The 72089-nt window shown below is 43.2% G+C and overlaps 1 protein-coding gene and 2 pseudogenes across 3 annotated transcripts; 1 reads left to right on the top strand and 2 right to left on the bottom strand.

The window, feature by feature from the left end:
- Positions 1-21528: 21528 nt before the first annotated feature.
- LOC112614944 lies at positions 21529-21627 on the bottom strand (annotated as a pseudogene).
- Positions 21628-28286: 6659 nt separating this feature from the next.
- On the bottom strand, positions 28287-28386 carry LOC112614847 (annotated as a pseudogene).
- An 8125-nt stretch (positions 28387-36511) lies between these two features.
- On the top strand, positions 36512-47868 carry GINS3 (GINS complex subunit 3). Of its 3 annotated transcripts, XM_025371427.1 has the most exons (4): positions 36512-37152; positions 39489-39605; positions 44826-45059; positions 46245-47868. In XM_025371427.1, exons 1-4 carry the CDS (start codon positions 36967-36969, stop codon positions 46473-46475), a joined length of 768 nt encoding a protein of 255 aa, XP_025227212.1. In that variant the 5' UTR covers positions 36512-36966; the 3' UTR covers positions 46476-47868. The 3 variants fall into 3 exon arrangements, with proteins under 3 accessions (XP_025227212.1, XP_025227213.1, XP_025227214.1); XM_025371428.1 differs by lacking the exon at positions 39489-39605; XM_025371429.1 differs by lacking the exons at positions 39489-39605; positions 44826-45059.
- The last annotated feature ends 24221 nt before the right edge of the window (positions 47869-72089 follow it).

The raw sequence follows: 72089 nt of genomic DNA on the forward strand, positions 1-72089 counted from the left end.
CGGCTAGTTTTTTGTATTTCTTAATAGAGACGGGGTTTCACCCTGTTAGCCAGGATGGTCTCGATCTCCTGACCTCGTGATCCGCCCGTCTCGGCCTCCCAAAGTGCTGGGATTACAGGCTTGAGCCACCGCGCCCGGCCGATTTTGTAATTTTCTATAGTGATAACATTTGACTGTTTTCTCTTTCTCATTTGTATATCTGCTTTACCTGTGAGTTTTACACTTTCATGTGTTTTTATGGTGGTAGATATTGTCCTTCGCTTCCAGATGTAGGACTCCCTTAAACATTTCTTGTAGGACTGGTCTAGTGATAATAAATTCCCTCAATGTTTCCTTATCTGGGAAAAACAGCTTTGCTTGCCATAGTAATCTTGGTTGACAGGTGTGGTGTTGTTTTCTTTTAGCACTTTGATAGCTTTCTCTAGGTTTGGGAAGTTCTCTGTTATTATTCCTTTGAATAAACTTTCTATGCCATCTCTTTCTCAACCTCCTCTTTAAGGCCAATAACTCTTAGATTTACCCTTTTGAGGCTATTTTCTAGATTCTGTAGGTGTTCTTCATTGTTTTTTATTCTCTTTTCTTTGTCTCCTCTGACTGTGTATTTTCAAATAGCTTATCTTCAAGCTCAATAATTCTTCCTTCTGTTTGATCAATTCTGCTATTAAAACAGTCTGATGAATTCTTCAGTATGCCAATTGCATTTTTCAGCTCAAGAATTTCTGCACTTAATTCTTTTAAATTATTTCAATCTCTTTGGTAAATTTATCTGATAGAATTCTGAGTTTCTTCTCTGTGTTATCTTTAATTTCTTTGAGTTTCCTCAAAATAGCTATTTTGATTTCTCTGTCGGAAAGGTCACATTTCTCTCTTTCTCCAGAATTGGTCTCTGGTGGCTTATTTAGTTTATTTGGTGAGGTCATGTTTTCCTGGATCATCTTGATACTTGTAGATGTGTGTCTGTGTCTGGGCATTGAAGAGTTATGTATTTATTATAGTCTTCACAGTCTGGGCTTGTTTGTACCCATCCTTCTTAAGAAGACTTTCCATATGTTCAGAAGGACTTGGGTGTTGTGATCTAAGCTGGATCTGCTTTAGGGGGTACCCAAAGCCCAGTAACACTGTGGTTCTTGCAGACTTGTAGAGGTACTGCCTTGATGGTCTTGAATAAGATCTAGGAGAATTCTCTGGATTACCAAACAGAGATTCTTATTCTCTCTCCTTACTTTTTCCCAAACAGAGTCTCTCTCTCTCTTCTTAGCTACCTGGAGCTGGGGGTGGAGTGACACAAGCACCTTCATGGCCACCACCACTGTGACTGTGCTGGGTCAGCCCTAAAGCCAGCACAGCACTGCGTCTTGCCCAAGGCCTGATGTAAACACTCCCTGGCTACTGCCTATGTTTGCTCAAGGCTCTGGGGCTCTAAAATCAGCAGGCGGCAAAGCCAGTCCTATGATCCTCCCTTCAGGGCAATGAGTTCCCCCAGGCCCCAGATGGATCCAGAGGTGCTGTCCAGGAGCCACGGACTAGAGTCAAAAACCTTAGAAGTCTACCCGGTGTTCCACTGCACTGCAACTGAGCTGACACTCAAACCACAAGACATAGTCCTTCCCACTCTTCCCTCCCCTTCCCAAAAGCAGAGAAGCCTCATCCCATGGCCACCACTACCACAGGCCCATGGAGAGTACTGCCAGACTACCGCTGATGTTGCCTTAAGGCCCAAGCACTCTTCAGTCAGCTTGTGGTGAATGCTCTCTGGCCTGGGACTCACCCTTCAGGGCAGTGGGCCTCTCTCTGGCCCAGTTAAGGTCCAGAAATGTCATCCAAGAACCAAGTACTGGAATCAGGGACTCCAAGAAACTGCTTGGTGCTCCACCCCACTGTGGCTGAGCTGGTACCTAAAGTGCAAGACAAAGTCCCCTTTACTTTTTCCTCTGCTTTTCTCAAGCAGAACTATTGTCCCATAGCCACCATGGGAATGTGCTGAGTCTCACTTAAAGCCAGCAAGTTTCAAAGTCTTACCCAAGGCTCTTGATATAGTATGTGGGTATCACTGCTGGTTATTCAAGGCCCAAGGGCTCTTCAGTTAGCAGGTGATGAATGCTGTCATGACTAGGTCCTTCCGTTCAAGACAGTGGCTTCCCTTCTAGCCCAGGGTATATCTAGAAATATCATCTGGAAGCTAGGCCCTGGAATGGGGGCCTCATGACTCTGGTGCCCTATCCTCTTGTGGCTGAGCTGGTATCCAAGATAGATGCAAGACAAAATCCTCCCCGCTCTTCCCTCTCCTCTCCTCTCCTCAGGCAGAAGGGAGGATCTCTTTTGGAGAGCTATATAGCCTGGGGCTAGGGGAAAGGTGGTGCCAGCACCCCCTTAGCCACCCCAGCTGGTGTGTCAATAGGTTGTGTGCCCCCGTCCTCCACCCAGTCTACTGGCTCTGGGTCAAGTTTAGCACTAGGACTCACCTAAAAGTTGCAGTCCTTGTGGCCTAGACTGCCTTTCAACTTTATTTAGAGCTCTTGACTACTTTAGCCCACAGTGGTGAGGTCTGTAGGACCTCAAGTTCTGACCACTGGGATCAGCTATTCCCCTCTGGCTAGGGCTGGTTTAAATGCTCCCTCCATGGGTGGGCATCAGCTGAGTTTGGTGTGGCTTTCCTTTCTGCCATAGCAGGACAGCACTGAGTTTAATGCCTCACAATTGCTGTGTTGTCCCTCCCCCAGCCCATAGTAACACTGTCCACACCACATCGCTGCTACTACCAGGGGTTAAGCAGAGGTCGTGTCAGAGATTTAAGACTGCTTTTTTCTACCTCTTCAGTGCCTCATTCAGTGATACAAAATTAAAATCAGGTACCATGAATCCTCATCTGATTTTGGTTCTATGAAGGTTATTTTGTTTTCATTTTTGTTTTTGTTTGTTTATTTGTTTTGTATATAGGTAGTTGTTAAATTGATGTCCTTGTGGGAAGGACAATCAGTGGAGCCTTCTATTTCACCATCTTGCTCCATCTCTGCCTCTCTTAGCACTTTGAATATATCATCCCATTCTCTCCTGGCCTATAAAGTTTCTGCTGAGAAATCAACTGTTAGTGTGATAGGAATTTCCTTTATATGTGATGTGATGCTTTTCTCTTGCTGTTTTTTGAAATCTCTTTTTGTCTTTGACTTTTGACAGTTTGACAATACTATGTCTTGGAGAAACCCTTTTTGGGTTGAATCTATTTGGTGATCTTCAAATTTCCTGTATCTAGATGTCTATATGTCTTGCAAGACTTGGGAAGTTTTCAGCTTTTATTTAGTTAAATAGGCTTTCTATGACTTTGCCTATCTTTTCTTCTTGTGGAATTCCTAAAAATTAAATATTTGGTCAATTATGGTGTGCCATATATCACGTAGGCTTTTTTCATTGTTTTTTACTCTCTTATTTATTTCTTTCTTTTTATCTGGTTGGGTTATTTCAAAAGGCCTTTCTTTGAGATCAGAAATTCTTATGTTTGATCTTGTCTATTGTTGAAGTTTTTCAATTGTATTTTTATATTATTCAATAAATTCTTCAGTCCAGTATTTCTGTTGTCTCTTTTTTTAATTACATATATCTCTTTTTTGAATTTCTAATTCAGATCATAAATTGTTTTTCTGATTTCTTTGCATTGTTTATCTGTGTTCTCTCATATCTCACTGAGTTTCTTTAATATCATTATCTTGAATTCTTTTTCAGGCACTTCATAAACTTCCTTTTTTGAGGGATCCATTACTGTAGACTTATTGCTTTCCTTTGCAGTGGTCATGTTGTCTTGCCTGTTCATGTTTCTTATATCCTTATGTTGATGTCTATGCATCTGGTGTAATAGCTGTTTCATCCGATTTTATGAGTTTGCTCTCATAGGAAGACTTTTTCCTATAGATTTAACTATAGTGTTGGTTGGGTAGAGTGCTTTGGCTGTGATTCTGGGTGGACACAGTGGTGTAGTTTCCATGTGATTTTGTAAACTATAATCAGCATCAGTGGTGTCTGTGAGTTCTTCAGTGGCTTACACCATGGTTGTTAGTAGAGGCTGTGGTGAGGCTTTGCTGGGAATAGAAACAGCCAGCAGGCCATTTCTCAGGTGCCAGTGGTGGTGGTGGTGGGTAAGGGTGGGCCTGTCCTCATGCCCCTAGATGACATGTGCAGACACCAGTGGAGTGGGAAGGGTGGGTTGATCCACAAGCTCCCAGACAACATGTGTGGATGCCAGTGACAGGTAGAACATACCTGTCTTCAGGTTCCCTGATGGTGTGTGCATATGCCGGTAGTGGTGGGTGGAGCAGATCTATCCCCAGACCTCAGACAATGCACACTAGTACCAGCAGCAACAGGTGGGGTGGGCTTCTCCTCAGGACCCTGGATGCTGCACATGGGCACCAGCAGTGGCAGGTGGCAGGGGTCAATTCCCAGGCTCCAGACGACATGCATGGGTGCTGGTGGCAGGAGGGGCATGCTGTCTTTAGGTCTCCTCAGTGATGCACTGGGGCACCGGTAGCATCCAATGGACAATGTGCACAGGCACCCAGTGGTGAGCAGGTGGAGTGGATTCCACATACACGTTTTTTTTGTTTTGTTTTTTTGGGGTTTTTTTGTTTTTGAAATGGAGTCTTCTTGTGCTGCCCAGGCTGGAGTGCAGTGGCAAAATCTCGGCTCACTGCAACCTCCACCTCCCAGGTTCAAGCAATTCTTCTGCCTCAGCTTCCCGAGTAGCTGGTATACAGGCACAAACCACCACACCTGGCTAATTTTTTATGTTTTTGGTAGAGACAGGGTTTCACCATGTTGACCAGACTGGTCTTGCAACTCCTGACCTCAAGTGATCTGCCTGCCTCAGCCTCCCTAAGTGCTGGGATTATAGGCATAAGCCACCACGCTCGGCCCACATATACTTTTTGGAAAACAAAAATGGAATTTTGATATACATCTTTGTCTTCAACTCGTGTTTCTGTTGTTGGTTTTTGTTTTGTTTTGTTTTGTTTTGTTTTTTGAGATGGAGTCTCCCTCTGTTGTCCAGGCTGGAGTGTAGTAGTGCAATCTTGGCTCACTGCAACCTCTGCCTCCTGGGTTCAAGCAATTCTCCTGCCTCAGCCTCCTGAGTGTCTGGGACTACAGGTGCACACCACCACAGCTGGCTAGTTTTTTTGTATTTTTAGTAGAGATGGGGTTTCACCATATTGGCCAGGCTGGTCTCAAACTCCTGACTTCATGATCCGCCCACCTCAGCCTCCCAAAGTGCTGGAATTACAGGCATGAGCCACCACACCCGGCCAACTTGTTTTTTTACTTAAGAGTATACCAATCACTTTAGCTTTTCAGGCCAGTGTATACAAATTTACCTTGTTCTTTAAATTAATGCACAACTGGGGAAAAGGATTTGGGGAGGCAGTGTCTAGGATTAAGAATAGGACCTCTTTTGATTTTTTCCAGATATATAAGTGAAAATTGAAAGTATTTTAAATTACCTTTGGTCACTGGGGTATAGTTCTTTGAATGCCACATCAAGCTCAGATGGGCATTGGGCACTGTAAGATTTATTCAGATTACATTAGAAAGATCCCTAAGGCAGAAGGGTGGAGGATAGATTCATGGAAATGAGACAGATGGTGAATTCAATTAAGAGACTCTTTATGGAGATAGCTCAATATTTCAAGTCAAACATGATCAATACTCAGAAGGGAGATTATAGAGTTCCCAGATGTTTAGGAATTAGAAGCAACAAGACATGGTGACTGGTTGGATGTGGAGGACAAAGTAGAAAACACCTAAAGGGACTTTTAGGTTTTGTTGTGGGTAATAGGGAGATGGAACCATTCATGGACACAAGAATAAAGGAAGGTAATAAATTCACTTCTGGGACTTGGTAGACTTTAAGTGGCCTTGGCCATCCACACAGGGGTGATTGGAATGTAGGTGTGAATTCAGGAGGCATCGACCTGGGAGTCACCACCACGTAGGTCATATTGGAAGCCATGACAGCTGATGAGATCATCTAGGGATGTGTGTGTAGACTAGAAAGAGAAAGGGGAGTAAGGATACTATATCCTCATCAAAAGAGGAGAAAAAATGTGACCAGCAAGAGAGACCAAAAACTAGCAAAAGGTAAGAGAAGTACTAAGGTCAAATGCCATAGTGGAATGCAAGAGCAGAGAAAATATCAGGGAGAATAGATGGCCAAATAGCATCAAATTCTGCAGAAAAGCAAGTCAAGTAATATCTGAAAAGGGTGTAGGAGGTTGTGGGTAAGTTCAGTGATATAGAGGGAGCAGAAGCCAGAGTACAGGCTCAGAGGATGGAGAAGTAAGTGTGGAGCAAGAGGTGGACACAGCAAGGGTACACTACATGTTTGAGAAATTGAATTCAAGATGAAAAAGGAGAGGAGTTAAGCAATGGTTAAGGTCACACAGGGTCATAGGGATAATTTTGAACTCATACCATAGTTTTATATAGAGATGAAAAAAACCCAGAGCTCAGAGAGTCCTCTTTAGCTTTATAAAATCAAACTTGTCAAGTTAGTGGAGCTTATTTAAGTGAGTCAGACCCCATTAGAGCATATGTCACTTGACTGTTATAGGTACGCAACCATGACTCAGAAATGCTGACACAAAGCCATGTGGTACAATATATTACTAAGCAGTGCTTATGCATTGTCACACAGTGATTAGAAAGATTGCATTTTGGTATATGGCTGGCAGAACAGCTCAGAACTATGTAAGTTACATATCTCTTTGTGGAAATTTTGGGAACTTGTATTTGATTACAAAATGCCCTGAGATTATAAATCCAATCAGTAGATACAGAAAACTTACAGCATAGCTTTCTTCATATCAAGGCCTCTGTAAGAAAAATGTGTTAATTTAATTCCATAGAACTTTTTTTACTGGTTCAAGTGATTCATTCTTCTAAGCAGATGCCAGTGTGATGTAGTGATTAAGAGCACAAGCAATGAAATTCAACAGACTTGTGTTTTGAATCCAAGTCAACCACTTATGAGCTGTGAGATCTTGGGTAATGTCTTAGTCTATTTTGTGCTGCTATAACAGAGTTTTAACAGACTGAGTAATTTATGAAGAACAGAAATTTATTTTCTCACAGTTCTGGAGGCTGGGAAGTCCAAGATCAAGGTGCTGGCATCCGGTGAGGGCCTTCTTGCTGTGTATCCCATGGCAGAAGGTGGAATGGCAAAAGAGCACCCAGGCACAGAGGAAGAGAGCTGAGCTTGCTTTTATAACAAACCCACTCTCCTGGGTTAATCCATAGATGAGGGCAGAGCCTTCATGACCTAATCTCCTCTTAAAGTTTCTACCTCTTAACACTGTTGCATTGAGGATTAAGCTTCCAAGGCATGAACTTTGTAGAACACTTTCAAATCATAGCAGGTAAATTCCTAATTTGTGAAATGAGGAAAATAATAGTACCCACCACAGAGAGTTGTTATGTAGGTGAAAATGAGGTCATGCATATGCAGTGCTTCGCACAGTATATGACACGTAGTAGAGGCTCAGTGAGCATGAGATGAAATTCAATTCACTGGGGCCAACAGCCAGACCCCGCTAGGAAGGGAACCCCAGGCACAAAGGGCTAAAGGCAATAATAACTGTGGCTGAGCTTGGAGAGGAGAGGATGTGGGTGAAAACTGGCAGAAAATGAGATAGGCAGAGTGGTAACAAGGTATGTGGATCTTCTGTTGGGGAAAAAAATTGTATAGCAAAGCTCCAAATAATATTATTATTTTATATATGCATATATATATTCATATATGTATATTCTATATCTACAAGTACATATACACTACGTGTTACCATCAGAGTCTTTTCTATGGTTTGCTAAACCTATGACAGGGATATTTCCTGAGCCACTGTATCTTTTTTTTTTTTTTTTGGAGACAGGGTCTCACCCTGTCACCCAGGCTGAAGTGCAGTCCCACAGTCTCAGCTCACTGCAACCTCCTCCTCCTGAGTTCAAGCGATTCTCCTGCCTCAGCCCCCTAAGTAGCTGGATTACAGGCACCCACCACCACGCCTGGCTAATTTTTGTATTTTTAGTAGAGATGGGGTTTCGCCATGTTGGCCAGGCTGGTCTAAAACTCCTGACCGCAGATGATCTGCCCCCCTAGGCCTCCCAAAGTGCTGGGATTACAGGTGTGAGCCACCACACCAACCTGTTTCTCCACTCCAGTGTCCATGCCAGCTGCAACTGTACTTTGCGTCAACCAGTATTCAAGGGAGGACTCTGATTGGTTCAGTTCATCTTTTCAAGCCAAGCCCATGAGTTGTGCTCTGCTTGGAACAGGGGTTTGCCCATCCAATCAGCTGTATCCAGGGCTAGAGGGAAAGTGGAATCCCATGCTTCAGAACCTGCCCTTTCGTGTAACAGGAGCTGAGACCATGAAATCTGCCACAGATGAGACCACACTGAGTAAGCAGCATCCTGAGTTATATCTATCTGTTGGAGGGACGGAGGAGAAAAGGCAGGCAGGTGTAAGATATGAGTGGTCAACTGTCCCAGTTTGCCTGGGACTAGGTTTAAATTTTTAATAGTGAAATGTACATGTCATAACATTTACCGTTCTAATGACTTTCAAGCATGCTGGTCTGTGGTGTCATTGTGCAAACATCATCACCATCAATCTCTAGACCTTTTCATCTTTCCAAACTAAAACTGCACACATTATACACTAATTCCCCATTTTCCTTCTCCCTAGCCCCTGGCAACCATCTCCTGTCTGCCTCTATGAATCTGACTACTCTAAGTACCTCCTATAGGTGGAATCATACAGCATTTGTCCTTTTGTGACTGGCTTATTTCATGTAGCGTAATGTCCTTGGAGTTCCTCTATGTTGTAGCGTGTGTCAGAATTTCTTTCCTTTTGCAAGCTGAATAATATTCCACGTCTTGTTAACTTATTTATTCATCAATAGACCCTTGAGTTAGTTCTGCCTTTTAGACTGTTATGGGTGGGACAGGCTCAGTTTTAACACTAAAAGTCTTGTGTCCCAAGAAATTTCTCAGTCCTGGGCAAACTGGGACAATTGGTCATCCCAGACATAGACCCAGCTAGCATACCCAAAACCAGGACACCAGCACAGGCAGCCAAGGGCATCACCACCAGGGAAACTCCGCCTGCACAGGGCATGATTTTGGTGTCCCAGGAAAGGTGACTCTTCCCACACAGCCTCGGAGAACTAAGCAGGCTAAAGAGAGGTGGTTATCAGAGATCCTTAATGGAGCAGCCAATTCTCAGTGAGAGAATTCATTGTCCAAATGGGACACTGAACATAATAACCTCACACACACACACATCCTCACAGTCCACAGCATTCGGTTTTGCCTAAGCCTGGCCTTATTCTTAAATACCAAAGTGCATCAATGATTTAACTCCTACGAAGCTGAGAGGGTTTTCCCTTCACAAGAAACCTTATAAAAATCATGCATTTCTCAGTAAATAGATCTGTTTCTTCCCTCATGTATTTTATTTTTATTTTTTCGAGACAGAGTCTTGCTCTGTCACCCAGGCTGGAGTGCAGTGGCACAAACTCGGCTCACTGCAAGCTCCGCCTCCCGGGTTCACGCCATTCTCCTGCCTCAGCCTCCCAAGTAGCTGGGACTACAGATGCCCGCCACCATGCCCGGCTAATGTTTTTGTATTTTTAGTAGAGACGGGGTTTCACCGTGTTAGCCAGGATGGTCTCGATCTGCTGACCTCGTGATCCGCCTGCCTCAGCCTCCCAAAGTGCTAGGATTACTGGAGTGAGCCACCACGCCTGGTCTGTTTTCTGTGTTTTTGAGACAAGGTCTCACTCTGTGGCCCAGGCTGGAGTACAATGGCGTGATCACAGATCACTGCAGCCTCAACTTCCCAGGCTCAAGCAATCCTGCCATCTTAGCCTCCTGAGTTCTTTGTACTACAGGTATGCACCACACACCCAGCTAATTTTTTTTTTTTTTTTTTTTTTTTTTTTTTAATAGAGATGGGGTTTCACCATGTTGCCCAGGCTGATCTCGAATTTCTGGGCTCAAGTTATTCACCCACCTCCCCCTCCCAAAGTGCTGGGATTATAGGCATGAGCCACCGTGCCCAGTCCTCCTGTTTTTTGTTCACTATTTCTTAAATGTGCTAGCTGCCAAATGTACCACTTTTCTATATATTTTTTTCACACTGCATTGCTTGCAAGAAAACAGAATGCTCAGTTTCTGGCGTTAAACACTTTTTTTTTTTTTTTTTTTTTTTTGTATTAGCTTCAGTACAATTGACAAGGCGTCTGTTTTTCATGGTCTGTAACGAGGTTTGTTGTGTGCTAAGAATGAGAACAGTAGGTTTTGGGGAGGTGTAATGTTCTATTTGCATTGCTTTCCCAACTGCTAGTGCTGACAGATTTGAGCATCTTTCAGGTCTGAAATATTTTAAATCTTTCATGGCATTGGAGATGGGTGGAGGGAAAAAGTGTCTTTTTTCTAAAATACATGCTTAATCTGTTTAGCATGGAATCAAACCATACTTTTTGTACTTTAAGTCTCACATTTTAGATTTCAACTGCATTATATTGTCTTGTGTTTATGGATAGTGTGGGATGCAGGACTTTTTAAAGAGCATTTTTATAGACTCTTTAGTTAATTTTCCTATTTTCATTAAGTAAAAACCGTTATCTCCTAAAAAGAGGTTTCACCAACAAATATTAGGTGAACAGGATACGCTGTAAATAAGTTGAAAAAACTCAGTGATAGTGATGTGATATTGATCATCATAAATAAAGTAAACAGGCAACCGGGCCTGTTTCTCAGGATCAGACAGCTATAAGTAGCTTCACTTCAAGGGATCAGAATTGTCAGGGAGCATTACTGGTTCCTGCTGAAGAGTGAGTCTACTTTACCTACGGCTCACCCTCCAGCTCAATACATCAATGCATAAGAACCCCTACATGGCTGGGACTGATGAATGATTTTAAAATTTAAATTATGTGTAATTATATTTCAGGAGATAAAAGCTCCCCTGGGGCTCAACCCTGGTGATTTATAGTGGAGTCACAGAGCCATCTATACATCCAGCAGCAGAATGTTGGGGAACAGTGCTTTGTCACTTCATGGGGTGCAGTGACACCCCTTCCCACCCCAAATTTATTAATCAGGAGATTTAGGTGGCCTTCTGAGGTGGGTGCATATTGCTGGCACTAGCCTGGGTTCTGTTCCCTCTCCTACCAGTAAAAGCCCAGATGTCCCCCACCAAAAGGGGCGTAGGATCATTGTGGTACATAAACTGATGGTTTATAAGCTCTCATCTTCGCATTCACTACAAAAAAATTATTTAAATTTCATATTTGCTTTAAAATTTCTTCGAGTTTTAAATGTAAAAACAATACATGCACAGGTTTTAAATGTTAAACCCTGCAAAAAAATATACAGTGGAAAGTAAGTCTCCCTCCTCCCTTGACCCTCAGGTTCTTAGTTCTCCTCCCTAGAGGAACCACTGTTACCATTTTTATTAATATATTTCTAGAAATATTCTATGCTAATACAAGTATAGTTATAAATATATGGCCCCCATTTTTATAGAAGTGGTAGTATGCTACACACATTGTTCTGTACCTTGATTTTTTAAATTAAACTTTTAAAGGTATTTGTTGGTTCATATGCAAATATAAGAAATACAGACATTCCTAGACTTAGGACAGGGTTACGTCGCAGTAGATCCATCATAAGCTGAAAATATGGTAAGTCAGAAATGCATTTAATACACCTAACCTACTAAGCATCATAGCTTAGCCTAGCCTACCTTAAACATGCTCAGAACACTTACATTAGCCTTCATTTGGGCAAAATCATCTGGCAACACAAGACCCTGTAGAGTATTGGTTGGTTACCCTCATGGTGGCACAGCTGACTGGGAGCTGCGGCTCACTCCCCCTTGCCCAGCATCAAAAGAGAGTATCATACTGCATATCACTAGCCCGAGAAAGGGTCAAGATTCAAAATTTGAAGTATGGTTTCTACTAAATAGGTATCACTTTCACAGCATGGTAAAGTTGGAAAAATAGTTAAGTCAAACCATCATAACTCAGGGAATCGATGTAATATAGGGAGACCAGGGCACTCTTCATCCAGTTTCCCCCAATGGTAACATCTTGCAAAACTGTTGTACAGTACCACAACCAGGATATTGACGTTGATATAATCCATTGACCTTATTCAGATTTTGCCACTTTTACTAGTACTCTTTTATATATGTACCTATCTTTATACAATTTTATCATATGTATAGGCTCAGGATCCACCACCACAGTCAAAGTTCAGAACAGTTCCATCCTAATGGGGATCTCTTATGTTTCCCTTTTACAACCATACCCAGCTTTTCCCTGTCCCTTCTGCCATCCTGAATCCCCTGGAAACCACTAATCTCTCCATTTCCAAAATGTTGTCTTTTCAGAAATGTTATATAAATGAAAATATGCAGTATATTATCTTTTAGTATTGACTTTTTTTTCTCCCAACACAATTTCCTGGAGATTCATCCAAGTTGTTGCATAATAAATGCACAGCTATTAGTCATGCAATAGCTTATTGCTTTTTATTGATGAATAGTATTCCATGATATGAATGTATTACAGTTTGTTTTGCCATCAATCTGTTTAAGGACATCTAGGTTGTTTCCAGATTTGGATTATTATGAATAAAGTTGCTAGGAGCATTCGTGTACAAGTTTTTGCGTGAACATAAGTTCTCATTTCTCTAGGATTCATGCCCAAGAGTACAATGGCTAGGTCATATGGTAATTGCACATTTAATTTTGTAAGAAATTACCAATCTGTTTTCCAGAGTGATTGTACCATTTTATGTTCCCATCAGCAATCCAGTTTCTTTGCATCCTCACCAGCATTTGGTGTTGTCACTATTTCTCCTACAAATAGGAACAGTTTCATTTCTTCTCAAACTGTATGCCTTCTGTTTCTTTTTCTTACTTGTCACAGTGCTTTTTCTCAATTAATATATTACTTGGGGATCAGATCAGACCAGCAACTTAGATCAACCTCATGTTTTTAATGGATTTGTAGTATTCCATAGTAAAATCACCAAAATTTATTTTGCTAGTTTCCTATTGATAGGCCTTTAGTTGATTTCAATCTTTTGCTATTAGGAACAGTGCTCCAATGAATATCCTTACACATGTCTTTTCACACATGTGCAGGGTGTTACAGAAAAAATATATAGAAATAAAATTGCTTCATCAAAGAGTATATTCACTTAACATTTTGACAGTGCTAAATTGCCCTCCAAAGAGTTTGACCCAATTTATAGTCCTATCCAATATATTGTCCTCTCAAACTAAATTTAAAGATCATTGCCAACCTGAAAAGTGAAAAAATGATATATTCTGGTTATAGTTGCTAAATTTTGAGGTAAGCTTAAACTTTGCTTGAAATAAAACTAAATTTATAAAACTAAAAAGTGGCTTTGTAAAAATAGAGAAGTACTATATTATCTTTTTATGTATCAAAGTTAGATAATATTACTATTTTTTATTCAACCAAATTCTTCAGGCTGTGTTTTTAAAACAAAATTGGGCTCATTTCACATTTCTTTTAAGTATCTAGGGGGCGCTGTAGCTGAGGCCTTTTAGCAAACAGTCCCCAAACTCTAATACTGCTCCTGTCTTCAAGGAACTTGCAGTGTAGCAACAGAGTCGAAATAACTTCACTGTATTGCAGTAAGTACTAGGATAACTGTTTAGAGTAGATGCTGTATCTACAGTACAGAGAGAAGAGGAATTTAGCTGAAGCTGGAGGTTAGAGAATGCTTTGAGGAGGAGAGAACATCTGAGCTGAAGAGTGAAGGCACTCCAGGCAGAGGAAACAGCATGAATGAACTTCAGGAGTGAGAATGACAGAAATTCAGCATTTCCAGAGGGGCAGGGAGAATATTAGGCCAAAACTGCAGGCAGGAGCCCAGTTAGAAGCAAAGATGTAGCTCTCTCCTGCAGGCTGCAGGGACCATTGATGGTTTTAAGGAGAAAATAGTCAGGTTTGCATTTTAATTGCTTATTGTTTGTGTGTTGTGCAGACCTGGATATATAGGCATTCAGATAACTATACCTTTTTGGTGTGCCTGAAATAGTTCGTAATAATAAAAACTGAATGTTCTTATACATAAAAACTTTTCCTAATCAAGTCATTGCCATTTGTATTCATTTCCTGTTATTGCAATAACAAATTATCACACACTTAGTGGTTTACAACTGTATAAATTTATTATCTTACAGTTCTAGGGGGCAGAAGTCTGAGATGGGTCTCACTGGGCTAAAATCACAATGTTAGCAGAGCTGCGCTATTCTGGATAATCCATTTCCTTACTTTTCCACCTTCTAGAGGCCACCTGCATTCCTTGGGTCATGGCCCTTCCTCTATCTTCAAAGCCAGCAGTTTAGCATCTCCAGACCCCTGACTTCTGCTCTTGCCTCCCTCTTTCACTTAGAAGAATCAATGTGAGTCCATTGGGCTGACCCCAATGACCCAGCATAATCTCTTCATCTCAGACTCGACTGATTAGCAACCTTAATTCCATCTGTAACCTTAATTGTCCTTTGACAGGTAACATAATAGATTCCCAGGTTCCAGGGACTATGACTTGGACATCTTTGGGGAGAACTATTATTTTGCCTGTCACATCATTTATTCAACATTTTAAAAAAATTGAATGGTGGCAAAAAGATGCATAACATAAAATTTACCATTTTAACCATTTTAAGAATAGAGTTCAGTGGCACTACGTACATTCACATTGTTGTACAACCATCACCAGCATCCATCTCCAGGACAGGACTTTCTAATCTTCCCAGGCTGAAACTCTGTACTCCTTAGAAAATAATTCCCCATTCTCCCCTCCACCTCCCATTCCCTAGCCACCATCATTCCACATTCTATCTCTGAATTTGACTACTCTAGATGACTCATTCAACACCTGTTGAATAACTACTATGGGCTAAGCACCCTGCCACAAACTGGAGAATCAAAGATGAAAAAAGACATAGTCGGCCAGGCGCGGTGGCTCATGACTGTAATCCCAGCACTTTGGGAGGCCGAGGCGGGCGGATCACAAGGTCAGGAGATCAAGACCATCCTGGCTAACACGGTGAAATCCCGTCTCTACTAAAAATACAAAAAATTAGCCGGGCGTGGTGGTGGGCATCTGTAGTCCCAGCTACTTGGGAGGCTGAGGCAGGAGAATGGCGTGAACCTGGGAGGCGGAGCTTGCAGTGAGCCAAGATTGTGCCACTGCACTCCAGTCTGGGCGACAGAGCGAGACTCCGTCTCAGAAAAAAAAAAAGAAAAAAGACATGGTTCCCAGTCTCAAAAGATTTCATCAAGACTCGGGGGGAATGGCTGGGTGAGGTCACTCACGCCTGTAATCCCAGCACTTTGGCAGGCGAAGGCAGGCGGATTACTTGAGGCGAGGAATTCAAGACCAGCCTGGCCAATATGATGAAACCCTGTCTCTACTAAAAATACAAAAATTAGCCAGGCATGGTGATACACGCTTGTAATCCCACCTATTCAGGAGGTTGAGGCAGGATAATTGCTTGAACCTGGGAGGCAGAGGTTGCAGTGAGCCTAGATTGCACCACTGAACTCTAGCATGGGTGACAAAACGAGACTCTGTCTCAAAAACAAAACAAAACAACAAAATTTAAAGAAAAGAAAAAGAAAAAGCGACATAAAGGATATGCATGCACAGAGGAAAGGCCATGTGTGAGGACACAGCGAGAGGGCAGCCATATTGCAATCCCCATCAAGTTACCAATGACTTGCTTCACAGAATTGGAAAAAACTACTTTCAAGTTCATATGGAACCAAAAAAGAGCCTGCATTACCAAGACAATCCTAAGCCAAAAGAACAAAGTTTGAGGCATCATGCTACCTGACTTCAAACTATACTACAAGGCTACAGTAACCAAAACAGCATGGTACTGGTACCAAAACAGAGATATAGATCAATGGGACAGAACAGAGCTCTCAGAAATAATACCACACATCTATAGCCATCTGATCTTTGACAAATCTGACAAAAACAAGAAATGGGGAAAAGATTCCCTGTTTAATAAATGGTGCTGGGAAAACTGGCTAGCCATATATAGAAAGCTGAAACTGGATCCCTTCCTTACACCTTATACAAAAATTAATTTGAGATGGATTAAAGACTTAAATATTAGACCTAAAACCTTAAAAACCCTGGAAGAAAACCTAGGCAATACTATTCAGGACATAGGCATGGGTAAGGACTTCATGTCTAAAACACCAAAAGCAATGGCAATAAAAGTCAAAATTGACAAATGGGATCTAATTAAACTAAAGAGCCTCTGCACAGCAAAAGAAACTACCATCAGAGTGAGCAGGCAACCTACAGAATAGGAGAAAATTTTTGCAATCTACTCATCTGACAAAGGGCTAATATCCAGAATCTACAAAGAACACCAACTTATAAGAAAAAACACAACCCCATCAAAAAGTAGGCAAAGGATATGAATGGACACTTCTCAAAAGAAGACATTTATGCAGCCAACAGACACATGAAAAAATGCTTGTCATCACTGGCCATCAGCGAAATGCAAATCAAAACCACAATGAGATACCATCTCACACCAGTTCGAATGGTGATCATTAAAAAGTCAGGAAACAACAGGTGCTGGAGAGGGTGTGGAGAAATAGGAACACTTTTACACTGTTGATAGGACATTCAGCCCCACCATTCAGCCATTGTGGAAGACAGTGTGGTGATTCCTAGATTCCTAGGATCTAGAACTAGAAATACCATTTGACCCAACCATCCCATTACCAGGTATATACCCAAAGTATTATAAATCATGCTGCTATAAAGACACATGCACACGTATGTTTAATGTGGAACTATTCACAATAGCAAAGACTTGGAACCAACCCAAATGTCCATCAATGAAAGACTAGATTAAGAAAATATGGCACATATACACCATGGAATACTATGCAGCCATAAAAAAGGATGAGTTCATGTCCTTTGTAGGGACATGGGCAAAGCTGGAAACCATCATTCTCAGCAAACTATCGCAAGAACAAAAAACCAAACACTGCATGTTCTCACTCATAGGTGGGAATTGAACAATGAGAACACTAGGATGCAGGAAGGGGAACATCACGCACTGGGGCCTGTCATGAGGTGGGGGGAGTGGGGAGGGATAGCATTTGGAGATATACCTAATGTAAATGATGAGTTAATGGGTGTAGCACACCAACATGGCACATGTATACATGTGTAACAAACCTGCACGTTGTGCACATGTACCCCAGAAGTTAAAGTATAAAAAAAAAAAGACTTGGGGGGAAATGCCTAGACTAAAATGCAGTTCCATCCTTTACCTACAGATCTCAGTCCCAGCTTCTTGCAAGTATGCACGGTCCTGCACAGCCAGGTCTTGAGTCCATCTTTCCAGCTGTGTGGACCTTGTGTTGTGTCTAGTACAGTTTCAGGTCCTGAGAATAGAAATATAAATGAACTGTGGTTTTGGTTTCACTATTTGCAGCCTGCATCATCCTTTCTTGGATTCACTTTAATTATGCTTTTTGATAAAATATTCTCTTGAGTAATTATTCCTAGAAAATCTATGGATCACAAAATTTATGAGTGCTGGCCTATTTAAACATTTCCATATTTTGACCTCACACTTGATTGCTATTTTTACCGGTTATAGAATTCTAAGTTCAAAATAATTTTCCCCCAGAACTTTGAATATGTTGCACTGTCTTCTAATATTCTGAGTTTCTGATAAGAAATCTGATATCAGTGGCAGGTGTGGTAGCTCACTCCTGTAATCCCAGCACCTTGGGAGGCCCAGGCAGTTGGATCTTGAGCTCAGGAATTCGAGACCAGCCTAGGCAACATAGTAAGACCTTGTCTCTATGAAAAATACAAAAAATTAGCTGGGTGTGGTGGCACACACCTTTGATCCCAGCTAATTAGGAGGCTGAGGTGGAAGGACTGCTTAAGAGCCCAGGAAGTAGAGGTTGCAGTGAGCCGAGGTCACACCACTGCACTTCAGTCTGAGTGACACAGAGTGAGACCTTGTCTCAAAAACAAACAAACAAACAAAACTGCTATCAATTCAATTCTTAAGAGTTCTTTTGTCAGTAACCTGTTCATCCTCTCTGAAATGTTTAGGGTTGGAAATGTTTAGGGTTTTCTTTTTATCTTTTAATTTATAAATTGCAAGCATAATGTGTCTGGGTGTAGATATTCTTTTCATTTATTCTGCATAGATCTGAGTAAGCCCTTTTAATCCAAGAATTTATTTCTTCAGTCTGGAGAAATTTTTTTGTATTATTTCTTTCATTACTTTTTTTCTCTCCATTCTCTCTGGTCTCTCCTAGCCTATTAACTGAACATTGATATTTCTGGATCCATTTAACAAGTCTCAACTTTTCTGTCATAGGCTCTATCATTCTTTACTTTTGTAAGACACTGTGGGAAAATCCCTCAACTTGATCTTTTAGCTCATTTTCAATTGAGTCTATTCTGCTATGTGCCCTACCTATTAAGTTGTGGAGGGTTTATTTTATGGTAATGATAATATTTTTTAATTTCCAAAAACAGAGTGGTTTATTTATTAGCAGTTTCTTCTTTCTGATAATATTAATTATAATTATTTTAAAGTCTTTTGATTGCTGTATGAATTCTGTGTTTTGGGTACTCATTTTTCTGTTTGTTGAGTTTGATGTTTTGTGTGTGTATTGTGTTTCCCAAACTGCTGATGATTCTTCAGTATCTATTAATACTTATAATTGGAAGTTGTAATTGAATAGCTGTCTATATCAGTCCATCTATCATTTATCTGTTTTTTAGTTCAAAAGTAAATCTTGGGTCTCCTAATGACAGACTACAAAGTTAGGAAAGGATAATATGTTTGCCTTCTGAGTGAGAGGAACTCTCAGGGTCATTGTAACTTACCTGAAATACCTCCCTCCTTTTTGGTCCCAGTTTCAGAAGTCCTGTTTCAGAGAGCTCTACTCAAGGCTTTATCCTGGTGGTGGGGGTGGGGAAGGTAATGCCAGCTTCTGAGTCAGCATATGTGGGAAAAGATCTTTTTCTTTTATTTTTCTTAACTTTGTATTAAAATGTAGCATATATCAGAAAGTTGCTCAAAGTTAACACATCCTTATAACGAGCACCAAGATCAAGAAACAGAACAACTAGGGGCCTTGCATCCCCTTCCATTCACTGTACCTCCAAGGGTAATCATTGCCCTAACATCTATTACGGTAGATTTATTAAATATTATTTGATTAAAATATTATCTCTATTAAAAGATTATCAATGGATTCATACTCTTTCATATCTGACTTCTTTCATGTAGCATGTTTGTGAGATTAATCCACCTTGTTCTGTGTGGTTGTGGTTTCTTCATGCTTGTTGATGTATAGCATTCCATTTTATGAACAAACATTTATCTATTCCTTTTCCTGTTGATGTACATTTGGGTAGTTTGCAGCTTGAGGCTATTGTTAGTAGTACTTACTCATATGTTTTGATGAACATATGTATGGACTTCTTTTGGAACAGGAATTGTTGGGTCATAGGGTAGCTACATGTTGGCTTTAGAAGATAGGGCCAACAGTTTTCTACAGTGATTGGACCATTTTACACTTCTGCGAGGGTGTTCCACTTGATTCACAGCCTTGCCAACGCTTTTCTGTCCTTTTCATTTTAGCCATTCTGGTGGGTGGTATTGCATTTGGGTTTTAATTTAAATTTTCTTCATGACTAATGAAGTTGGAGACATTTTTATGAGTTAAATTTTCTATGCTCTTTTTTTCTCAGCTTTTTATTATGAAAATCTTAAAACACAGAAAAGTTGAAAGGCTGGCATAATGAACATGCATATACTTAGTACCTAGATTTAAACAATTGTTAGCCTTTTGCTATATTTGCTTCATGTGTGTGTGTATATGCATATATATACACATACACATAATTGTTTTGCTGATCCATTGTAGAGGAAGTTGCAATCATAATGACACTTGACTCATAATTACACCAGTATCTCCTGGAAATAGATATTTTTCTACATAACCATAAAACCATGATCATATATAACACAATTAACAATAATTTCCTAAAAATACTGTGTAATGGTCTGTGTGCAAGTCTCCCCAGTTGTCCTTAAAGTACCCGTAATCTACTTTTTTGAACCAGAAGCCAATCAAGGCCAAATCCTTGCATTTTGATTGTTATAGCGCTTTAAACAGATCCCTCATCTTCCCCACCTCTCACCCACGACATTGATTTTTTTGGAGAGCCAAATTCTGTTCCAGTTATCTATATAAAAATTTTTTAAACCCCAAAACCTTAGCGGCTTAAAACAATTATTTTATTATATTTTATAATTTTGTCAATCATAATCAGGCAGGGCTCAGTCAAGTGATTCTTCTTTTTCACATGCCATTGACAAGGTCACTTGGTGGTATCCACTTGTTATATGGACTGGTCTGGAGGCTCCAAGATGGCTTCTGCATACTCATGTCCAAGATCTTGGTTGGGATGGCAGGAAGGCTGTGATCAGCTGGGACTGCCAACCGGAGCATGTCCATGTAGCCTCTCTGGCTAGCATGGACTCAAAATGGTCAGTTTCCTTACATCTTGACTCCTGGCTCTGAGGACGAGTGTTTTGGAGATCAGAACAGGAGCCACACTACCTTTTATGACCCAGTAGCAGGAGTCACACAGCGTCACTTCCATCAGGCTCTGTTGTTTGAAGCAGTCACAAAGCCCACCCAGATGCAAAGAATTTGCAGCTACGTTTTTAAAGCTGCAATGATCTGTTCTTCAGTCACAAATAATGTGCCCTTTTCTCACATGCAAAACACACACCCTTTTCCAAGATTCCTCCAGACTCTCATTCCATTAGGGCACCTGGCTCAGACTGTTTGAGATCCGCTCTTCTTTATCATGGGCTCCCTGTGAAGCTGCTGTAGAAGTCTTAGAGGTATTATTGTCTAGCTGACATGGGCTAAGAGGCATGCCCTTTGGATTCTTCAGGAATTTGGGGTATAACTAAGAGGAGACACAAAAAGCACCATTTTAAGTCTTTCTGAGGCCATTAACAGGATCTTACAGTTATGCACTGCATTTCCTGAGACTGTTTTCCTAGTATTACTCTTGTAGAATGTTCCCCATTCTGATTTTGTCTGCTTGTTTTCTCTTGGTGTCATTTAACCTTTTCCAAATCCCCTTCCCTCAACTCCGTATTTCCTGCAAAATTGGGTCTAGAGGCTTGATTTGATTAAGGTTGAATATTTTGGCAAGAATACTTTGTAGGTGATTTTGAATACATTATACTGCATGATATCTATAGGTATATCATGTCAGGTTGTCCTACTGTTAATATGTTAGGTTCCATCACTTGCATATGGTGGTGATCCCCAGGCCTCTCCATTGTAAAAATGTACATTTTCTTCCTTGTGATTTCCATGGAATTTGTGGGGTGATACTAGGAAAAATATGAAATGCTGTAAAAATTCATGTCATCCTTGTGCAGGGACCATGTTAATCATCTTGGCATCCTTCTAATTTTAGTTTGTGCTATGGAAGCACGTCCTGCCCTGGCTCTCACGAATTTGTAACTGTAATTGGTTCTTTGCCTGATGCATGTGTCAAGTCAATATGCTAAGGCAGCAGAGAAAGAGGTTTAATCATAAGGCCGCCAAATAATAAGACAGGAGAAAATCCCAAATCTGTCTCCCTGAGGAGTTTGGGGCTAGGGATGTTAAGGGTTTTGGAATGGGCCAAAGTGTGAAGATGGTTGATTGGTCAACAAGTCCAGGGTGACGTCATGGGACAGGGAGATAAAGAAACTATATCTGTACATTGATTTTGTTCCTCTGTGGGATCTTTAAAATGGTTGACATCAGCTACTCCGCTAGAATTAAGGATTGGCTTAAGCCATTCTTACACAAAACCGTTATGATTCTAACATCAGAAATCCCATCTATAGAAACAATGGGGATACAAATGGTCAATATCTAGTGCTACATGAATTTTGGTTACAAGGAAGTGGGTCAAATTGCAGCCTGACTAATGCTTAATTATAACTATATTTCTGCCCAGAATTCTTGTTAACCCTGTGAGGACAGCTTCAAATACAGCTCTTCCATCTCTTGTGCCAGCATCTGCTCCTGCTCCAGATGTCTGTTGACTTAGGCTTAGAATATCCCTAAATTGCTCTCACTTCCTTGGTGGTCATTTTTCCTACCTTTGGTTAAGCCATGTTCGTCTTTTCTCCAGATTTGTTGTCATTCAGATTTCACCTGCTTTCTATCCTCCAGAAATTCCTGTATTCTTCTGGTCTTCTGGTGGCCCTCTTTATTGTATTCATGTGCTTTTGTGGGTTTCATGTGTATGTAGGAAATACTCACAGAGAGACAGAATGTGTTGTGTAAGGAGATTTGAGGCAGGAAGTAGGGAGGTAGTGTATGTGCTGTGTTCAGTCAGACATCTCTGGCCAACCTTTGCTCTTGGGAAACTATATCCCAGGGCAGAAATGAGGAAGTGTCATATGTATCAAATCATTACGTTGTATCTCATAAATATATACCATTATTATTTGTCAATTAAAAATTGTAAAAAGGGCCAGGTGCGGTGGCTCATGCCTGTAATCCCAGCACTTTGGGAGGCCATGGTGGGTGGATCATTTGAGGTCAGGAGTTCAAGACCAGCCCAGCCAACATGGTGAAACCCTGTCTCTACTAAAAATACAAAAAAAAAAAATTAGCTGGACGTGGTGACATGCACCTGTAGTCCCAGTTACTTGGGAGGCTGAGGCAGGAGAATTGCTTGAACCTGGGAGGCAGAGGTTGCAGTGAGCAGAGATTGCACCACTGCACTCCAGCCTTGGTGATGGAGTGAGACTCCGTCTAAAAAAATAAAATAAAATTTAATTTAAATTAAATAAAAAAATAAATATCAGAGGATAAAGATAGAAACCAGGTTATTGTGGATTGTATTACATTTTCCCCAAATTCATAGTTTGAAGCCCTAATTCCCAATGACTATTTTTGGAGACAGCATCCTTAAAAAGGTAATTAAGGTTAAATGACATCATAAGGGTGGAGCCCTAATCCAACGTGACTGGTGTCTTATAAGAAGAGAAAGAGACACCATGAATGAGCATGCACAGAGGCAAGGCCATGTGAGGACAGAGCTAGAAGGTGGCCATCTGCAAGCCAAGGTGAGAGGCCTCACCAGAAATCAACCCTGTGGACACCGTGATATTGGGCTTCCAGCCTCCAGAACTGTGAGAAAACTAATTTCTGTTATTAAACCACTCAATCTGTGATACGTTGTTATAACTCTAGCAGACTAATACACATAACATGAAAGACATGACCTCCAGGAAGTGACTTATCCAGGCTTTAGAATTTATTCTGTAACCAGTGAGAAGCCATTTGGGTCATAAGCAGGGGAGTAATGGGATCAGAACTTGGGGGCAGGAAGATCACTATTGGAGTAGTAAACGGAGTAAGTTCACTCCGGAACTCCGAAACTCCGGAGTAAGGAACTCCGGAGTAAGGAGACAGTAGAGGCAAGGACACCAACTAGGAGGCATTTTAAGCATATGGGTGAGAAATGATGACGGCTTGAACAAAGACAGCTAGGTCAATAATATAATAACAAGAAGGTAAAGTCAGCAGAATTTGTTGACTGGTTGGATGTGGGGAGGTAAGAAAGTAAGAAATACCAAATTCTTCCCAGGCTCCTGAATTGCATCTAGTAATTGAAATGAACATTTATTTGTTCATTGCAGGTAGTAACTGCAATGAACATTTATTTGTTTTCTACCCAGCTTCCTTCTTCCTAAGAACTTCCAGATTGTCACTCAACACGATCTCCCAATCTCTCTTGTTGTACAGCCCATGTGCTTTGGAGAAACTGAACTCTATCTTGGCTTTAGAGGTGGGCCTGGACTGACTTACATTAATTAGCACATTCCATGGCTCTCACTGTAGTTTTTGGTTCAAGAGTGACGATGTGATCTAAACTTACCAATCAGTGAATGCCAGAACTCTTGATTGGAATACCGGGACTGAAGTGCCCTTTCCCACTTGACAAGAACAGGGAGGTGGATAGACCTGGCTTATTTGGAAACCATCTTGTGACTCCAGGCCCCAGGAAAATGGGCCATAGACTAGAGCTGACCGTAGCAGACCAAAGCAAGGATAGGTCCCCAGTGGTATCCTTGGGCTATTGGATCAACCAACCATGAAGTCCTTGACTCTCGTGTTATAAAGCCTAGAAACCCCTTTATTCTTTAAGCCAGTTCAAATTGGATTTTTATGTTACTTGGCACATAAAGATACAGGTTAATTGCCGCTTTAGTACAGTAGGCAGTGCATCAGTCTCATAAAGACACAGGTCATTGGGTAGACGGTGGTGCCATTAACCAGGAAATGCAAAGCAAAAAGAGGGACTAGTTTGAAAGGAGAGATGCTTTGTCCTGAACTTGCACAATCCCACATCTTTGCTTGATGTTGATCCCTGGGCCTGGAAAGTCCTACTCATAATCTAAGGCCCTATTCTGATGGCCCTTCCTCTAGAACAGTGTAAACACCTCTTATATCCAGTTAAGAATTCACCATGCCTTCTGAACCTGCGTACATTTTGGACATAGCTCTATCATTGCTTTTTTTTTAAGTCTTGCTGTGTTGCCCAGGCTGAAGTGCAGTGGTGTGGCATGTTCACAGCTCATTGTAGCCTCAACCTCCTGGGTTCAAGTAGTCCTCCCACCTCAACCTCCTGAGTAGCTGCTACTATAGGCATGCATCACCACACTCAGATAATTTTTTAAAAAATTATTTTTATAGATGGGGTCTTGCTCTGTTGCCCAAATTGGTCCCAAACTCCTGGGCTCAAGTGATCCTTCTGCCTCAGCCTCCCAAAGTTCTGGGATTACAGGCATGAGCCACTACACCCACCTATTATTGCTTTTATCACCTCATGTTACCATGTTCTCCTCTGGGTGCTGACTGATCTCCCTAACAGTCAAGAACACATCGTACTCATCTCTATGTACAGGTTTGCAGCCTCAATGCATCTAATAGGCACCTAAACATCTTGATGAGTAAATGAAAGCTGTTTCACCCATTTTCTTTTCAAACGAATGAACCTGCTCACCACCCCACTCTTTTGGGCTGAGAGAAACTGGCTATCAGACCAGGGAATAAATTACTTATCAAGTTACCAGAAAAATCTGAAAATATAGGAATGGTAGGAAAGGGTAATTTTGTGGGATTGAAAACACAGAAAAAGAAAACTTGGATTAACAAGTTACCTCTATAATAATGATGCAATGTGTTTACGTATATTGGCTTTAGTAGCCACAGCCAACAGTTTTCCACAGTGGTTGGACCATTTTACACTTCTGTGAGAGGTTCCACTTGATTCACAGCCTTGCCAACGCTTTTCTGTCCTTTTCATTTTAGCCATTCTGGTGGGTGGTATTGCATTTGGGCTTTAATTTACATTGTCTTCATGACTACTGAAATTGGAAACATTTTTATGAGTTAATTTTCTCTGATCTTTTTTTCTCAGCTTTTTATTATGAAAATCTTCACCCACAGAAAAGTTGAAAGGCTGGCATAATGAACATGCATATACTTAGTACCTAGATTCAGACAGTTGTTAGCTTTTTGCTATATTTGCTTCGTGTATGTGTGTGTGTATATAATTGTTTTGCTGATCTATTGTAAAGTAAGTTGCAATCATAATGACACTTGACCTATATACCAGTATCTCCTACAAATAGACATTTTTCTATATAATGATAAAACTGTGATCATATCTAACACGATGATATGGTTTGGCTCTATGTCCCCACCCAAATCTCATCGTGAATTGTAATCCCCACATGTTGAAGGAGGGAGGTGATTGGATCATGGAGTGGTTTCCCCCATGCTGTTCTCATGATAGCGAGTGAGTTCTCACAAGATATGATGGTTTGAAAAGTGGCAGTTTTTTCTTCTCTCTTCTTTCTCCTGCCGCCTAGTTAAGAAGGTGACTGCTTCCCCTTCTGCCATGATTATAAGTTACCTGAGGCCTCCTCAGCCATGCAGAACTGTGAGTCACTTAAATCTCTTTCCTTTATAAATTATCCAGTCTCAGGGAAGTTCTTTATGGCAGTGCAAAAACAGACTAATACGCAATTAACAACAATTTCCTAAAAATATTGTGTAGTGGTCTGTGTGCAAGTCTCCTCCGTTGTCCGCAAAGTACCCGTAATCTACTTTTTTGAACTAGAAGCCAATCAAGGCCAAATCCTTGCATTTGATTGTTATAGCACTTTAAACAGACATCCCACCCCATTTTCCCCATCCCTCATCCATAACATCGAGTTTTTGGAGAGCCAAATTCTGTTCTAGAAGTCTATATAGAAGTCTATATAAAGATTTTTTTTTTTTTTTTTTTTTTTTTTTTTATATGGAGTCTCTCTCTGTCACCCAGGTTGAAGTGCAGTGGCGCAATCTCGGCTCACTGCAAGCTCTGCCTCCCGGGTTCACGCCATTCTCCTGCCTCAGCCTCCCAATTAGCTGGGACTACAGGCACCCGCCACCATGCCCAGCTAATGTTTTGTATATTTAGTAGAGATGGGGTTTCACCATGTTAGCCAGGATGGTCTCAATCTCCTGACTTCATGATCCACTCACTTTGGCCTCCCAAAGTGCTGGGATTACAGGCGTGAGCCACCATGCCCGGCCAAGTCTATATAAAGATTTAAGAAAAAAAAAAAGCTCCAAAACTTCATTGGCCTCAAATGATTATTTTATTATATTTTACAATTTTGTCAATTGTGAATTCAGGCAGAGCCCAGTCAAGCAATTCCTCTTTTTCGCATGACATTGACAAGGTGACTTGGTGGTATCCACTTGTTATATGGACTGGTCTGGAGGCTCCAAGATGGCTTCTGCACACTCATGTCTGAGACCTTGGTTGGGATGGCAGGAAGGCTGTGATTAGCTGGGACTGCCCACCAGAGCATGTCCATGTTGCCTCCCTGGCTAGCATGGTCTCAGAGGGGTCAGTTTCCTTACATCCTGATTCCTGGTTATGAGGAGGAGTATGTTTTGGGGAACAGGACAGGAGCTGCATTACCTTTTATGATCCAGTATCGGGAGTCACACAGCATCACTTCCATCAGGCTCTGTTGTCGCTCCCATTATGCTCTGTGACAAAACCCACCCAGATTCAGAGAATTTGCAGCTGTGTTTTTGATTTTTGGGTTTTTTGTTGTGGTTTTTCTGTCACCCAGGCTGGAACACAATGGCACAATCACAGCTCACTGCAACCTCAACCTTCTGGGGTCGGCAATCCTCCCACCTCAGCCTCCCAAGTAGCTGGGACTACAGGCACACACACCACCATGCCCGGCTAATTTTTGGATTTTTTGTAGAGGCAGGATCTCACCATGTTGCCCAGGCTGGTCTCGAACTCCAGGGCTCAAGCAATCCTCCCACCTCTGCCTCACAAAGTGCTAGGATTATTAGGCATGAGCCACCATATCCGGCCTGTTTTTAAAACTGCCATGGTCTGCCCTCTGGCCACAAATAATTTGCTTTTCTCTTACATGCAAAACAGGCACCGCTTTCCAAGACTCCGCCAAAGTCTCATCCCAATGTGACATCAGGCCAGGCTCTTTGAGGTCTGCCCTTCTTGGGCTCCCTGTGAAGCTGCTGTGCAACTACACCCTCAGGAGTCCTCGAAGCATTGCTGTCTAGCTGAGAGGTGCTAGGAGGCATGCCCTTTAGATTCTTAGCTCTTTGTGTAACTAAGAGAGCACAAAGCACCATCCTACATCTTTCTGAGGTCATTAACAAGGGTCTTAGAGACATATTCCCTGAGATAATATTTTACAAGCATTGCCCTTATAAAAATACTCCACAATCTGATTTTGTCTGCTTGTTTCCTCTTGGTGACATTGAACTTCTCAAATCCCCCTCCCTTACCTTCATATTCCATGTAAAATTAGGTTTTGATGCTTAATTGGATTCAGGTTAAATATTTAGGCACAAATACTTCATAGGTGATTCAGTATACATACTGCATGATATCTATAGGTACATCATGTCAGGTCATCCTGTATTAACAGGTTAGGTCTCATCATTTTCATAGAGTGGTGACCCCAGATCTCTCCATTGTAAAAATGTACATTTTCGTCTTTGTGATCTTTGTGATTTGCATGAGATTTGTGGGGTGGTACTACGAAAAATGCAAAATGCCTCACAATTCATGTCATTCTAGTACAGGGGCTGTTCTAATCATCATGGTATCCTTCCCATTTTAGTTTGTACCATGGAATCAAGTCCTGACCTGGCTCTTGTGAATACAGCTCTTCCATCTCTTGTGCCAGCACCTGCTCCTGCTCCAGGTATCTGTTGACTAAGGCGGGAATATCCCTAAACTAGCTCCCATTTCCTTGGTAGTCATTTGCCTACCTTTGGTTAAGCTGTGTTCGTCTTTGCTCCAGGTTTGCTGTCAGTCAGATCCTGTCTGCTTTCTATCCTCCAGGAATTCCCATATCCTTCTGGTCTTCTGGTGGCCCTCTTTATTGTGTTCCTGTTTTTGTGGGTTTCATATGTACATATCAAATGCCCACTGAGAGACAGAATGTACTGCGTAAGGAGATTTGAGGCAGGAAGTAGGGAGATAGTGTGTGGGCTTGTGTTCAGTCAGATGTCTCTAGCCAACCTTTGCTCTTGGGAAACTGTATCTCAGGGCAATGATGAAGGAATATCACATGTATCAAGTCATCACATTGTACTATACATATATATGTATATGTATATATGTGTGTGTGTGTGTATATATCATTATTATTTATCAATTAAAAATTCAAAAATAAACTTTTAAAAAGTTTCAGAACATGAAGATAGAGACCAGATTGTTATGGACTGTGTTTTGTGTCCCCTCAACACGTGCAGTTTGAAGCCCTAACCTTTAATGTGACTAAATTTGGAGACAGAGTGCTTCAAAATGGTAATTAAGGTTAAATGAGATCCTAAGGGTGGAGCTCCAATCCAGTATGACTGGTGTCTTATAAGAAGAGAAAGACTCCAAGGATGCATGCACACAGAGGAATAGCCATGTGAGCACATAGCGAGATGACAGCCATCTGCATGCAAGGAGAGAGGCCTCGGAGAAACCAGCCCTGCCTGATGAAGTTGAATTAACAGGTACCTCTCTTATAATGATGCAATAGCTTCTTCTTTGCAAGTTAAGAGGGACACACACACACACGCACATACACGCACATGCAATATCTCTCAATATATAAGACGGGTTAACAATTTCTGTTAGTGCTGCTGAAGACTGTGGGAAGAATCTAAAATTGGTGCTACCCACACACAAGGTCGCATCATGCCCATCAATTTATTTTGATCTCATGGAAGGCGTTTTGGAGCAGTGCTCAAGAAATAGCTCAACCAAAAGAACATCTAAATTATGTAAAAATGAACTCCAGTGATTCAGATCTATTAATCTTACATAGTAAGATTTCAAACATGGTACTGTAATTCCCAAACACAAATAACTGTAATAACTTGATCTCATAGGAGATAAATTCTACCTAATTTTTTGCAGGAAAAAGTTGCAGAACAATACTTTATCACCTTCAAATATATTTGGTAACTGGAACTGAAGGGGAGACAAGTGTAGCCAAGCCTAGACCGAGGATGATCATCAATAATGACAGCTAGGCCGGGCGCAGTGGCTCCAGCCTGTAATCCCAGCACTTTGGGAGGCCGAGACGGGTGGATCACAAGGTCAGGAGATCGAGACCATCCTGGCTAACATGGTGAAACCCCATCTCTACTAAAAAATACAAAAAACTAGCCGGGCGAGGTGGCGGGCGCCTACTCGGGAGGCTGAGGCAGGAGAATAGCGTGAACCCGGGAGGCGGAGCTTGCAGTGAGCCAAGATTGTGCCACTGCACTCCAGCCTGGGCGACAGAGCGAGACTCTGTCTCAAAAAACAAAACAAAACAAACAAACAAAAAATAGTGACAGCTATTTAACAGATGATCATCAATAATGACAGCCATTTGACAAATGTTCATGGAGTGCTTGCTATGTCCCAGGTATTCTCTGAGGTGCTGAGGATGCAGCACTAAACACACATGAATAATGATGATAAGAAAGACATTTATTGAGCTCTTATTGTGGGGTAGGCCCTGAGCTCAGTGCTTTGTATACAGCTGACCCTTGAATAACACAGATTGGTTTGAACTGTGTGAGTCCCCACTTATACATGAAGCTTTTTTCAATAAAAGTTATATCATGGGCTAGGCATGGTGGCTCATGCCTGTAATCCCAACACTTTGGGAAGCCAAGGTGGGCGGATCACAAGGTTAGGAGTTCAAGACCAGCCTTACCAACATGGTGAAACCTTGTCTCTACTAAAAATACAAAAACTAGCCGGGCGTGGCGGCCTGTGCCTGTAATCCCAGCTACCCTGGAGGCTGAGGCCAGAGAATCACTTGAACCCAGAAGGCGGAGGTTATAGTGAGCCGAGGTCGTGTCACTGCACTCCAGCCTGGGCAACAGAGCAAGACTGCATCTCAAAAAAAAAAAAAAATGTATACCATGTGTGTCTGACTCTCCTGCCTCCCCTTGCAAGTCCTCCACTTCTTCTACCTTGGCTGCCCCTGAGATAGCAAGACCAGCCCTTCCTCTTCCTCCTCCTCCTCAGTCTACACAACATGAAGATGACAAGGATGAAGGCCTTTATCATGATTCACTTCCACTCAATGAATAGTAAATGTATTTTCTCTTCCTTATGGTTTTCTTAACATTTTCTTTTATTTGGCTTACTTTATTGTAAGAATACAGTATGTAATACATATAATATGCAAAATATCTGTTAACTGTTCAATAAGGCTTCTGTATATAATACATATAACATATAAAATATCTGTTATCAACTGTTATCAATAAGGCTTCTGGTCAACAGCAGACTAGTAGTAGCTAAGTTTTTGGGAAGTCAAAAGTTATATGTAAGCCAGTGGCTCACACCTATAATCCCAGCATTTTGGGAGGCTGAGGTAGGAGGACTGCTTGAGGCCAGGAGTTCGAGACCAGCCTGGGCAACATAGCAAGATCCCACCTCAATAAAAATTTTTTAAAAAAAGTTTTAAATTTAAAATGTTATATGTAGATTTTTGACTGCGTAGGGGTCAGTGCCCTGACCTTCTCATTGTTTGAGGGCCAACTGGGTTTTAGCTTATTTGTCCTACCCGCACCACAACTCCGTGAACTACTATCATTATCTCCATTTTACAGATACAGAAGCTTCTGAGAGGTAACTCACCCACGGTTACAAAGCCAATTGAAGTGGTAAAAATTGGACCCTACTCAGGCCTGTTGGCTTCCTGAAGTAACACAGCAATTGACTAGAAACGGCTGCTGGAAATGCTTCATAAGTAGGGAACTAGGCCATTTAAAATTGTATTTGCTTAAGCATTCCTTTTTTACAGTTGATATAAAGGTAAAATTCAGTACAGTTCTACCAAAACTCAACAAAATCTACATTACTGGAGCCCAATCAATGAACTTTCATCATGATATTAATGACTTAAGCTCATGGATCTACAGAATTATATTGTGACTAGCATGTACCTTGGCAAACAATTTTTTTTTTTTTTTTTTGAGACAGAGTCTCCCTCTATCCACCAGGCTGGAGTGCAGTGGCACAATCTCGGCTCACTGCAACCTCCACCTGCCAGGTTCTAGCAATTCTCCTGCCTCAGCCTCCCAAGTAGCTGAGACTACAGGTGTGTATCACCATGCCTGGCTAAGTTTTTGTATTTTCAGTAGAGATGGGGTTTCACCAGGCTGGCCAGGCTGATCTCGAACTCCTGACCTCATGATCCTCCCGCCTCGGCCTCCCAAAGTGCTGGAATTACAGGCACGAGCCACCGCGCCCGGCCCGGCAATTTATTTTTTAACCACTTTAACTTAGTATTCTCAGTGTTTTACTGCTACATTTTGTAACCACTGTAATATCTACAAATCATCTGTACTATTATTTACTTAAAACTTTTACTTGATGTTTTAAAGGAAATTTAATATTACTGCTCTAAATAAAGAGACACTAAATCACTCAATAAATATTTACAAAGTGCCCAATACACACTAGGCAGCAGTGATATAGCACTGAAAAAGAAACTAAAAAATATCCCCACGCTCATGGAGTTAATGTTCTAGTAGGGGTGACAGACAATAAACTAGATAAATGGCAGGGCAAGGTGACTCATGCCTGTAGTGCCAATACTTTGAGAGGCCTAGGCGGGCAGATCATTTGAGGTCAGGAGTTCAAGACCAGCCTGGCCAACATGTGAAACCCCGTCTCTACTAAAAATACGAAAGTTTGCTGGGTGTGGTGGCAGATGCCTGTAATCCCAGCTGCTCAGGAGGCTGAGGCAGGAGAATCACTTGAACCTGGGAGGTGGACGTTGCAGTGAGCAGAGATTGTGCCGTTGCACTCCAGCCTGGGCAACAAGAGCAAAACTCCTTCTCAAAAGAAAAATAATAAAGTAAAATGAACAAGATAAGTAAAATATATAGTTAGAGACTGATCAGTGCTGAAGGGAAAGGGGGGTGTCAGTCCATTCTGTGCCGCTGTAATAGAACAGCTGAGACTGGGTAATTTCTAAATAACAGAAATTTATTCTCTCATAATTCTGGAGGCTGGGAAGTCCAAGATCAAGGCACCAGCATCTGATGAGGGCCTTCTTGCTGTCCTCACATGGTGGAAGTCAGAAGGGCCAACAGGGGGACAAATTCTGTCTTCTCACATGGCATGTGTAGAGAACCCACTCCCCCAACCCCCTTTTTATAATGGCATTAATCCATTCTTGAGGGTAGAACCCTCATGATGTAAACACTTCCAATTAGGCCTCACATCCCAACATCGTTGTTTCAGGGATTACATTTCCAACGCATGAATTTTGGGGCATACTGTCAAACCACAGCAGGGGATATCAAGTGTGTGAGTTAAAACTGTTGTTAAATAGTTAAAATTTTAGATAGAGTGGCCAGGGAAGACCTCATTGAGACAGTGACTTTTGAGTGAAGACCTGAAAGGGACAAGCCATGTGAAAATCCAAGAGAAACACAATTCAGGTAGTGGAACAGACAATGCAAAGCACTGAGGACCAAATGTATCTGGGATGCTTAAGGAACAACAGGGAGGTCATGGGCAGAAGCAAGGAGACTAGAGAGCTAATGCAAAAATCCAAGATAGAGGTGATGGTGCCTTAAACCAGAATGATAAGAAATGGTCAGATTCTAGAAATATGAATGTTAAGTCAACATTTGCTGATAGGCCAGTTAGCTGACGGGCCACTATAAAGTGTAAGGGTTAGGAGAGGAGATCAAGGAAAATCCCAAAATTTTGGCCTGAGCAGGTAACTGGAAGGATGGTGCGCAATACATTTCTTTTTTCTTTCGTTTTCTTTCAATGAACCATGTGTACAGTTTTTCATGTTTCTCCTTTTTCTCCCCACCCCCAGATTTGCATTTCTGTCACTTGCACCACAACCTCCTCACTCAAGAAAGAAATTTAGAAAGCACTGGTATTCAAAAGAACAGATGTAAAAGCTGCTTGAGGTTTTACTCATCTAAAGCCTGTGTGTTCTTTGGAGGCTGTGACTTTTAAGGGCAAGTCATAAAAGCTAAAGTGGCCCCTGCCCTGTTCACCAAAACACTTGTTCTAAGTTGTAAAACACTGCAGTTCTATGATTCTGAAATCTTGAAAGGATTATAATGAAAAAAAAAAAAAACTCTATTTTCAAGGATCCAGCAGACACTTTTCAGAATCCTGATATTTTGTACATTGTAAATATACCAAATATACTCTGAATATTATCAGTATCAGCTTTCTCAGAGAACAGAAATACTACTGGCTCTTAGGATTTAAGCTATTAACACATATCTGTGCTTGAAAAACACATGCCACTTTTGTCAAATGAATTGATACAGTTCAGCATCATAAGCTCAAATATTCGTTAATTTCACCTTTTTCTGATTTATTCACTTGTTTATTAGTTCAGGAAAAGGACAGTTTAAATAGAGTAACAATATATACACAATAATAGTTTCATGATGAGCAAGACATTAAATAAGACAAATAAGGCAATCTGATTTTATGTTAAACATTGGCCTATTACTTTATTATTAAAATAATAGTGGTATTTGAGTTTGGAGCCAGTATTCTAGTCTTTGTACAAAGATAATGCCTTTCTTTGGCATCAATAAATCAGTATGCATCTATCTTAATTATATCAGCATAAAAAATAGCTTACTGTCCTTGGCAGTAAATAACATTGCCTTCAATTAGCCAAATTATATTTCTATCTCAAACTACATCCAGTACCATATATCCATGTCATCAGAGAAATTTTAATTATCACTGCAGATTGTGTTTATTTTTACATTGGACTGTATCACAAACCGAACATTTAAAATATGAAAAAGGAAAAAACCTTCATATAACTGCCTCTCAATGTGCCTCCTCTCTAAATCTTCTAGGCTGCTTTCTCCATTGGGCTGCAGACTTTCCTGTCTAGTAGCTCCTGGACACCATGTGTCCCAAACTGAACTCAACCTTTCCCTCCAATTGCCCCTGTTCCTGTGTTCTGTGTATCTATTCATGACATGTCCATCCACCTGGTCAACCAGGTTCAAAACCTGAATCTCTGACTACTCTCTATACTTCACTTCCTGTATCCAATTGGTTGCCAAATACTGCCCACTGAACAGCTTCCAAGCATCTAACCTCTCTCTATCTACTGCTGGAATTCTCTTCCTGAAGCTCGGATTTATGTTATTATTTGCCCCCAAACCTTGCATTTTCCTCCCATTTTCTATGGAATGGCCTAACTCCTTAGAATGGTACCAAGACTTGGCCGGGCGCGGTGGCTCAAGCCTGTAATCCCAGCACTTTGGGAGGCCGAGACGGGCGGATCACGAGGTCAGGAGATCGAGACCATCCTGGCTAACACGGTGAAACCCCGTCTCTATTAAGAAATACAAAAAACTAGCCGGGCGAGGTGGCGGGCGTCTGTAGTCCCAGCTACTCGGGAGGCTGAGGCCGGAGAATGGCGTGAACCCGGGAGGCGGAGCTTGCAGTGAGCTGAGATCCGGCCACTGCACTCCAGCCTGGGCGACAGAGCGAGACTCCGTCTCAAAAAAAAAAAAAAAAAAAGAATGGTACCAAGACTTTCCAGTTTGGCCATGCCTTTCCACCCCACTCTACCTTGTTTTCATTGTCCTCTGAATTTCATTTATAAAGGTGACTGGGTGATGACAATCAATGAATTAGTGGCCAATGCCTTTTAAAGTTTTATTATTAAAAAAATAATAAAAAAGAAAGAAAGTTTTATTATAGTTCTCAAGAGGGGGCTGTGCCTATGACCACACGAGAAAGTATTAGGGTCAATGAGGAAGTAGAGGGAGCAAGGAGAAAGCCCAGAGCCTTTATTGCCATGGGAAGCAATGGGCAAGGCAGGGAAAGGAAGTCTGAGCAAGCTTAGGATGGAATAGTTTGAATAATGTTGGCGAGATCTGGGATATAGGGGTGAATTTTAGTTGTCTGGTACTTGGCCATGGGGTGATTTATTACAGTGACTTGGGGCAGGGAAAATATTGGTGTGTGAGATGGATAAAGGTGGTGTGGGGATATAGGCTTGGGTTGGTTGGTTTGTATATGAAAGGGGTGTTCACAAGCAAGTTGTTTGCTATCTCTAGGAATTAGCTAACTCTGGAGGGGCAATTCTTCCCCAGGTCCCCAAGGCCCCAAGATGTCAACGCATCATAAAATACAGAAAACAGAAACTAAAATCCACGATTAATACACACCTCCCTTCCCACACACCCTTTACTCCCGACTCCAGTAGCCGCAGAAATGCTCTTCTAGACGAAGTAAGTTCTGTAGCGCATCTCTCAACAATCTGCTACCACCCATAGCCCTGGCTGAGGACAGCCATCAAACCTGATACTATGCGACCATGGTCCTCCCCCTGGTCACTGGATAGTGATCGCACCCAACACAGGCACCCCCATCTATAGGGTGGCTGGCGATCTGTGGCCATGTGGCCTGCCTGGACCAATCGATAAACTGGACCAATCGGATTTCCATTTTTAGGGATTTAAATTCAGAGCCACAAAAAGAGATTGTCAGTTGATGATGAGCTAGGACACCCTGAAGTACACTCACAACCTTTGCAAGCTATGTGCAGTCTAGTGCTCCACCCCTCTACCCACCCCGTCCAACCCCCACCAAAATACTAACCAAATACAACACACTAGTTCATTATCTAGACTATAATAACTCGCTGGGGATAGTGCTGGAAGTTTTTGTCTAACATTTCTTTCAAATACCAAGATTAACGGAGTTGCATAGTGAAAAAAAACTGTAGGAAAGAGCTGGACTTAGGCCTGGAGCGACGGGCACAAGATGCCTTTATTTTAAACCCCTAAAAGTGTTGCAAAGTGTTTTTAACTTCATATAAATATTTAAGGATCACATGAACACAATCCAGTACAAATGGGTCCAGGAGCTTCAACGAGCGTTCCAGCTTCTTCGTAATGTTCCCCTACTGGGCAACAAGCGGAGGGAAGAGAACTTCCGGCGCCCCCACCTACCGCTCTCCTGCTGTGTCCCACTGCTCTAAATCTGCAGACTTGGTCGATTGCTTCTGCCTGGGCGGTACCGCCCGAATCGACTGCTCCTGTCTGACGCGTCCCCGGGCGCGGGAAACGAGTTTCAATCCACTTTCCTGACCCCAACCATCCTGCCCAGTGTCCGCCTCCCCGTCTTGTACACCCCTAACTCCCTGAGGCTCCTCCGAATCACGCGAGTGGAAGCGGAGAAGCTCAAGTGGCCGCCATGTCGGAGGCTTATTTCCGAGTGGAGTCGGGTGCCCTGGGGCCTGAAGAGAACTTTCTTTCTTTGGACGACATCCTGATGTCCCACGAGAAGCTGCCGGTGCGCACGGAGACCGCCATGCCTCGCCTTGGCGCTTTCTTCCTGGAGCGGAGCGCAGGCGCCGAGACTGACAACGCCGTCCCACAGGTGAGCCTTTGAGTGCGGGGTCCCGCCCGGAAAGACTTCAGCTCCCGGCGGGCCTCGCGGCCCTGGGACGCCGCGTCGGGGCGCGCTGCCCCCTGGGATTTGTAGTTTTCATGGAGCCAGGGCCGAAGGCGCTAACGACTTCTTCCTGGGAACTCCGCGGGGGTCTCGTCGCGCTCAGGGTGGTCTCCAGACTTGTTATTCGCCATCTGTGGTGAAACTACACTTATCATAGGTCGCCAAGCGCCTCCAACATTGATTTCATTTTTGAAACTGTCCAAATTCGTTCGTGTCTTCCCCCTACCCCCTGCAACGTGTGTTGAATGCTTGAAGATTGGCTTCAGCTGAACACTTCAGAATTAGAGTTCTGATTATGTTTGCCTTAAAACAGCTTTGGGCTCTGTAAGAGCATGTGATAAGTGGAAACCCCAAGTTGCTAGATTCATGCCTGCATAATGATGACAGGATCAGCACCCACTTACTGAGGGCTTACTTAGTGCCAGCATGGATGGGTGTGGGGAGTAAGCTTTTCCCTTTAATTGAACAGCCAGAAACGTTGGGTCACTTGGCCAGGAGCTTCAGTTAGTGGTGAGCTGACTTGGCCAGGAGCTTCAGTTAGTGGTGAGCTGGGATTCGGAACCAAAGGTCGTATGGCTTCAAATATAAAACTGTCCCAGGAACAGGGCTTGTAATGATTATGTTGGATTTCCTGTTTCACCTGTATTGTTTAGAACAATGTTTTTTGTTTGGTCTGTTTGTTTCAAGTTAATTTTTATCAAAGTAATACATAACCAACGTTTTAAAAGTCAAATAGGCCGGGCGCGGTGGCTCACTCCTGTAATCCCAGCACTTTGGGAGGCCGAGGCTGGCGGATCACGAGGTCAAGAGATCAAGACCATGCTGGCCAACGTGGTGAAACCCCATCTCTACTAAAAATACAAAACTTAGCTGACTGTGGTGGCGGGCGCCTGTAGTCCCAGCTACTCGGAGACTGAGGCAGGAGAATTGCTTGAACCCAGGAGGCGGAGTTTTCAGTGAGCTGAAATTGTGCCACTGCACTCCAGCCTGGCTACAGAGCGAGACTCCATCTCGAGTCAAATAGTACCAAAAGATTTATAAGAAAAAATAACAGGCCCTGCCTTGCTTTTCCCACTTCCCCCTCCAAGTCCACAGGGCTCATGTACCTTTTTTAGTGGTGTCTTAAAATTCATCTCCGTATTTCTAAATAATATTCTTAAACTTACCTTGTTGGGTTGTTTTTTGTTGTTGTTGTTGTTGTTTTTTGGATGTAGACATTATCTGTTGACTTTGTATCCTAGCAAATGAGGATTTCGTTCCCATACACACTGGTAAAGATGGCTCTATGCTGTCCATACTTTATTCATATTTCCTTAGTTTTTAGTTAATGTCCTTTTTCTGTTTCAGGATTCCACTTAGGATACCACATTGCATTTAGTAGACATGTTTCCTTAGCCTCCTGACAGTTAATCAGACCTCCTTGTTCTAATGACCTTGACGGTTTTGTGGAGTGGTGGTCAGGTATTTTGTAAAATGTTCCTCAATTGGAAATCTTTGGTTTTGGGGGTAGTTTTGTTTTTGTTTTTGGTTTTTTGGTTTTTTTGACAGAGTTGCCCTGTCATCCAGGCTGGACTACAGTGGCATAATCTCAGCCCACTGCAGCCTCTTCCACCTCCTGGGTTGAAGCGATTCTCCTGCCTCAGCCTCCCAAGTAGCTGAGATTACAGGTGCCCACCATCACACCCAGCTAATTTTTGTATTTTTAGTAGAGCCAGGGTTTCACCAGGTTGCCCAAGCTGGTCTGGAACTCTTGACTTCAAGTGATCCACCCACCTCAGCCTCCCAAAGTGCTGGGATTACAGGTGTGAGCCACCACACTCAGCCTCCTTTGTTTTTGTTTTTATTCTTTTTTCTCAGGATTAGACTTGGTTATCAGCTTTAGGGAGGAAGACCACAGAGGCAGGCAAAGTGCCATTTTCATCACATATTAAGGGTGCCTACTATCAACAGGTTCATTTGAACCTTGGCAGAGGTAATGTTCATGAGGTTGCTCCACGTTTTCATACTGTACTCTTTGGACGGAAGTCATTATCACTCACTGAAGGAGGAGGGAGTCATGTTCCACTTCTTTGAGTGCAGAGTGTCTCCATTAATACTTTAGAATCCTTCTGCATGGGAGATTTGTGTAGGAAGGTTTGTATGACATTTAATTTTGTTTATAGGATTATTCAGACTTTATTTCTTCTTGTGTTCGTTTTGGTATATTGGTTTTTAACTAAAAATTTGATCATTTTACTTTTTTTTTTTTTTTTTTGAGACAGGGTCTTGCTCTGTTGCCCAGGGTGGAGTGCAGTGGTGTGATATGGCTCACTGCAGCCTTGACCTCCCAGGTTCAAGTGATCGTCATACCTCAGCCACCTATGTGGCTGGGATTGCAGGTGCATGCCACCATGCCCAGCTAATTTTTTTTTTTTTTTTTTTTTTTTTGAGACAGAGTCTCACTCTATCGCCCAGGCTGGAGTGCAGTGACCGGATCTCAGCTCACTGCAAGCTCCGCCTCCCGGGTTTACGCCATTCTCCTGCCTCAGCCTCCCGAGTAGCTGGGTAGTTTTTTGTATTTTTAGTAGAGACAGGGTTTCACCGTGTTAGCTAGGATGGTCTCGATCTCCTGACCTCGTGATCCGCCTGTCTCGGCCTCCCAACGTGCTGGGATTACAGGCTTGAGCCACCACGCCCGGCCGCCCAGCTAATTTTTGTATCTTTTTTTTTTTTTTTGGTCTAAATTTTCAATGATATCAGTACAATGTTCAGAATTCCCTTTACTATCTTTTTAATGTCAGTAAGATTACAGTGGTGCCCTTATTTTTATTTTTAATATCAATAAGTTGTGTTCTCCTTTTCTTGATTACCCTTGCCAGGAGTCTATCAATTTTTTTATTCTTTTAAAAGAACTAACTTAGGACTCTGTTAGTTTTCTCTTTTGTACTTTATTTTAGATCATTAAGTCTTAATTAGTTCTTTCCGTCTACTTTATTTGGGTTTAATTTTCTATTATTTCCCCACACACACACCCCCACATTTTGAGATGGAAACTTAGGTCATTAATTTTTCAATCTTCTTTTATACATTCATAGCGATACATTTCTTTTAAGTACAACTTTAATTGCATTTCATAAGTTTTGATGTGTTATATTTTCATTATCAATGAACTAAAAATACTTTTTAGGCCAGCGGTGGCTCACACCTATAAACCCAACACTGGGAGGTGGAGGCGGGAGGATCACTTGAGCCCAGGAGTTCGAGACCAGCCTGGGCAACATAGTGAGTCCCCATCTCTACAAAAAATAAAAATAAAAAAAGCCAGGCATGGTAGCACACACCTGTGGTCCCAGCTACCCAGGAGGCTGAGGCAAGAGGACCAGTTAAGCCTTGGAGGGTCAGTACTGCAGTGAGCCATGATCACACCACTGCACTCCAGCCTAGGTGATGGAGCAAGATAATGTCTCAAAAAAATAAATAAAAAATTTTAAAAACTGTTTAATTTCTATTGTGATTTATTTTTTGACCCATAGGTATTTAGAAGACTAGTGCTTAATTTCAAACATTTTGAGATTTGGTCATTTACCATTTTTGTTTTTTATTTCTAGCTTGATTCCACTGTGGCCAGAAAACATAGTCTGTATGATTTCAGTCTTTTGAAAGTTGCTGAGACTTGCTCTATGGCAAAGCATAAGACCAATTTAAACATTCTGTGTGAACTTGAAAAGACGTCTGTGTGAAGTCATGGTGTCCAGTAAATAATCTGTATGTGTGAATTAGCTCATTTGTTAATTGTTTTGTTGAGATATTCTCTATCCTTGTGATTTTTTTTTTCTATTTTTTTTTTTATGCTGAAAAACATGTGGACCAGGCATAGTGGCTCCTGCCTGTAACCCTAGCACTTTGGGAGGTGGAGGTGGGAGAATCACTTGAGGCCAGGAGTTTGAGATCAGCCTAGGCAACATAGCAAGACCCTCTCTCTGGGAAAAATTAAAAAATTGCAAAATTAGCTGAGTGTGGTGGCACATGCCGATAGTCCCACCTACTCAGGAGACTGAGGCAGGAGGATTATTTGAGCCTAGAAGACCATTGCACTCCAGCCTAGGTGACAGAACAAGACCCCATCTCTAAAAAAAAAAAAAAAATTTATTAAAAAAATGTTAAAGTTTCTCACTATGATTATGGATTTGTCTGTTTATCCTTTTACTTCTGTTAATTTAGACAAATATTAATTTTCTGGTAGATATAATGACCCTTTTATTGTTGTCACATGTCTGTCTTTATCTCTAGTAATGTTCCTGTCTTTTGATTAGTGTTTATATGACATTTTTTCATCCTATTTTTAATTTTTCTGTGTCTTCATATTTAAGGTATGTCTCTTTTTAAGCAGCATGTAGTTGGGTTTTGTTTTTTATTCAGTGTGCTGATTTTTAATTGGTATATTTAATCCATTTACATTTAATTTAATATTGACATATTTGTGTTCATTTTTACCTTCCTACTTTTTTCTTATGTCCCATCTGTTTTAGCTTTCTTTTTCTATCCTTTCTTGACTTCTTTTGCATTAAGCAAATTTATTTTGCTATTCATTTACCTTTTTATTCGTTTATTTAGTTATTTATTCTTCTTTCATTTTAGTGGCTACCTTAAATATATTACACAATCATTTTTGACTAAAAAGAATGTTATATAAGTTACTACTTTCACCACTTCACAGAAATGACTAGAATCTTAGAACACTTAAACCCATTTTGTCACTTGTGTTAATCATGATGTATTCTAATTTGACTCATTGAAAACCCTATAAAACATTATTTTTTTTTTTAATTTTTTTATTTTTTTTGAGCCGGAGTCTCGCTCTGTCGCCCAGGCTGGAGTGCAGTGGCCAGATCTCAGCTCACTGCAAGCTCCGCCTCCCGGGTTCACGCCATTCTCCTGCCTCAGCCTCCCGAGTAGCTGGGACTACAGGCGCCCGCCACCTCGCCCGGCTAGTTTTTTGTATTTTTTAGTAGAGACGGGGTTTCACCGTGTTAGCCAGGATGGTCTCGATCTCCTGACCTCGTGATCCGCCCGTCTCGGCCTCCCAAAGTGCTGGGATTACAGGCTTGAGCCACCGCGCCCGGCCAAAACATTATTATTATTATATATCCACTTACATATTCTTTTCATTACTCTTTTTTTCTTTTTGCATTTCCATAGTTCTTTCTGGAATCATTTTCATTCTCTCTTCAGAATTCCCTTACTCTGGATCTTCTGGTGATAATTCTCAGTTTCTGTCAGTGTCACAGATCCCCAGAACCAACCCAGATTTCATGATTCACTAAGGAGACTCAAAGGACTCAGCATATAGTCACACTCATGGTTAAGATTTATTACATCAAAAGGATATAAAGCAAAATCAGCAGAGGGAAAGGTTGCATGGAGTCAAGTCTGGAGGAGACCAGGCACAAGCTTCCAAGAGTCCTCTCCTAGTGGAGTCACACAGGACACACGAAATTCTCCAGTAATTTGAATTCTGATAAAATGTGTGAAATACTGTCTACCAGGGAAGCTTGTTACAGACTCAGTCCCCAGGGTTTTATTGGAGGCTGTTCATGTGGCACTTTCTGTCCAGCACAGACCAAAATTCAGACTTCCAGAGGCAAAGCAGTTATTCAACATGAATCGCATTGTTTGCACAAACAGTTCAGGCACACTCTCATTGGTTCTGGGACGGGTGAGAATCCCTCTTCTGAAATCCAAGTTCCCAGATGCCAACCAAGGGCCAACCTTACAAGCAGGCCTTGCTAAGATAGCAGTCTCAGGCCTACTGTGTTAACTCTTTTCTGCATACTTTCTCTATGGAAATGCCTTTATTTCACCTTTACTTTTAAAGAATATTTTCACTGGGTATAAGATTTTACACTCGCAGTTATTTTCTTTTAGCACATTAAAAAAATCCATTTCCATTGTTTTGTGGCTTCCATAGTTTCCGTTAAGAAGTTGGCTTTCTTTCTTTTTTTTGAGATGGAGTCTCTGTCGCCCAGGCTGGAGTGGAATGGTATGATCTCGGCTCACTGCAACCTCCACCTCCCAGGTTCAAGGGAGCCTCCTGCCTCAGCCTCCCAAGTAGCTAGGATTACAGGCGCCCACCACTATGCCTGGCTAATTTTTGTATTTTTAGTAGAAACAGGGTTTCACCATGCTGGTCAGGCATGAACTCCTGAGCTCAGGTGATTTGCCTGCCTCGGCCTCCCAAAGTGTTGGGATTACAGGCATGAGCCACCGCGCCTGGCTAAGAAGTTGGCTTTAACTCTTAATGTTCCTTCTGTAAAGGCAATGTATTCCTCACTCCCATCTACAGCTGTTTTTAAGATTTTCTCTGTCTTTGGTCTCACAATTCAGGTAATATATGCCTAGTTGTGATTTTATTAGTATTTATTCTATTAATACTTGTTATTCATAATGTTCCTTGAATCTGTGGTTTGATATCTTTTTTAAATTTTGAATAATGTATAGCTATTATCTCTTCAGACGTTTATTTTGCGTCAGTCTATCCCTCCTCCCCATTAAAATACATGCATGTTGAAGTTTTTCTTTCTTTTATACCTTATTTCATACATCTCTTAGGCTCTTCTCTGTTTTTTCTCTAGATGCTTTAGTCTGAATATTTTCTCTTGACCTTTTCTCCCATTTACAGTCCTCTCTTCATCCATATCCAGTCCAGTAAACATGTTAAATTTGATTTAATCTATTGGCTTCTTAGGTTCAATTATTATATTTTTCAGTTCTGGAATTTCCATTTGATTTTTAAATTTATCTTAAAGTTGGGGCCTAATTTCTCTGCTATTTGGTGTCAAATAGAGGGCTTACATCCGTCACTTCTTTCTCAGATCTTAGGCCCTTATGTCCTGGTGGTGCTGGCAGCCTTGAACTCAATGTTGGTCTGTCTAGTCCTGTGCAGTTTGCCAAAAGCTCTGCTTCCACTCCCACAAAGCTGTTCCCATCTTTTTGCAACAGTTCTCCCTTGTGAGAGTGTTTGGCTTTTACTGCTTCACTCAATCCAGTTGTTTGCCTTTGATTTTTTGGAGATTTATGACTCTTAATTTCTGGTCTGTCATGACCACCTCATCTTGTTTTCTAATTCTGTTGAGGCTTTAAAAACTAGAGATATGTGTTCTGTCATCTCTGAAGCTGTGATGTGGGATGGGAAGGGGCTGCCACCCCAGCTCAGGTTGATCCTATTTTTCTTTCTGACCCCTAGCACCCTAGCAGGCACTCGGCAAGTGGATATTTAGAATAAATATTGAATATTCAAAGAAAAAGGAAATGTTGACTGTAGTTCTGAAGTGTCTACAATTGGACAGTTTTTATTTGTGTTAGTTAGAAGACTCTCTCTTATCCTACCTTTTTGTTCTCCACCATGTTTTTGTTGTATAAGTCCATTTTCTCTCTCCATTCCATCATCACATAACCACGTACTTCATTGCTTCAAGTCACAACCAGGTCTTCTGTGCTTGACGGCCACTCCCCCAGAGAGAAAAGGCAGTATTGCTCAGGTGATGTGTATTTCCTTTTCGTCACACACATTTCCTATGTTATTTGTCTGTTTTTAAAATCTACATTCATGCATGCTGCAGGGTTCCAAGCTTGAACTCCCCTTGTGGCTGGCAAAAGGACTTTTTGACAACAAGCGACGGATCCTTTCTGTGGAACTCCCCAAGATCTACCAGGAGGGCTGGAGGACGGTGTTCAGTGCGGATGCCAATGTGGTGGACCTCCACAAAATGGGGCCCCATTTCTACGGGTTTGGCTCCCAACTCCTGCATTTTGACAGTCCCGAGAATGCAGACATTTCCCAGTCTCTGCTGCAGGCAAGTAATGGGTGTGAAAACCTGTGGTGCTGCACCTGTCTCAGGAGCCAGCCCCAGATACTACTTTTACCCAGGACAGTGTATGACTTGTAAATTTAGTTTGTTATTATTCCAAGTCAGCCTACAGTTACACTGTCTTCCCATTATATATTATAGATATACACATACACACACACTTTGTTTTAATATGACTTGTCTGCTACTACTCATATTTGCTTGCTACAAGTTGAGGCCAGCAGGAACTCTAGGAAATGAGAAAAGGGTGATGATGGCCAGGTGTGGTGGCTCACACCTGTAATCTCAGCACTTTGGGAGGCCAAGGCGGGAGGATCACTGAGCCCAGGAGTTCAAGACCAACCTGGGCAATATAGTGAGATCCCATCTCTATTAAAAAGAAAAAAGACAAAAAAAGGGTGATGGTGCATTACAGATGACAGGCACTTAGATACACAGTTCCAGGCCTGGTCTGAGGGTTCCTGTTGGAAATACAAGAGTTATTGGGTTATTTGTTTCCTTCCTTTGTTCTGGGGTTAGGGCTTGGCCCTGCCATGAACTAGCAATATGACTTGGTCAAGCTACTTGACCTCTCTAGACATCAATTCACCTGTAAGAATTGATGGAGATGATAATAGTGCCAAAATTATAGAGTTGTGGTAAAAGTATGTAACACCGTGTAATAAACAATAACTTATATTGTTATTGCTTTTCCAGGACAAAACAATGTTATACATCTGTTCCCATCCTTTATGGTATAACCTTATTTTAATTTTTCATAATTATTTTTTATTCTGTTACTGTTAGAAGAAACCATCATTTCTGTCTCTTAGGACAGAAGCATTTGCTACTAATGACTAATGACAATGCTAATAATGACAATGCTAATAATGACAAAAGTTTCTCAGGAAGCTTGCTGTGTGCTAGCCATTTGCTAGGTGCATTACATGTATTCATTGGTTTTCTTAACAACTTACTGGATTTTCATAACAATCCACTTCACAGATGAGGAAATCGAGGCTTGGCAATGTGCAATAACTTACTTGAGTGCTAGAGGGAATTCAGACCTCCTTCTGAGTCCTACACATCATTCTTTCTTTTCATGCCATTTAAATGTTCTGAGATAAAAATGGATATGACTTTGTGGGGTGTGAGGTCAACCCTGACTTCTCATACTCCCTTGTTTTCCAGACTTTTATTGGACGTTTTCGCCGCATCATGGACTCCTCACAGAATGCTTACAACGAAGACACTTCAGCCCTGGTAGCCAGGCTAGACGAGATGGAGAGGGGCTTATTTCAAACAGGGCAGAAAGGACTGAATGACTTTCAGTGTTGGGAGAAGGGGCAGGCTTCTCAGATCACAGCTTCCAACCTCGTTCAGAATTACAAGAAGAGAAAATTCCCTGATATGGAAGACTGAAGGCCGGAAGAACAGAGAATGGCTCCTTGTAGACGTATCCCTCCATGTGTCCTTGATAGGAGCTGGCTGACCTTGTACAGAACCAGAATCTTGTCCCATTTCGTGGCTTATTCCCTGTGGCCATAGGGAATTATAGGGAACTGGACATGCTGGAGGATGTGGGTGTCCCTGGCTCTGTGAGTCTTCCAGGACCATCCCACCCTGCTGACCCACAGCCCAGGCCGTTTAACCCAAAAACCCACGGCCAAGGAGAAATCAAAGTCCTTCCTAAATAAGAATCACTGCCATATAATATATCACAGTAGAGTTGAGACTGGGATTCCTTGTGTGTGGGAGTTTGGACAGCTCCAGATGTACAGTTTCACTAGCCACAAAGCACAGGTACAAACTGGGTCATCTTCGCCTGGTCACAAAATGTTCTCTCGATCTTATTTGCCTTATCTTCCTCATGTACCCCACCATGCTGGCCTGACTAAATATCTCCTGCTGCCTGCCTGCAGGGAGTTACCCCAGTTTCCAAAAACAGTCACCCAGATAAAGGAGGAAAAGAGAAAGGCAGACGAATAGCATGGCTTTTACTAAAGAAAAGATATTGGCCTCATACTCTATACTCAGGGCTTAATGAACTGGAATCTGCGTAACTCAGCAGTCAGCCCGGAAGGGAAATGGTCAAACAGCTTATTTTTTTGCCTCAGAGAGCCTAAGAGCACCCGCACACTTCTTCCACTCCCTGTCTAGAAAAGCTGTCAGGGAGTCATTTGGAATTGCAAAGTAGTTATTAAGGGGTGTTAACCAGCCTGCATTACATCCAGAAGTCAGGACTTGGTTGCTCACTGCGAAGGGCCCTGTTTTCGAAACCTAACAAGCAAGAAGGCTCCATTGTGCTTTTCTTTCCTCTTCAGTAAATGTTGCAACCTTATTGCATAGAAGATCCCGGACCATTTACTGGAACCTGGTTAAGCAAGCACAAATCTCTTTTCCTGAAGATCAAGGATGCAACCTCAAGTTGAGAAAGAAACAGCATTACCTGGGCCCATTAGACCGCTCGCAGGGCTTCACTGCTTCCCCTCTGACACTCCACAAGTAGCAAAAATTGTCTTTGTCATTGGAAATTATAGAGGGATTTGGGTATCCAGATTGTGTAGATGCAAACTTAGATTGTCTTGATGCAAACTTAGAACCACAGCAATGCTTTTAAAATGCCTATTTTAAGATGGAATTGATGTTTTTATAATTTGATTTTAGTGCCAAATAAATGATGGACTTTGTACATGAATATGTTCTGTACAAGTACTCTTTCTGTCACTAGTACTACAGATAATCATCAAAGCTATCAGAATTTTGTCTTCGATCATATTTGACAGTAATGCACAAATAAATCCATGTTTTAGCAGATGCTCTTTTGCTTGTGTGGTACACATAAATAGGAGGTACATTCTCTGTAGGAGGGTGCTGTGTCCTAGGAAGATGAGATTTCCATTACTACCGCAGCATTTATATATAGCCAGGGCCCCAGAAACCATTCATAGAGCGAGAAAAGCGTATTATTTAACTTTTGGCATCATTCTTTTCACACATAGCTTTATATTTAAAGTCAACCCTAAGTCTGCTGCCGTTTTTTCCTACTTCCTAAAAAAAAGAAATTCCTCGGGGGCCATGTGTCAGGAATATGTAGGTATTCATTTCCAAAATTTAGCCCCTATTTTACATTTCGAACAGATTATATTACACGTAGCTTCTGAACCCATTTTCACTTACAGATCTGCCTTCAGGCCTGTCGGACTACCCCTCTCCCCAGCAGCCCTCCAGTCAGTCGTTTGGATTTTTATTTGTTCTCTTCAAGAGGTTAATTTAAAAAAAAAAAAAAAAAAAAAAAAAAAGGCCGGGCGCGGTGGCTCACGCTTGTAATCCCAGCACTCTGGGAGGCTGAGGTGGGCAGATCACGAGGTCAGGAGATCGAGACCATCCTGGCTAACACGGTGAAACCCCGTCTCTACGGAAAACACAAAAAATTAGCCAGGAGTGGTGGCGGCGCCTGTAGTTCCAGCTACTCGGGAGGCTGAGGCAGGAGAATGGCGTGAACCCGGAGGCGGAGCTTGCAGTGAGCAGAGATGGCGCCACTGCACTCCAGCCCGGGCGACAGAGCGAGACTCCGTCTCAAAAAAAAAAAAAAAACAAAAACGCACAAATGGACTCAAATACCAAATTGCTCTCAAACTCCACGGAGTAAATGTGTGCCCTTTCCCCTGAAGCACTCTGTTCCCACATAACTGTGGCCTTATAGATAGAAGACCTCAGTATATGCAGGTTTTTCCCAGGGACAATGTGGGCTGCCAGGAGGAGTGGGGCAAGGCTCTGTCTCCTGCTGTTTGTGACATCTGGATTTGGGTGGCTCTGGGCTATCTATGGCTCTCCATCTCCACACTGATGGCTCCCAAATTCCTATCTCCAGCTCAGATCGCTCCCTCCAGCTCCAGACTTGGATCCAATCCCCTGCTTGATGTTCCTACTTCCCTGCGGCCTGCTCCTCCTCTGATCTTTCCCACCTCCATTTTTTACAACTCCATCCTTCCCTATTGCTCAGAACAAAAACGCTGTGTCCGCCCTGACCTTCCTTCTCTCACTCTCCAGATCTTTTGGGTCTACCATCAAATCATTTGCAGCATCCGGCCACCTCCCCATCACCTCAGGTGCTGTCACTTGGGCCAGGCCCCTACCATTTCTTTCCTGGAGTTTTGGGGTCACCCCCTAACTGCATCCCTGCATTCACCCTCCACTCTACCTTCAGACTCTTCTTACCATAGCAGTCAGAGTGCTCTTGTTAAAAAGTAAATCCAATCTTGTCAATTCTCTGCTCAAGACCCTCCCATCTTAGAGATAAAGGCTACCCAGTTATCCCAGCACACTTTGTTAAAAACTCATCTTTGAGCCGGGTGCGGTGGCTCATGCCTGTAATCCCAGCACTTTGGGAAGCCAAGGCAGGTGGATAACTTGAGGTCAGGAGTTTGAGACCAGCCTGGCCAACACAGTGAAACCTGTCTCTCAAAAAAAAAAAAAAAATGTCATCTTTACTCTGCTAATCTGATGTTGAATTTCTTTATTGCTTGCATGGCAGAAATAATTTGTTTCTTATTTTAAATAAAAAGTCCACCTTCTCCCTAAGAATTCTGAGCATCTTACAGAGCTTCTCACTAATCTCTAAGGAACCCCTGAACCCGAGGTTTCTGGAATACTGTGTCTGAACTAGTGAAACTGGCATGCAGAAGCACTGAGTGACTCAAGTTCAAACAACAGTCAGTTCCACGCTGCATCTGTCTGTTCTGTCCTCCAATCCTTCAAGAAACCCCAAGGGAGCTTTTGATCTTTGTGCTTAAAACTATTGTGTCTATGTGAAAATGTAATATTTTAAACTGACCTTGGCAAAAGAAAATAACCGCAGAGGCCGTATATATATTTCTCAAAGCAGATATTTTTGTGTTCGGGAGAAAAATCTATAAAATGTAAGGTAGATGCTTAACTATAAGATTTTTTTTTTTTTTTTTTTTTTTTTTTTGAGACGGAGTCTCGCTCTGTAGCCCAGGCTGGAGTGCAGTGGCGCGATCTCAGCTCACTGCAACCTCTGCCTCCCGGGTTCAAGCGATTCTCCTGCCTCAGCCTCCTGAAAAGCTGTGCCACCACGCTCAGCTAATTTTTGTATTTTTAGTAGAGACGAGGTTTCACCATGTTAGCCAGGATGGTCTCGATCTTCTGACCTAGTGTTCCATCCACCTCGGCCTCTCAAAGTGCTGGGATTACAGGCATGAGCCACTGCACCAGGCCAACTATAAGAATTAGTCTAAGAAATATAATTTCAACATTCCTTATCTAGTGAAAGCAACTTTTTAGGTCATTTTATTTTATTTTTGAGACAAGGTCTCCCTTTGCTACCCAAGCTGGAGTGCAGTGGCCCAATCACAGCTCACTGCAGCTGTGATCTACGCCTTGACCTCCCAGGCTTAAACAACCCTCCCACCTCAGCCCCCCAAGTAGCTGAGATTACAGGCACGCGCCACTACGCCTGGCTAATTTTTGTATTTTTTGTAGAGATGAGGTCTCAGTATGTGGTACAGGCTGGTCTCAAACTCCTGAGCTCAATCAGTACACCTGCCTTGTCGTCCCAGAATGCTTGGATTACAAGTGTGAGCCACCGTGCCAGGCCGATAAATTTCTAATATTGAATACACATAGAAACATTTGTTTAAAAGATAATTAAGTAAATGTTCTAAACCTAAGGAAAGGTATCTGAAAGCTGGAATTCCGTTGCTATATTTGTTTCTGTGTATGTGTGTGCGTGTGTGTGTGTGTTTCTGTTTTGCTAACTCTTGATATTATCCTTTTGAATGATATTATCCTTTTGAATTATCTGAAAGCTGAAATTCTGTTGCTAATTCTGTGTGTGTGTGTGTGTGTGTGTGTGTGTTTTGCTAGCTCTTGATATTATCCTTTTGAATGAGCAGGAGTAAATCTCTCATCCTTAATGGTAACAAATAAAATGTACAGTGAATCAAGGACAAGTCTGGAAAAATGTAGAGTCACTCTTTTCCGGAGAGCAAATGACTAATATAGGTGACAGGCCCAGCCTGCTTTTGTCTGAGCTCGTTTTGTTTTTTAGGCTTCTGCTTTTCTGCCTAGTTAATCAAAGGAGACATAGTGCAGCCAGAAGCAACTTGCTTGCCAAGCCACCTTACTTTAGCATAGCAGCGTTCTCCTCCCGGGCTACGCTGTCCCGTTGCCAGCCTTGTGGTCTAGGGAAAGCTGCAAATGAGGACACACCCAGAAGCAGAGATCTCCTTTCTGTATCTGCTTTTTCAAGATCAAGTCAAATCAACAAAGTAGGCATCATTTCATTCAACTTTTTTTTTTTTTTTTCTTGAGGCAGGGTCTCGGTCTGTCACCCAGGCTGGAGTGCAGTGGTGCGATCTCAGCTCACTTTGACCTCTAACTCCCAGACTCAAGCGATTCTCCCACCTCGGCCTCTGGAGTAGCTGGAATTACAGGCATGCACCACCATATTGGCTAATTTTTTTTTTTTTTTTTTTTTTTTTTTTTTTTTTTTTTTTTTTTTTTTAGTAGAGACAGGGTCTCGCTATGTTGCCCAGGCTGGTCTCAGACTCCTGAGCTCAAGCGATCCATCCACCTCGGTCTCCCAAAGTGCTAGAATTACGGGTATGAGCCACTGCCTGCAGCCAAACTTTTTATTTTAAAAATAATTTTAGATTTATAGAGCAGTTGTAAAGGTAAGACAGAGAGTTCCCATATATCCTTCACCCAACTTTCCCTAATGTGTTATATAATCATGGTACACTTATCACCACTAAGGAGTCAACACTGCTACACTTTAAACCACGGGCTTTAAGCAGATTTCACCAAATTTTCCATAAATGTCTTTTTCGTGTTTCAGAATCCAATCCAAAGTCCCACATTGCACTTAGAGGGCAATCATTTTTCAAAGCAACACTGTATTAGACTCTTTGCTACATTAATTCAGTAGTTCAGCTTATTGGAAAGGTTTCATTGCATTGAGGCAGGTGCACTGGGGCCAGTTGGAGCTTACATAGGATTAAACTACCGGTAAGCACATCGAGAAGATAGAGAGTATTTGCTTTTCTTTCTTTTTAATTTAATTTAATTTATTTTTATTTATTTTTTTGAGATGGAGTCTTGCTCTGTTGCCCAGGCTGGAGTTGCAATGGCACAATCTCAGCTCACTGCAACCTCTGCCTCCCAGGTTCAAGCGATTCTCCTGCCTCAGACTCCTGAGTAGCTGGGATTACAGGTGTCCGCCACCACACCTGGCTAATTTTAGCATTTTTAGTAGAGATGGGGTTTTGCCATCTTGGCCAGGCTGGTCTTGAACTCCTGGCCTCAGGTGATCCACCTGCCTCGGCCTCCCAAAATGCTGGGATTACAGGCATGAGCCACTGTGCCTGGTCGAATATTTGCCTTTCTTATTTATTTATTTATTTTTTTTTGAGATGGAATCTCGCTCTGCCGCCCAGGCTGGAGTGCAGTGGCCGGATCTCAGCTCACTGCAAGCTCCGCCTCCCGGGTTCATGCCATTCTCCTGCCTCAGCCTCCCGAGTAGCTGGGACTACAGGCGCCCGCCACCTCGCCCGGCTAGTTTTTTGCATTTTTTAGTGGAGATGGGGGTTTCACCGTGTTAGCCAGGGTGGTCTCGATCTCCTGACCTCGTGATCCGCCCATCTCGGCTTCCCAAAGTGCTGGGATTACAGGCTTGAGCCACCGCGCCCGGCCTAAATATTTGCCTTTCATTGAAATTTTTACTTTTCGTCTAGTACTTGCAACTGACAGAAAAAGGCCTCTGATTTTACTTAGAACTTTTAGCATTCTTTCTCTTTGATAGCAATAACTTGATTTCCTCCCCTTTTCTCTTCTGGCACTCTCTAGCTAATTTTCTCTGTGTCTAAATGAGTTTAAAACAAGCATGGCTTTCTATACCAACATGATTAAGTGTCAGCATAGCTCTGAAGATAGTGCCTGGGAACTGTCAGTGTTCAGAATTCATAATGGAGCACATGGAATCAGTTCATCCTGCAAACATCTCCCACCCATGACTCAGGACAAAGAAAAAATCAGGCCGAGCGAGGTGGCTCTCGCCTATAATCCCAGCACTTTGGGAAGCTGCAGCAGGAGGATAGCTTGAACCTGGGTGTTTGAGACCAGCCTGGCCAACATGGTAAGACCTTGCCTCTATAAAAACTAAAAAATTAGCTGAGCATGGTGGCTCATGCCTGTGGTTCCAGCTACTCAGAAGGCTAAGATGGGAGGACTGCTTGAGCCCAGGGAAGTTGAGACTACAGTGAGCAGTGTTAGCGCCACTAAACTCCAGCCTGAGTGAAGGGAGTAAGATCCTGTCTCAAAAAAAGAAAGAAAGAAAGAAAGAAGGAGGAAGGAAGGAAGGAAGGAAGGAAGGAAGGAAGGAAGGAAGGAAGGAAGGAAGGAAGGAAGGAGAGAGANGGAAGGAAGGAAGGAAGGAAGGAAGGAAGGAAGGAAGGAAGGAAGGAGAGAGAAGGAAAGAAGAAAGAAAGAAGAAAGAAGAAAGAAAGAAGAAAAGAAAGAGAAAGAGAAGAAAGAGAGAAAGAAGAAAAAGAAAAAGAAAGAAAGAGAAAGAAAGAAAGAAAAAAGAAAGAGAAAGAGAGAAAGAAAGAAAGGGAAAGAGAGAGAAGGGAAGGAGGGAGGGAGGGAAAAGAGAAAGAAAGAGAAAAAGAAAGAAAAAGAAAGAAAGAGAAAGAAAAAGAGAGAAAGAGAAAGGAAGGAAGCAGGGAGGGAGGGAAGGAAGGAAGGAAGGAAGGAAGGAAGGAAGGAAGGACGGACGGAAGGAAGGAAGGAAGGGGAAGGGAGGAAGGAAGGAAGAGAGAAAGAAAGAAAGAAGAAAGACCCCAGAGTTTCAAGCCTTTACAACGCTTTCTGCTCCTGTATCACCCTTGAGAGGGAAGTTTATTTCCAGGTTTTTTTTAAAAAAAAAAGTGTATTTGATTCTCACATGACTTGTATGTCTCCTTTTGTACAACAAAAATTCTTCCTTGAGGACATTTTCTTTTCTTTGGACACAGGAAAGCAAACAGGTAGCTAAGGAGTGTAGATTCAAGTGCAGCAAATGAGGCACATACAAGAAAGTGTCATTCATTGAAGGGAAAGTAGCCGGGTGCGGTGACTCACACCTGTAATCCCAGAACTTTGGGAGGCTGAAGTGGGCGGATCACTTGATGTCAGGAGTTTGAGACCAACCTGGCCAACATGGTGAAACCCTGTGTCCACTAAAAATACAAAAATTAGCCAGGCGTGGTGGCGTGCACCTGTAGTTCCAGCTACTTGGGAGTCTGGGTCACGAGAATTGCTTGAACCCGAAAGGCAGAGGTTGCAGTGAACAGAGATCACACCACTGCACTCCAGCCTGGGCCGCAGAGTGAGGAAGATTTCGTCTCAAAATAAAAAAATTTAAAAAAAAGAAGAAGAAGAAGAAGAAAGGAAAGTCTGCTTGAGATTTGTTTTGAGACTTGTTAGACTGGAGGCAGACACTGGTATTAAAAGCCAGCATTGCCAGTCATGGAGGAGAGAGATGACAGTGGTTGTTCCCAGAGAGTGGCCTTATCTTAATAGGACACAGAGGACTTGGCACTTAGCTATCTCTTTGGTTTAGGAGCAGAACATTTTAAAAACTGTTTCAAAGGACACTTGTTTTCTAATTTAGCATTTCATGTTCACTCTGATTTCTTTATCTGAGATGCTAGGTAAACATGAAGTAATGTGCTTCTTTTTATGTATTTATTTATTTATTTTGATTTATTTACTTTTTTTTTTTTTGAGATGGAGTCTCACTCTGTTTCCCAGGCTGGAGTGCAGTGGCACGATCTCGGTGTACTGTAACCTCCGCCTCCCAGGTTCAAGCAATTCTCCCGCCTCGGCCTCCTGAGTAGCTGGGACCACAGGCATGAACCACCATGCCAGCATGCTTCTTTTTAAATAGTTCAGCAGTCCAAGAAGTATTTTCCCAGGTTTTGAGCCAGCTCAGACCTTGATCAACATTTCAGAGGATCCTAGAGCCTGAATTCCCAGATCATTTCAAAGATTTTTAGGGAGGGGGGGAGCCATATAACACATCACGTTTGTGTATGGCCGGGATTGAAAATCCAGAAGGCATTTTTTCAAAAGAAATCGATAAAAACTAAAACCTCATTCCATTTTCAAAGACTCTAATTTTCATAGACAAAGCAATCCTCCCACCTCAGCCTCCCAACTAGCTGGGACTACAGGTGCATGCCACCACGCCTGGCTTATTTTATTTATTTAGAGACAAGGTCTTGCTATATTACTCAGGCTGGTCTTGAACTCCTGACCTCAAGAGATCTTCCTGCCTCAACCTCCAGGAGTCACTGGGATTACAGGCATGTGTCACTGTGCCTGGCTAATTGAAAAAAAAAAAAATTAAAGAGCCTTTGTGATTTTGAAGAGCTCCTCTGCCACTTCAAATTAAAAAAAAAAAAAAAAAGAACAATGTGTCACAGGTTATTGTATTCATATCTGTAGAAAGAACAAAGTGTTCAGCTGAGTTAAATGGAGATGAAACTATTGCTTTGCTTAATTACAGCTCATGCACACCCACCTCCTCATGTCATCCATATGATGTGGCACAGTCCCTCAGGGACTCACGTCTCAGAGCAAACCTCACAGGAAAGAGGTTACGTCTTCAAGCCCCTGACAGTCATTCACTGCAAAATCAAATAAACTAATACAAGGGTAGCCACATGGTGGAGGCTGTGGAGATGTTATCAAATCTCCCTAAACTGGGAGCTGCTATGCAGCGGCTCAGAAATCATAGCCTAGAGTCGAAGGGGCCCAGAAGGATGAACTATTCCAGGGCTGTTAAAAATATGTATACTTTTTGGCCAGGCACGGTGCCTCATGCCTGTAATCCCAACACTTTGGGAGGCCAAGGCAGATGGATCACCTGAGGTCAGGAGTTCGAGACTAGCCTGGCCAACATGGTGAAGCCCTGTCTCTACTAAAAATATAAAAATTAGCTGGGTGTGGTGGCGTGCGCCTGTAGTCCCAGCTACTTGGGGGGCTTAGGCATGAGAATTGCTTGAACCTGTCTGGCAGAGGTTGCAGTGAGCCAAGACTGCACCACTGCACGCCAGCCTGGGTGACAGAGTGAGACTCGGTCTTAAAAAATATATATATAAATATATATATATACACACACACACATATATACAGACACACACATATATACACATGCATATATACACTTTTTATTATTTTATATTTGATACATGCCAAAGAATATACGTAACATATCTGTGTGTTATGAAGTGGTGTAATACAATGAACACCCACCAACTTCCACTAATTTAAGTTGAGAACATGATCATTGCTTCCTGCACAGTTTCTCTGCCACCCTCTATCCCCAGAGTAATCACTATCCTGGATTTTATGTTTATTACTTCCTTAGTTTTTATATCTAGTGAATATATTATTTTGGTGTTTTTGTTTTGTTTTGTTTTGAAATGGAGTCTTGCTCCATCACACAGACTGGTATACAGTGGCATGATCTTGGCTCACTGCAAGCTCTGCCTCCCGGGTTCAAGTGATTCTCCTGCCTCAGCCTCCCGAGTAGCTGGGATTACAGGCATATGCCACAATGCCCAGCTAATTTTTGTATTTTTCGCAGAGACGGGATTTTACCATGTTGGCCAGCCTGGTCTCAAACTCCTGATCTCGGATGATCCACCTGCCTCGGCCTCCCAAAGTGCTGTGATTACAGGCATGTGCCACTGTGCCCGGCCTGATTTTTGGTTTTTGGTTGGTTGGTTTGTTTTTGAGACAGATTTTTACTCTTGTTGCCCAGGCTGTAGTGCAATGGTGCAGTCTCGGCTCACTGCAATCTCTGCCTCCTGAGTTCAAGCGATTCTCCTGTCTCAGCCTCCCAAGTAGCTGGGATTATAGGCGTGTGTCACCATGCCCGGCTCATTTTTGTATTCTTTTAGTAGAGATGGGGTTTCACCGTGTTAGCCAGGATGGTCTCAATCTCCTGACCTCGTGATCCACCCGCCTTGACCTCCCAAAGTGCTGGATTACAGGCATGAGCCACCATACCACGCCTGGTTTGTTTTCGAACTTTGTAAAACTAAATTCCTGTTGCATGCAGTCAGCTGCATCTTGCTTCTTTCACTCAATTTTAATTTTCAATCACGTCATCGCAGCTCATTTTTACTGCTGAATATTATTCTATTGTGGGAACATGTCACAACTTCTGAAAGCGTTCTCTCATCAGCAGACATTTGGTCCATTTCCAGGCTTTTTTTCTATTACAAACATTGTCACTGTGCAGATTCTTACATAGCACACATTTCTCTGGGATGAACACCCAAGTGAAAGTGCTGGCTTATAGGGTCTGCCAGTGCTCTACTTCACACGCTACTGCCAAATCACATGACTTTATTCACTCATCAACAGTGTACAAGAGTTTCCGGCCGGGCACGGTGGCTCATGCCTGTAATTCCAGCACTTTGGGAGGCCGAGGCGGGTGGATCACAAAGTCAGGAGATTGAGACCATCCTGGCTAACACGGTGAAACCGTCTCTACTAAAAAAATACAAAAAATTAGCCGGGTGTGGTGGCAGGCACCTGTAGTACCAGCTACTCAGAGGCTGAGGCAGGAGAATGGCGTGAACCGGGGAGGCAGAGCTTGCAGTGAGGCGAGATCATGCCACTGCACTCCAGGCTGGGCAACAGAGTGAGACTCTGTCTCAAAAAAAAAAAAAAAAAAAAAAAAATCCATTATTAGAATTTTTTTTTTTTTTTTTTGCCAATTTAATGGGTATAAAAAATATCTCACTGTGGCCAAGCACAGTGGCTCACGCCTATAAATTCTCACTACTTTGAGAAGCCAAATTGGGAGGATTTCTTGAGACCAGCCTAGGAAATATAGCAAGACCCCCATCTTTACTTAAAAAAAAAAATTAGCCAGGCATAGTGGGATGCGCCTGTGGTCCCAGCTACATGGGAAGCTGAGGCAGGCGGACTGCTTGAGCGTAGGTCAAGGCTAAAGTGAGTCTTAATCATACTACTGCACTGCAGCCTGGGTGACAGAATGAGACTTTATCTCAAAAAAAATTATATACATATATAAATTTGTATATATAAATGTGATTCTGATTTTCATTTTTCTAAGTACTAATGAGTTGCACATTTTAAAATACATTCATTGGCCATTTATGCTTCCTCTTTTGTGAAATGCCTGTTTACATGTTTTGTCCATTGTTCTACTGTTTTACAGGTGTTCTTTTTTTTTTTTTTTTTTTTGGAGACAGAGTCTCGCTCTGTCACCCAGGCTGGAGTGCAGTGGCGCCATCTCAACTCACTGCAACCTACACCTTCCAGGTTCTAGCGATTTTCCTGCCTCAGCCTCCTGAGTAGCTGGGATTACAGGTGCCTGCCACAACACCCTGCTAATTTTATATGTATTATCTCATTTAATTTCCACAAAAACCCTAAGAGATAAATTATTGTTATCCCTATTTTACAGAGAAAGAAATAGACACGGTGAGGTTAAGTGTGTGCCCAAGGTCACACAGTAACCAGTGCTGGGCCCAGGGCTGGAGCCCAGGTCGGGCTGATCCTGAGATCCAGCTCTTCCCTGCTCTGCTCCACTGTGCACTGAGCAACAGAGCAGGCCAGGGCAGCCCTCTTCCCACTGCACTATCAGGCATCTCTCTCTTCAGTCCTGGTCCTCCCAATACCGTTTCTATAGGTCTCGCCATCCCCTCTTCCCACCGCACTATCAGGCATCTCTCTCTTCAGTCCTGGTCCTCCCAACACTGTTTCTATAGGTCTCGCCATCCCCTCTTCCCACCGCACTATCAGGCGTCTCTCTCTTCAGTCCTGGTCCTCCCAACACCGTTTCTATAGGTCTCGCCATCCCCTCTTCCCACCGCACTATCAGGCGTCTCTCTCTTCAGTCCTGGTCCTCCCAACACCGTTTCTATAGGACTCGCCATCCCTTCTAAGTGTCTCCTTTGGAAAAATTGGCCCAACTATGCCTATGTCATATAACCATTATCTGCAGTAAAAACAGGACTCCTCTTTCTGTTTCAAAACACCGTTCATGTCATTGACAACCCGTGCTCATTCCCGAGATTGCAAGCTGCTATTTTTGAAAAGTTATTTTGCATGGCATTTTGCCTCAGGGGCCCTTGGTCTGTTTAATCTGGGTATCTCAGTTGGCAGAACACCGCGTGGCTCTGCGGATTGATTACATGTGTCTAATCACACAGCAGCTCTGGCTGCTACAAAAACTCCCTTGCCTCCTTCTCTCTGCCTCGCCCCCAACTGCCTTGCTCAAAACAGGTGATGGGTGGCTCATGGTTGGTTCAGAGGAAGGGAGATTAAGAGACAGCAGAGGCTACACAGTTCAACCAATCCCTGTAGGGCAGGCTTGGCTGTTTTCTGGCTTTCTTCTGCTGTGAATTTCACTGACAGCAGAAATTAATCCCACTCATTCACTCATTCATTCGCCCCTCCAGTGAGGGTCTGAAGTCAGGAGCGGAATGGTCAACCCTCCCTGCCCTGTGGAGTTTACACTGTAAAGGACAAGGCAGACTATAAACAGGATTGCAATGAGATCTGTGAGGTGAATTAAAGGGCGTGTGTAAATAAAGACAGAGCCTCGCTCTGTCACTCAGGCTTGAGTGCAGTGGCACAACCCTAGCTCACTGCAGCTTTGAACCCCTGGGCTCAAGTGATCTCCACGCCCCAGCCTCCCAAGCAGCTAGTACTACAGGTGTGTGCCACCATATCTGGCTAATTTTTCTTATTCTTAATTTTTATAGAGACGAAGTCTCACTACATTGCCCAGGCTGGTCTAAAACTCCTGGCTTCAAGCAATCATCCCACATCAGCCTCCCAAAGTGTTGGGATTACAGGTGTGAGCCACTTGGCCCAGTTTTCGGGGACCTTATTTAAATAGTAAGTCCAAAGAGGGGCTCTCTGAGGAAAGATGCAGAGCTGGCTGGGTGAAGAGCCCAGAGGAGGTCATCATTCCAGGCAGTGAGAGGAGGTCCTAGGTCAGGAAAAGATGAGAGGTGTGTGACTTGGGTGGCCTGTCTTAAGGAACAAAAGCAGGCCTGGGTGGCAGAGGTGTGGATGAGAGTGACAGGAGATGAGGGAGTGGGGAGGAGGCAGAGAGCAGATCCTTTGAGGGGTGAATATGATAGAGCTGGCCCTAGGGGTAGAACTGACGGTCAGGGAGTGGGAGGACATTATTAGATCATCACAAGTGTGAGCCCAGGACGGGCCATACAGATTGCCTTGAGAGCTGTTGGCAGGGCCACCTTCTAAGTCAGGTTGTGTGTGACTGGAGGGCCTCCGGGGAAAGCAACATTTAAGCAAAAGTCCCTAATAGGAACTGGCCGCAGTGACTCATGCCTGCAATCCCAGCACTTTGGGAGGCCAAAATGGGTGTATCACTTGAGGTCAGGAGTTCGAGACCAGCCTGGCCAACATGGTGAAAACCCATCTACACTGAAAATACAAAAAAATAGGCATGGTCTGTAGTCCCAGCTACTGGGGAGGCTGAAGCAGGAGACTCACTTGAACCCAGGCGGTGGAGGTTGCAGTAAGCCCAGATCATGCCACTGCACTCCAGCCTGGATGACAGAGCAAGACTCCATCTCAAAAATAAATAAATAAATAAACCCCATAACAGTGGTTCTCAAAGGTGTGGTCCCCAGACCAGCTGCATCAGCACCACCTGTGAATTTGCTAGAACTACAGATTCCAGCGCCCACCCCAGACCTACTGAGTGCTCCAGAGCACAGAGCATGGAGCCTAACACGCACTCCATTCATGGCCTGCGAAGTGCAAGCTGTCAAGTTCCAGAGTGTGCTGGCGTGTTAAGATGCACAGAGTCGTGTCGTGGGGACACACCCTAGCCAGCGGGTTGTACCCACCCCGGCGTGGAACGAGGACAGGGCCCCGCTCCAGTGGGTTTAGCTGATTTCAGGGTGCCAGGGTAGAAACAGAAATGTGTCTGCACAGCTGTGCCGGGTGAAATTTCACACTTGGCAAGGTGTGAACAGAATTAACATTTGCTGGAGCAGGTTAGAAGCCTTTAGACTGACTGTGAGTTACAAAATCAGGCAAAGAAAGAGAAAAAAAGGAGGGGGAAAATTAGGTGACCTTCAACCTCATTAACTCAAGCCCAGCTGCAGAGGATGTTACCAAATTATCCGCTAAGAAAACCTACCCGGGGCTGAGAATAAGCCTGAGACTTCAGCCCCCAGGGGTCCTTTTGAAGAGAAAGTTCTCCACCTGAGAACAGCTGCTCACAAGAAAGCGCCTCCTCCACAGTGCCTGCAGAGCATCAGGCCTCGACACCTTAATTGCTCCGATAGAAACAAGCTAATGGGGTTTTAATAAAAATAGAACCCAAATAGGCGTTGGTCCCCTATTTTTTGCAACCAGAGGCACTGCCACTGTTTCAATGCCATCGGTGCTAGCTACGGGGGGGTCTCCTTCATGCCACCGAATCCTGGTGAGAATTAAATAAAGAAAACAAGCTTATGGATTCGATATTTTGAGAGCTTCAACAAAAAGCAGAATTCTGTCAACAACAGCCTGGTTTATCCTAGGTCCAGGGAAAAACAGGTCAAGACACATGCTCCAAATCACTAAAGGCAATAAAAGGTTGGTGCGGGTGGGGGTGCCGGGGGTCCTGCTCCCCAGCACGGGAGTGAACAGGACATTGGCTGCTCCTCAAGACAATTTGAATCTTCAAAAAGTAAGATGCCTGTTTTTTTGTCCAGGCATGGTGGTTCACGCCTGTAATCCCAGCACTTTGGGAAGAGGGTGGATCACCTGATGTCAGGAGTTCAAGACCAGCCTGGCCAACATGGCATAATCCTATCTCTACTAAAAATACAAAAATCTGGAGGGCGTGGTGGCTCACACTTGTAATCCCAACTACTCAGGAGGCTGAGGCACGAGAATGGCTTAAACCCAGGAGGCAGAGTGAGCCGAGATTACGCCACTGCACCCCTGTCTGGGTGACAGAGCAAGACGCTGTCTCAAAAAAAAGTCAGTTTTTAGCAAATCAGTAGTTTCAGGTAGGATCATTTAGTAATTAGGGGTCCAGGCTCTGGGCTGGGAGGCCCTGGGTTCAAACCCCGGCTTTGCCATTTTGGAGCCACGTGACATGGGAGTACGGTGCTTAACTCGGTGCCCCATTTTCCTCATCTGTAAACCAGGAACCGTGATTGTACTCACCTGGTAGGGTTTTGAGGCGCAGTAAATGGGTTCTATGTAAAGTGCTTAAAGCAGTGTCCTGCACGTGGTAATCCCTTGAGTAATGCTGGCTAGTGGGGGAGATCGGGAATCAACAAGTAACAGTGAGGATTTCAGACAGGGATAGAACCATGAGGAAGACAAGCAGGCTGAGGTGGTAAATAATGGGGACAAGAGGGTGGCCGCACTGTAAGAAGGGCCCTCTGGGTAGTCTGTGGAGCCACCGGACATACAGAGGCCTGGAGCGTCCAGGCAGGGGAGCTGGGAAGTCAAATCTTTAAGTGAAGAACAGTGTAGGCGTTCCAGAATGGAGAAGGATGGTAATATGGTTTGACTGTGTCTCCACCCAAATCTCATCTTGAATTGTAGTTCCCATAATCCCCACGTGTCGTGGGAGGGGCCCCGTGGGAGGTAATTTAATCATGGGAGCGATTTTCCCCATGCTGTTCTCGTGATAGTGAGTGAGTTCTCCCAGATCTGACGGGTTTATAAGGGGCTTTCCCCCTTTTGCTTGGCACTTCTCTTTCCTGCTGCCATGTGAAGAAGGATGTGTTTGCTGCTTCTTCTGCCATGATTATAAGCTTCCTGAGGCCTCCCCAGCCCTGTTGAAATGTGAGTCAATTAAACCGCTTTCCTTTGTAAATTACCTAGTCTCGGGTATGTCCTTACAGCAGTGTGAGAACGGCCTAATACAGATGGCCTTGGGAAACCAGGACACCCCTTGGGAGGCTTCTATGATAAAGGAGGTGAGAGATGAAGGTGCCCGGGGCCGGAGGTAGAGCTGTGGGGATGTCAAGAAGTGAAGGGAGCCAAGAGAATGTGGTGACGACAGGAATCCAGATGACTTGCAGGCTTGTGGCTTCAGAGCTGGGATGAGAAAGCCCCAGGAGAAACAGCTTTGGACTAAGATGCCATAACCCCACCTGGCTGTATGCTGCAGCCCTCCTACCTCTATCTGGGGCACACGTCATCCCGCCTGGCTGTAAGCCCAGCAGCTCTTGCACAATTTCCCATTTGACTTTTGTCTCTTACTTTCCACATTGCTCCAAGATTATTCACAACTAGTGTTCTTGCTTAGGACATAAGAGTGTGCCCCAGGCCAGGCACAGCAGCTCATGCCAGTAATCCCAGCACTTTAGGAGGCTGAGGCGGGAGGCTCACTTGAGGCCAGGAATTTGAGACAAGCTCGGGCAACATAGTGAGACCACATCTCTACAAATAATTTAAAACGTTAGCCAGGTGTGGTGGCAGCACCTGTGGTCCCAACTATTCAGAAAGGCTGAGGTAGGAGAATTGCTTGATCCCGGGCAGTCAAGGCTGCAGTGAGCCGTGATGGCGCCACTGCACTCCAACCTGAGCAACAGAGCAAGACCCTGTCTCAAAAAAAAAAAAAAAAAATGCCCCTTATGGTTGCATCACTATTTACATAACCATTTGTCCTTTGCTGGAGACACAACCTGTTTGTTTTTTACAGTTGTTGTTGTTTTGAAACGGACTCTTTGTCACCCAGGCTGGAATGCAGTGGTGCCATCTCGGCTCACTGCAACCTCTGCCTCCCAGGTTCAAGCGAGTCTCCTGCCTCAGCCCCCTGAGTTCCTGGGGTTACAGGCATGTACCAGCATGCCTGGCTGATTTTTGTATTTTTAGTAGAGATGGGGTTTCACCATGTTGGCCAGGCTGCTCTCAAACTCCTGGCCTCAAGTGATCTGCCTGCCTTGGCCTCCCAAAGTGCTGGGATTGCAGGTGTCAGCCACCAATCCCAGTCTGTTTGCTTTTTAAATAGAGACAGTGTCTTGCTATGTTGCCCAGGCTGGTCTCAAACTCCTGGCCTCAAATGATCCTCCTACCTTGGCCTGCCAAAGTGCTGGAATTACAGATGTGAGCCTCTGTGCCCAGCCCAGTGATGGAGCCCGTTTCTATCTAGATGGTAACCAAAACCCATGGCCATTTCCTAAGACTTTCTATCAGTTTGCAAATAGAGTCCTTGAGCAGTTCAGTGAGCGGAGAACGTTTTAGAGTTTGGGAGCTTTTATTTTAAAACTTTCATATTTTTACCGTGTTAAATTGATGACATATATAGTACATGGTCATGCATGTATAGACATCTGAAAGATTCAAGTAACCAGAACAAAATATCAAGTCCCCTCCACCATCACCCTGCCACACCCACACCCAGCTCCAGGTGACTCCCCTGGAGGTAACAACATCAGCAAACTGATGGCTTCCCTCCAGCCCCTTTCAACGCCTTCATGCTCACATGTAGTCCTTTTTGTAGGTTGGATCTTATTATACATTCTGTTCTGTGCCCTCCCTTTTTTACCTAACAATATCTCAGATCTATCTACCTTATTCTTGTTTAACAACCGCAGAGGTTTTCGGAGTAGGGAAATACCATATTCTATTTAACCACTCACCTTCTCTGAAGGATTTGGGCTGTTTATAAATTTTCACAATGTTACAGTGAATGTCCCAGGACTTACATGCAGCCACATGTGCAAGGATTTCTGTAGTACAGACTTCTGGAAAGATGGAATTGATGGAGCACAGAATAAGTACATTTAAAATTCTGATAGGGGGCCAGGCGTGGTGGCTCATGCCTATAATGCCAGCACTTTGGGAGGCCGAGATGGAGGAACTGCTAGAGTTCGAGACCAGTCTGGGCAACACAGCAAGACCCCAATCTCTTAAAATTCTGACAGGGACTACCAAATTGTCTGCCCAAAGTCTGCCTTTTTCTAAAAACAAAAAGTTTCTTTAATGATAAAAGTAGCATTCCTGTAAACATGTAATGAGTACAAACAAGACCAGAAAATAAGTTTTAAAACTCCTAGGATTTCATCACCTAGAAGTGGCAATATTAACATACATAGTCAATTTGAGTCCTTTTACCACGAATATAGGTAGAGATACATTTTTAATGAAAATGTGGTCAGAACGTAGACTCTCTTTAGTAACCTGCCTTTTGCAGTTAACTGTATATAACAAAGCTCTTTCCAAGTCATTAAAGATGCTTGGACTTTGTTTTTATTTTTGTTTTATTTCGTAAAGATGGGCTATCACTAGGCTGACCAGGTTGGTCTTGAACTCCTGGCCTCAAGCAATCCTCCCACCTCAGCCTCCAAAAAAGCTGGGATTACAGGCATAAGCCACTGCACCTGGCCTAAAGATACATCTGTGGTGACATTCCAGATTCTTAACATGGTTTAGGGGCAAGAAAAGGGAAGCTTACGTGGAAGGAATGAAGGTTAAAAAAAATTTTTTTTAAGACTATGCTAAAAGCAGCATTGACAATTCATAACTTTATGTAGGAAAATTATTCTACAACCCTGGTTGCTGGAGGTCTTTGAGAATCTGATAAAGCTGAGGCGGGTGGATCACGTGAGGCCAGGAGTTCGAGACCAGTCTGGCCAACATGGTGAAACATCGTCTGTACTAAAAATACAAAAATTAGCCGGGCGCGGTGGCAGGCGCCTGTAATCCCAGCTACTCAGGAGGCTGAGGCAGGAAAATTGCTTGAACCCGGGAGTTAGAAGTTGCAGTGAGCTGAGATTACGCCCGTGCACTCCAGCCTGGGCAACAGAGCAAGACTCTCTCTCTCAAAAAAAAAGTGTGGGCTCTTGAGTCAGACACAAGACGCATAACTTTGAATCCTGGCTTTCCTACATACTCTTCAAACCCTCTGCCTGTTTCTTCACTTGTAAGATACAGACAATAATCAGCAGGTTCTAGGGTTGTTGTGAAGTTTAAATAAGTTCATACACATAAAATGTTTGCAACAGCGCCTACACACAGTAAGTGGTAATTAAATGCCAGCTCCCATTATTTCCAGTGTTTTGCTCTTGTGACATTTCAAACCATATCTTTGTGCACATCTGTGATTACTTCCAAGGGATAAATTCCTAGATATAGAATAGCTGGGTGGAATCATGAGCATGTTTATAAGATTTGGTTTGGTTTTTGTTTGTTTGTTTGAGACAGAGTCTCGCTCTGTTGCCCAGGCTGGAGGGCAGTGGCACGATCTCAGCTCACTACAACCTCTGCCTCCCGGGTTCAAGTGATTCTCCTGCCTCAGCCTTCTGAGTAGCTGGGATTACAGGCATGCGCCACCATGCCCCACTATCTTTTTTTTTTTTAAAGTAGAGATGGGGTTTCGCCATGTTAGCCAGGCTGGTCTCGAACTCCTGATGAGCTCAGATGACCCACCTGCCTCAGCCTCCCAGAGTTCTGGGATTATAGGCAAGAGCCACTGCACCTGGCCATGTTTATAAGATTTTGGACACATGATGCAAAACTCTTTTCTAAACACTCAGATTCAATGATGGTTCTAGGACTGGTTAACAATGGTAAAGAAAATGGACAAAAATCCTTGCCCTGAATAAGTGATCTATTGGGAGGTGACAAGTGCTATAGAGGAAAATAAAGCAGGGCTGGGCTTAGGAGGGCTGAGACAGGGTGGGGGCTGCAGTTCTACAGAGGGTGGTCGGGGGGCTTCCCTGAGGAGGTGACATTGGAGCACAAAGACTTGAAGGAGAGAGGGAAACATGCAGACGCCTGAGGGGAGAGTGTTCCAGGCAGAGGGAATAGCATGTGCAAAGGTCCCGGGGCAGGAACTTGCCTGAGTAGAGTAGGGAGGATGGGAGGAGAAGAGGATAGAGCAGTGAAGGGGTGGTGACATGTCACAGAGGGCCTGGCAGGTTGAATTGAGCTACACTTTTTTTGTTTGTTTGAGACAGAGTGTTGCTGTGTTGCCCAGGCTAGAGTGCACTGGCACAATCTTGGCTCACTGTAACCTCCACCTTCCAGGTTCAAGCATTTCTGGTGCCTCAGCCTCCCAAGTAGCTGGGACTTAAAGGCATGCACCACTACACACGGCTAATTTTTGTATTTTGGGTTAAGATGGGGTTTCACCATGTTGGCCAGGCTGGTCTCGAACTCCTGACCTCAAATGATCCACCCGCCTTGGCCTTCCAAAGTGCTGGGAGGGAGCAGTGTTAATTTCATACCACTGTAGCTCTAGGAAGGGTGAAGTAGGCATTCAAAGAGACAATGAGAACTAATCGAAATTGTGTTGTCCTTGTTTCAACTTGTGCTTAAGAGCACTAAAAGGAAATGACAACTCTCATTGTTTCCCAAGAAAATCAGAGGTTCCTTGTTTTCTCAGTAAAACGTGAATATTTCAGATACTCAAGTCCAGACACATTTTTTCCTAAAACGCTAAGAACCAAGAGTAAAATGAAAAGACAGATGCCTGCTTTGTTTGTTACTGGGTGGCATTCTCAGAAAAACCATCTGCCAGGCGTGCAACCTGAGGCAGTGTCTGTCAGGGGAACGTAAGGCTGAGATCACAGTGCCCAGGATAGAGAGCCCCCATGCCTAAGGCCTCATCCCTCCTCTTCCTCCCACACGTCCCACCACAAAGCCTCAGTCTCAGAGACACATGCAGCGGGCAGAAAGGCCAGCTCAGAGATTACAGTTCAGGGTGAGGAAGCAGCAAACCACAGATTCATCTTGGGGACCACTGTGGCCGAAATAAGTGAGCTAGAATTTCCACCCACGTCCCCAAACGGCAGAATCTGTGCCTTGAAGAATCTAGGAAGTTCCAGGGGCTTGGGAAGGACCAGAGTTTGACCTGAAATGGTTATAAATGAGGGGAGGGCCAGGCAAGGTGGCTCACGCCTGTAATTCCAGCACTTTGGGAGGCTGAGGCGGGCAGATCACTTGAGGTCAGGAGTTGCAGACTAGCCTGGCCAACATGGCAAAACCCCGGTTCTACTAAAAACATAAAACTTAGCCGGGTGTGGTGGCAGGTGCCTGTAATCCCAGCTACTTGGGAGGCTGAGGCAGGAGAATTGCTTGAACCTGAGAGCTGGAGGTTTCAGTGAGCCAAGACCGCACCACTGCACTCCAGCCTGGGCAACAGAGCGAGACTCTGTCTCAAAAAAAAAAAAAAAAAAAAAAAGGGTAGTGAATCTTGGTATAGTATTAAGGCTGGTGCTGTGGTCCCAGCTACTCCGGATGCTGAGGTGGGAGGATCACTTGAGCCTGGGAGGATGAGGCTGCAGTGAGCTATGATGGCATCACTGCTGTCCATCCTGGATAATAGAACGAGACCCTTTCTCAAAATAAAGAAAAAACTTGAGGCTGGTGAATGTGCCTGATGGCTCAGGGAGTCAAAGATGCACCCTGGCTTGATGAAGTGGCTTCTCCACCTCTACCAGCGCTTCCATTTGTTGCTTTGCTTGTCGACAATATGTCACTGATCACCCACTGTGTACAGGCACAGGGCCAGGTGCCCAAAGAGAGGATAGAAGGAAATATATCTGGAGGAGCTGCCAGCTCCTGCAGGGGAGAGAGGGACACTTTGAACCACAAGAGCCTTGGCAAAGGGCCCCTGAAGCCTTCCCTTCTCCAAGTGAACACTTACCAGTTTGTTCTTTTTCTCTTCTTTTCCTTTCCCCTTTTCTTTGTTTCCATTCTCTCTCCTTCCTTCCCTCTCTTCTTCTTTCCTTCCTTCTTTCTCTTTTGCAGATGGTACAGCTTTATCGTCAAGAAGTTAGAGTTCACATAATAATTTGTCTTGATGACTCTACCTTAGTTCATTTTCATTTTTAGCAGAAATAACAAGTGCTTGTTGAAAAGATAAAACCATATGAAAACATCAAAATAAACCCGGCAAATTCTCACCATCTCCATGCCCCACTCTTCCTCTCCTAAGAATCACTATTAACAACTTAGCATGTACTTTCCAGGTAAGACTTTTTTTCCCATACATACACATATTTCTGTATATACAGTTTTTAGAAAATGAATATGAATTCTGCCTGTTTAACTTACTGCTGTGTTCTCAGTTCCTGGCACATAGTAAGCGTTGAAAGTATTTCTTAAATAAATTATGAATTTCTGAAAATTATCTCTTATTCAAAAATACATCATGGGCTGGACACAGTGGCTCATGCCTGTAATCCCAGCACTTTGGGAGGCTGAGGCAGGTGGATCACTTGAGGTCAGGAGTTCGAGATCAGCCTGGCCAACATGGTAAAACCCCGTCTCTTTCAAAAAATACAAAAATTAGCCGGGTGTGGTGGCATGAGTCTGTAATCCCAGCTGCCCGGGAGGCTGAGGTGGGAGAATCACTTGAACCTGGGAGGCGGAGGTTGCAGTGAGCCAAGATCATGCCACTGCAGTCCAGCCTGGGCAACAGAGTAAGACCCTCTCTCAAAAATAATAATAATAATAATAATACATCACGGACATCCTTCCATGTCATCTACCTCCATCTTTTTATGGCTGTGTGATATTCCATAGAATGGCTGCATCATTGTCCAACCAGAACCCTGTTGTCAGATGTTAGGCTGTCTCTGTGTTTTTATTATTTGAGAACATTGTTCCTACACCCTTGCACACCTGTGTATTCTGTAGGAAAGTGTAGAGGACAGAGTAATGGCCTCCCAACAATGCCCACATGCTAATGCTCAGAACCCGTGAATTTGTTACCTTGCATGACAAGAGACTTGCAGATGTGATTAAATTAAAGCTCTTGCGGTAGGTTGGGGGAGGTGATCCTGGGTTGTGGGGTAAGCCCATTATAATCATAAGGGTCCTTACAAGAGAGAGCAAGAGAGTCACAGAGCAGGCCATGTGATGCAGAAGCAGAGGGGAAGAAGGAGACGCAATGACAGAAGCAGAGGCCAGAGTGACGTCATTGTTGAAGGGACCACAAGCCAAAGGAGGCCTCTAGAAGCTGGAAAAGGCGAGGAAATGAAGTCTCACCTGTAGCCTCCAGGAGGATTGTGGCCTTGCCAACCCATTGGACTTCTGTCCTCCCTAGCTCTGAGGTTATGAATTTGTGCTCCTCAGGCTGCCCAGTTCGTTATTGTGATTTGTTATAGCCACAATAAGATGCAAACTCAGCCAGAGACCTAGAAATGAAATCACTGGCATCTTAGTCCATTCAGGCTGCTATAAAAAAACACCATACCCTGGGTGGCTTATAAAGAACAGAAATTTATATTTGACAGTTCTGGAGGCTGGGAAGTCCAAGATCAAGACGCCAGTAATTCCTTGTCTGGTGAGGGCCCATTTCCTAGTTCATAGATGGCACCTTCTTGCTGTGTCTTCCCATGGTGGAAGCGGTTAGTTAGCTCTCTGTGACCTCCTTCATGAGGGCTCTGCCTCATCACCTCCCAAAGCACCCCACTTCCTAATAGCATTGCTTTGGTGATGCGAATTTGTCACAGGAGCTGGGGGAGACGTAAACCTGCAGACTAAAGCACTGGCTCAAAGACTAAATTCATTGTCTAAATTCATGCACCATCACTCATACACACACGGTTTCCATCCCGATCACTGCCCTCCAGTTGCTGTCTAATATTTCTATGACCTTCTCAAAATGTCAATCCCAGAATGACCTGCCTGTCCACACCCTGCTGACCCATGCATAGTAAGCATTCTGCTGGGTTTCATCAGCATCCTTGGAACTGCACATTAAGCTGTGCTCATTCAGCTAGAAATGACCTGAGTGCTTCAGTCTTCAGTCACGCCTCTGCTGTCCTGTTCTCGTGCCATTGGTTTGTTTTTGACATTGGGGCAGGACTTTACTTTTATCCCTCCTAAATTTCACATTGTCTAAGATGAGGAGAGGTGAGAATCTCCAGCATCAAATTACTGACTAGTTTAATGTTGCCATTTCATTTCCATGAGTTTTTTGGAGAATGGAAAGAGCAGGTGGATTTGGCCCTTAAATCTCATAGAGAGAAAGTGGATAGAAATAACATCATAAATAAATAATAGGGTAAAAAAGCCTCCATATCAGAAATTGCTCAACCTCAGGGATTTTAACGCCTAAGAAGTGATATTTATTTATTTATTTATTTATTTATTTATTTATTTATTTAGTTTTGAAACGGGGTATCACTCTGTTGCCCAGGCTGGAATGCAGTGGCGCGATCTTGGCTCACCGTACCTTCGGCCTCCTGGAATCGAGTGATCCTCCCACCTTAGCCTCTCAAGTAGCTGGGATTACAGGCACACACCACCACACACAGCTAATTTTTGTTGTCGTCGTCGTTGTTGTTGTTGAGACCGTTTCACCATGTTGCCCAGGCTGGTCTCAAACTCCTGACCTAAAACAATCCGCCTGCCTCGGCCTCCCAAAGTGCTGGGATTACAGGTGTGAGCCACTGCACCTTGATCAGAAGTGGTATTTATATAGGAAAGCTTCACAGGACAGTCCAGCTCAGAGCAGGGACTGGTTTGATGTTGGGAATTTTATTTTGTCATTAGTTCCAGAGCAGCCAAGTCACCAAAATATCACTTGGATGCTGCCAGCTTCCTCTAGTGCAGGCAGAGGAGGTGTCCTGGGAGCCCATAGGCTGCATCCCCATGGGACAGACGCCTCCATCAGTCCCCTAGGACCCTGCCCAGTATAGGGCAAGCAAGCTCTCAATGGTTGACAGTCCCTTGGGTCTTTATGTTCTGACTAGGAATAGGAGGGCTTACAAAACTGAAACAAGTTAGAATTTGGAGAGGGCTAATTCCATTCCGGTCCCTCCTTTTACAGACAGGAACCAAGGCTGGGTCGTAGGCTCCAGAGTTCGCCAAGCTGTGCATTGTAGAACCTCCTCACAGACGGGCTCTGTGCGCAGGTTTTACTCTGGCCGATGGAAGGTGTGTTACCAGACGAACGCTTCTGGACGAGGCTCCCCCACTCTTGTGTCAGAAGCACTGGATTCCTTTCCTGTGGCTGTAGTGAAAAAACACCACAAAGTAGAT

This window comes from Theropithecus gelada, chromosome 20 (assembly GCF_003255815.1).
Source record: "Theropithecus gelada isolate Dixy chromosome 20, Tgel_1.0, whole genome shotgun sequence".
Lineage (NCBI taxonomy): Eukaryota > Metazoa > Chordata > Mammalia > Primates > Cercopithecidae > Theropithecus > Theropithecus gelada.

What these genes read in the sequence shown, in the direction of transcription:
- GINS3 (XM_025371427.1), top strand. Translation starts at nt 36,967, where the DNA reads ATGTCGGAGGCTTATTTCCGAGTGGAGTCGGGTGCCCTGGGGCCTGAA. An exon ending in CTGACAACGCCGTCCCACAG is followed by an intron (nt 37,153 to 39,488) that starts GTGAGCCTTTGA and finishes TTTTTGAGACAG; the next exon opens with GGTCTTGCTCTGTTGCCCAG. An exon ending in TTTCCCAGTCTCTGCTGCAG is followed by an intron (nt 45,060 to 46,244) that starts GCAAGTAATGGG and finishes CTTGTTTTCCAG; the next exon opens with ACTTTTATTGGACGTTTTCG.